This window comes from Juglans microcarpa x Juglans regia, chromosome 3D (genome assembly GCF_004785595.1).
Source record: "Juglans microcarpa x Juglans regia isolate MS1-56 chromosome 3D, Jm3101_v1.0, whole genome shotgun sequence".
Taxonomy (NCBI): domain Eukaryota; kingdom Viridiplantae; phylum Streptophyta; class Magnoliopsida; order Fagales; family Juglandaceae; genus Juglans; species Juglans microcarpa x Juglans regia.
Genome location: NC_054598.1, coordinates 21,241,939 through 21,314,027, shown reverse-complemented (window position 1 = coordinate 21,314,027; position 72,089 = coordinate 21,241,939). Strand labels below are relative to the sequence as shown.

General features: G+C 35.8%; 3 protein-coding genes and 4 long non-coding RNA genes across 11 annotated transcripts; 3 read left to right on the top strand and 4 right to left on the bottom strand.

Annotated features, from left to right (window-relative positions):
- Positions 1-3,196: 3,196 nt before the first annotated feature.
- On the top strand, positions 3,197-8,515 carry LOC121255937 (serine carboxypeptidase-like 35). Its single transcript, XM_041156502.1, has 8 exons — positions 3,197-3,664; positions 4,723-4,830; positions 5,005-5,193; positions 5,353-5,441; positions 5,638-5,931; positions 6,163-6,299; positions 7,803-7,895; positions 8,111-8,515. The coding sequence occupies exons 1-8, from the start codon at positions 3,385-3,387 to the stop codon at positions 8,367-8,369; spliced, it is 1,449 nt and encodes a 482-aa protein (XP_041012436.1). The 5' UTR covers positions 3,197-3,384; the 3' UTR covers positions 8,370-8,515.
- Positions 8,516-13,039: 4,524 nt separating this feature from the next.
- Positions 13,040-13,481, bottom strand: LOC121256165. Its single transcript, XR_005938928.1, has 2 exons — positions 13,238-13,481; positions 13,040-13,107 (listed from the first exon to the last, which is right to left on the bottom strand). It is a non-coding gene; the product is annotated as an uncharacterized LOC121256165 (long non-coding RNA).
- A 6,129-nt stretch (positions 13,482-19,610) lies between these two features.
- LOC121256769 lies at positions 19,611-20,438 on the bottom strand. Its single transcript, XR_005939064.1, has 2 exons — positions 20,215-20,438; positions 19,611-19,894 (listed from the first exon to the last, which is right to left on the bottom strand). It is a non-coding gene; the product is annotated as an uncharacterized LOC121256769 (long non-coding RNA).
- Positions 20,439-30,238: 9,800 nt separating this feature from the next.
- LOC121256768 lies at positions 30,239-30,848 on the top strand. Of its 2 annotated transcripts, none has more exons than XR_005939062.1 (3): positions 30,239-30,336; positions 30,437-30,505; positions 30,650-30,848. It is a non-coding gene; the product is annotated as an uncharacterized LOC121256768 (long non-coding RNA). The 2 variants fall into 2 exon arrangements; XR_005939063.1 differs by having other exon boundaries at positions 30,603-30,848.
- A 3,563-nt stretch (positions 30,849-34,411) lies between these two features.
- LOC121255706 (serine carboxypeptidase-like 34) lies at positions 34,412-40,914 on the top strand. Of its 2 annotated transcripts, none has more exons than XM_041156191.1 (10): positions 34,412-34,820; positions 38,307-38,417; positions 38,527-38,622; positions 38,744-38,836; positions 39,134-39,222; positions 39,368-39,664; positions 39,836-39,981; positions 40,132-40,224; positions 40,340-40,445; positions 40,572-40,914. In XM_041156191.1, exons 1-10 carry the CDS (start codon positions 34,526-34,528, stop codon positions 40,719-40,721), a joined length of 1,476 nt encoding a protein of 491 aa, XP_041012125.1. In that variant the 5' UTR covers positions 34,412-34,525; the 3' UTR covers positions 40,722-40,914. The 2 variants fall into 2 exon arrangements, with proteins under 2 accessions (XP_041012125.1, XP_041012126.1); XM_041156192.1 differs by lacking the exon at positions 34,412-34,820 and adding an exon at positions 37,982-38,171.
- LOC121255707 lies at positions 40,190-43,158 on the bottom strand. 3 transcript variants are annotated; one of them, XR_005938843.1, is made up of 6 exons: positions 43,003-43,157; positions 42,173-42,237; positions 41,154-41,349; positions 40,942-41,046; positions 40,532-40,768; positions 40,190-40,426 (listed from the first exon to the last, which is right to left on the bottom strand). It is a non-coding gene; the product is annotated as an uncharacterized LOC121255707 (long non-coding RNA). The 3 variants fall into 3 exon arrangements; XR_005938844.1 differs by lacking the exon at positions 40,942-41,046 and having other exon boundaries at positions 41,682-42,237; positions 43,003-43,158; XR_005938842.1 differs by lacking the exon at positions 40,942-41,046.
- A 12,085-nt stretch (positions 43,159-55,243) lies between these two features.
- Positions 55,244-57,898, bottom strand: LOC121255705 (phenylalanine ammonia-lyase-like). The gene is made up of 2 exons (XM_041156190.1): positions 55,501-57,898; positions 55,244-55,324 (listed from the first exon to the last, which is right to left on the bottom strand). Exon 1 carries the CDS (start codon positions 57,802-57,804, stop codon positions 55,522-55,524), a length of 2,283 nt encoding a protein of 760 aa, XP_041012124.1. The 5' UTR covers positions 57,805-57,898; the 3' UTR covers positions 55,244-55,324; positions 55,501-55,521.
- Positions 57,899-72,089: the final 14,191 nt, after the last annotated feature.

Sequence of the window (72,089 nt, the reverse complement as noted above, 5' to 3'; positions counted from 1 at the left end):
AAGACTTCCATTTTTTTCATAAAAAACACAAGGGAACAAGCCAGAGAGATTGTCCTCATCATTGCTGGAATTAGAGGTACAAACTCATATGAGAAGTACTTGGGTCTACCAGCTCTAGTACTTAGATCCAGATATCATTCCTTCAGAAGTATCCTAGGCAGAGTGCAAGCAAAACTGAGTAGTTGGAAGACTAAACTGCTTTCACAAGCAGGTAAAGAGACTCTCATCAAATCAGTGATCCAGGCCATTCCCACATATAATATGGGGCTTTTCAAACTACCAAAATTGATGCTACATGATCATAACAAGTTAGTCAGGTATTTTTGGTGGGGTCAACAACTTCACGAACCCAAGATCAATTGGGTAGCATGGCAACAAATGAGAAAATCTAAGAAAACAAGAGGCTTGGGTCTAAGGGATTTTGAAAATTTCAATTGTGCTCTCCTTGCAAAACAGTGCTGGAGAATCATCTCCTCCCCAAACTCTCTTGCTGCCAGGGTTCTAAAAGAAAAATACTTTAAGAAATGCTCTTTCCTAAATGCAAAAAAAGGCTATAACTCCTCCTTTCTTTGGTAGAGTTTTATCTATGCAAAACCTTAGCTTGAAGAGGGCTTAATTTGGCGTATTAGGGATGGAAAATCAGTGGAGATATGGAATGACAAATAGTTACCCCCCAACAATCCACTTACAAAATCCAGAGCACAATCAAATTCATGCCTGCTGATTCAAAGGTGGCTTTAGTCATTGACCAATCCACCCATCAATGGAAACTACCACTAGTCAATGCCATTTTCTCTAGAAATGAAGCTGCCCTACTCAAAAGAATTCCTCTTAGCCCCTACTCTAACCCAGATAAGTTGATTTGGAGATGTTCCTCCTCGGGTGCATTCCTTGTCAGATGCTTATTTCCTCAAACTAGAGATGGGCAATCAAGAAAGGGGCCAAACTTCTAAGCCCACAAAGGTAGAAGTACCCTGGACCAAACTATGGCAGCTAAAGATCCCAAATGCTACAAAAAATTTCCTATGAAGGGCTTGTCTAGATGCCCTTCCCTCTAAAGCTAAACTTTTCAAAAAAAAAAAAAAAAAAGGCTACTGCTGATGATTCTTGTCGTATATGCAAGCTCCACCCTAAAATAGTTGAACATGTCCTATGGAATTGCTCATCGGCTCAGGATGTCTGGAGTCAAAGTGTGAAGAAGATCCAAAAATCCAACCTATTTGTTCAGTCTTTCAAGAGCTTGATGGAAATAATATTTTAGACCTTAGATGATGAGGAATTGAGGGAATTTGCCATTACAGCTTGGAAGATTTGGAAAAGGAGGAATGAGGCTATTGTCAACAATATCTTCCTTCATCCTAATTTTGTTATCCAAACAGTCAAGCTTCTACTAGAAGACCTCAACATGGTCCAACTACCAGCTAAACTACCTAATGTTTGCAGCGGCCCCTTCTTATGGGAAGCTCTTCCTAGAGGCAAAATGAAGCTCAACTGGGATGTCGCCCTTGACAAAACCAATTGCAAGGTAGTAGTTGGGGTCGTGATCAGAGACTGGGAAGGGAAGGTGCGAGCTACATTGAGAATGAACCACCCACTCTTCCCTGACCCTTTGCTAGCTGAAGCTTATGCAACTTTTCAAGCCTCTTTGTTTTGTAAGTTACTAGGGTGGCAGGACTTGATAATGGAAGGAAATTCTTTGCAAGTGGTTAACAGCCTTAAAGCCACAGCAGGAACAGATACATATGTTGGTTTACTAATTAGGGACACATAGTCTACTCTGGATTCTTTTACAAATTGGACTGTGAGGCACACTGTGAGAGCATGTAATTCCATAGCTCATGCCTTATGTCAAGATGCTCTAAGCATCAGTAATAGTATCGTGTCTATTGATACCATTCCTCTTCGTATCCAAATACTGCTTTAGGTTATGTGACAATACAATGCAGTCTCCTCTTTCAAAACCAAAAAAAAAAACAAAAAACACATATCCCTTGCATTAAATTTTGTTTGAAGATGAATGTTATAACATTATTTACTATTCACTCACACACTCCATATCTATAGCTTTTTTATAGGATGTGAGAGTATTTTTTATAGGATGTGGGTGTGTTTTTCATAAGGTGTAGAGTGTGGAGTGATGAATAGTAACTTATAAGAAGAATTTTTCTTGTTTGAAATGTCACATAATTTCACATGTATATATATCTCGAATGCTAATCACTTTAAAAATTATTTGTATAATTTTAATACAAGTAATTTTGGAAATTTCTATTTTAAAAAATAAACAAAAAGTGAGGCGGCATATTAAATTATAGAAAAATATTACTTTATCCACTTAATTTCTTCTTCATTTTGACACTTAATATATTTTGATTTTTTAAAATTTTTTTTACTTAATAGTTAAAAAAATGACTATTAGTATATTAGTGTATTAATATTTTTTTATATTTTTTAGAAATATTTAAAAATATTAAAAAAATATAAAAAATAAAAAATGCCAATTAGTTCATAGCACCGCTCCTAAACTATATCAAGTCTACTCACCCTCGGAATTATTGTCTCTTTCGTAGGCCCCGGCCGTTTGCTGGGTACGTTGCGTCAAGCATTTGAAATTATAAAAAACAAAGCTAAACGTCTCTCTCTCTCTCTCTCTCTCTCATAAATTTTTCTTACGCGCTATCATTGGGCATGGAATCATTCACGAACGTGCATCATACCGTTTCAAACTTTAGTAGGAAACACACCCCCAAAAAAACGAAAGAAAAAGGAGTAGGGGACAAGACTTTTCTCTACTTTGTCCGGATCTAGTGTAATACAAATTTAAAATAGTATAAAGTCATTCATGCCTAGCTCTTGATAATTTGGATTTATTGATTTACATATATAAGGACAAGTGAATTAATTAATATATGATTTAGTTATACAGACGAGGAAAGATAAAAATTAAAAATTAAATAAAATATTATTAAAATATTATTTTTATTTTAAAATTTAAAAAAATTAAATTATTTATTATTTTATATAAAAATTTTATAAAAATATAATAATTATACGAGGTGGGATAGTTTGATCGGTATAACAATCAAATCCTGTCGTAAATATCTCACGCGCTTAAAGTAAGAGATAGATAGTGTATTAATTAAAGAAATTAACGTTTAGCTAGCTAGCAATGTCTCCACTTGTTTATATAACACGGGTCAGCATTCTTCTACGCTGATCTATCCTCACCTCTCTATCTCTCTCAGAGAGACAGCTCACTGAGTTCAGCGGTGGTTAGACAGTTTAGACTATTAGTAGTAGTAAGTGGGAGTTCTCTGATCTCTCACACACTATTTATGTCTGTCTGTTGCAGCTAGCTACCAATTATCTTGAACTCCAAATTTAATGGCCCTTCTCTGGCACTTGCTCTTTCTCTCATGCTTTCTAGTCTCCTCGACTTTGGTGCCCGGCACCTTGGCCGCCGGGAAAGCATTTCAAGACGGCGAAGAAGCGCGCCGAGAGGCTGACAGAGTCACCAACTTGCCTGGACAGCCGGAGGTGAAGTTCAGACACTACGCCGGCTACGTCAAACTTCGTCCACAAGATCAAAAGGCACTCTTCTACTGGTTCTTCGAAGCTCAAGAAGCACCTTCTCAGAAACCACTCGTCCTTTGGCTCAATGGAGGTTCTTCCATCATCTTCTAGTCTTTTGCATCTCTTTTCTGTACTCATTTCTTCCTCAGATTTAGAATATTTTGGCAACAAATTTTCCACAAGCCAATAAGAATTAAAACAGCATTAAAAAAAAAAAAGTAAAAAGAAAATATACACATTACACAAGAAGGATATATATGTAAAGCTACAAGAAATTAGTGGGTTACTCGACAAAGCACAGACTACAGAGCCACTCTCTCTAGTCTCTCCTTTCTTTCTATTTTTTTCTTTTTTTTTTTTCCAAACATGGAAAAAGAGAAAATTCCGGCCCATTATTTTTTAACGTTTTGTCAGGAACGCCTCAAGATAAATGGTCCATTAATCTAGGTCGAGTCAATAAAAAAAAACAAGAAAAAAATGGTGGTGGGATCCACTGCCATTATTATAATTAATAATTGTGACAATATCGGCTATCCAATGTTTTCTTTTTCTTTGGTAAAGATTTTTTAATAATGTCATTAGTGGAAATGACGGGGGCTACTTTTATTTCAATTTTTAATACCACCTCTATTTTGATAATCATTTATTTCAAAATTTTATATTAATAAAAGACATAAATTTTATAATAAGATGATTTTAAATTAGTTGAATAAAATATTATTTTTTTAATATTATTTTTTTTAATTTAAAAAATATTGAATTATTTATATAAAAATTTAAAAAAATTATAATAATAAAATGAGGTGAGATATTTTTTTTTGTATCTAAACGGCCTTAATCATTTGTGAGTATCAAGAAAGTCTTGAATAGTTAGGTACATTATTAAAATCATGTTCCTTAATTTCTTTTTCTCATATATATATATATATACACGTCACTCTACCATTATCCGAAGTGATGACAAAAATGGCATTTTCAAAGTCTGAGTAATACTGCATATGCATGGCTTTGTAGTTTTTATTTATTTGGCAGTAATTAGTGATAGAGAAAGTACCACCACACATCTAACTCATTGATAGTATTAATTTTCTAATTATATAGCATCGTAATCCAATGATCTCAGCAAAAGATTTGTATATATTTGAGTAGGGCCTGGCTGCTCTTCAATAGCATATGGAGCTGCACAAGAACTCGGCCCTTTTCTTGTCGGAAACAATGGAACCCAACTCCATCTTAACAAATTTTCCTGGAATAAAGGTATATTATTTTCCTTTCTTTTGGCTGCTGCTAAGAGAGATATCAGAGAGAGAGAGAGAGAGAGAGAAGAAAGGGGGCTCTGACCTCTGCAGTTCCTCTAATTATTATGAATCTTTCATTTCATATATAAAATTCGATGTGGTATATAATTGATTTGGTTTTGGGTATAATCAGTTGCAAATATGTTGTTCTTGGAGGCACCTGTTGGTGTAGGCTTTTCCTATACCAACAAATCCAAAGACTTGTATATGCTTGGCGATCGAGTTACAGCTGTGGACTCTCATGCTTTCTTGATTGGATGGTTTAAAAGGTTTCCAAGCTTCAAGTCCCATGACTTCTATCTCGCTGGAGAGAGCTATGCTGGTAGATATTCTTTTCCTTGCAAAGAAAGATCAGGGAAAAAAAAAAAAAAAATACTCTGTGTTGGCCGTCTATTCCTTCATAAAAATTTGTCTCTTCCCACATTTCTCTGCTCGTACGTACATCAGAATGTTTACCTCTCTCTCTCTCTCTCTCTCTCAGGTCATTATGTTCCCCAACTTGCGAAGCTCATTTATGAAAGAAACAGAGGAGCCAGCAAGAACTTTTACGTAAATCTTAAAGGTTTCATGGTAAGGCCTACCCCATCTAGTCATTCATTCCGAAGGTGGCTAATAATTAATATTACAAGTCTCTGTAACGCAGTACTATTTAACTTACAATACTAAATTGTTATAAGAACCATCAAGTGGAAATTAACTTTGCAGGAATTGAAAATATTATGACAATTTTGTGATTAATAAGATTAATGGTGTTAATTGAACTCAGATTGGAAATGCTGCGATCAATGATCCGACGGACGTCAGTGGCATGTTTGAATATGCATGGAGTCATGCCATCATCTCTGACCAACTCTACAATAATATACTGAAGGAGTGCGATTTCGGGCAATCAGAAAACCAAACAAGGGATTGTGGAGACTATATCAGGGGATTCGTAGAAGAATACTCTGAAATTGATATTTACAACATTTACACACCCGTTTGCCTCGCTAATTCCCAACGTGGAATTAGCTCCTCCAAGTTCGGTGTTGCGCCTCCAGCTAGTCTCTTATCACAGCATGTAAGTGATCTTGTTCATGTAATTTACACTATCGTCGTGTGTCTCTGTGAGAGAGAGAGAGAGAGAGAGGTGGGTGGACATCTGTAGGAAATGTGAATTTATTGTACCATGCTATATTGAATGAAGAGAAGTACTAGTAAATTGCAATAACCAGTCTGTACGTCCCTACCTATAATTGTAGTTATAGGGAGATTTTGATCTTGATGTTATTGTTTTTTATCTTGAATCCAGAACTTCTGGCATAAGCTACCTTCAGGCTACGATCCATGCACGGAGCATTATGTTGAGAAATATTTCAACAGAGTGGATGTTCAGAGGGCCCTACACGCCAATGTCACTAAGCTGTCGTATCCTTACACTACATGCAGGTAAATCTCTCTCTCTCTCATCTCTCTCTCTCTCTCAAAACTTAATTTTAATTTGTAATTGATGTGGTTTTTTAATATCAAGATTTTGTCGTCCAATTCGGGTTAAATTCTCCTTCTTCTCTGAATTTTAGATTGTGTTTGAATGTTAAAGTGAGTTGAGATGATAAAATATTATTAAAATATTATTTTTTAATATTATTATTATTTTAAAATTTAAAAAAATTGAATTATTTATTATATTTTATATTAAAATTTAAAAAAATTATAATAATAAATTGAAATGAATTGAAATAAATTAATAATTTAAATAAATCCTAAATATCTCAAATAGAAGAGATAAAGTACATTACTCATGGAGTAGGTTCCATTATTTATTACTTATTTAATTCTATATGAAATATTTATACACGCAACAATAATAAATGTTGAAGGCTCCCCTTTTGTATACGTACCTATCTCTCTTGTACTGATGTGATGCTAATTTTGATGAGATTTTTTCATACGATTCGGCCAGTAAGTATGAAATGACATGTCCTCCGGCACAAATGTAAATGTAGCTAATAATTTCGTTTTTGCTGTTGGGTTCTTCGGATCCGCCGTGGAGGGAAAATCCAAAAAAAAAAAAAAAAACTTCCACTAACTTTCAAGTAATAGTCACTCATTGCACGCATGTGTCAGATGATCCTCGAACTAGAGCTTTCTTTCTGCAGCGTCCCTGCCATAACATAATTAATGAGATGCTGCAGTACTGAGATTCTCGACATTTTACCTTCCACCTCCGATCATTGCAGGCTGCAGCTAGCCCCGCTGTTATTTTTATTTCACTTTTGCCTAATTTCTGTCAGTAGAAATCATGTCATGAGGAGATGGTTAGAACTTAGAAGTAGAACCATGCATATATGCTTGTCATGTGGAGGAGATTATTATAAGCATGTTATGTACCATATTTAATGGAAAATATAACTATATCTACTTATTTTGACATCTTTATTTAATCGTAAGTCTTTTTTTTTTACTTAATAATTAAAAAAATAATTTTAAATGAATTGGTATATTTCTTTATTTTTTAAATATATTTAAATATATTAAAAAAATATAAAAAAAAAACTTTTAAAACTAGGCATTCCGTCAAGTTGAGACGGCATAGTAACCGCACCGTATTCAATCCTCTAGCTGATTGATTTATATATTATATATATATATATATATATATATGTTCTTCTACCTGCATATTTATTTCTGGGCAACCTTGCTTATCTACTGGATTAGTACGTACAAAATTGCTTTTACTAATTAATTAGCTACATTCTCATCTGGTTGCATGGATCGAAGACTCGGAAGTTTGGATCATAAATGAGCTCATACATATACATATACATATACATATATATATATAATGTACATATATGGTAATTGGGTGATGAAAACTCTGTTGATCAATTCATGAGTAAGATCATCATGTTCATGAGATTTCTAACTTGGGGTTAATGGTGGATCATACAGTGGTGTTATTCAGGGATGGAATGACTCACCCGACACAGTGCTGCCAATCATTCGGAAGCTCTTAAATGCTGGACTGCGCATTTGGATCTACAGGTGCAGTAGTACCCTTCGAAATCTCTCGATCTTTCTTCCAATACTGTTTGTCCAGACCCACATGTTTAATATTTATTAATTATTTTTCAAAATCTCCATTTTAATAAATATTTTATGGCTCAAAAGTAAAATGAAAGGCATGACCAATTAATAATTTATAACTTGAATTAATAATATTAATAGCATATATATATATATATATATGCTGCATGCAGCGGTGATACCGATGGGAGGGTGCCAGTGACATCAACAAGGAAAAGCATAAACAAGATGGGGTTAAAAACAAAGGAAGAATGGAGGGCATGGTTTCACAAAAGTCAAGTGGCCGGGTGGGTGCAGACCTACGAAGGCGGCCTTCATTTAGCAACCATTAGAGGCGCTGGCCATCAGGTCCCAGTCTTTGCCCCTCAACAATCCCTCTCTCTCTTCACCCATTTCCTCTCTTCTAAAACCTTGCCGGCTTCTCGATTTTAATCAAATAAATATTAATTAGCTGCTGCCTGCCTGCCTGCATGCAAGCATGCAGTCCCCTATTAGCAAGTACTAGACATTATTGTCAATATATATACTATAAAATATTTCAGGGAGTTTATTTAAATAAAGTGTACGGACACTAAATATGTTAGAATTGTATCTAGTATTAATTATTCTTACTTTTTTTAATAAAATTAACTTGGCGTACTTAATTACGTACACTTCTATCAGACTGCTGCATGTTAATTTATTCTTGGATATAGTTCTATTATATAATTAGTTAAAAATTCTATGTATATTCATTTTTACGTATTTTTTATACGCACTATTAATGTAATTGGCTGAGTCATTTTTTTTAATATAAAATAATTACTTTAATCAATCACATCAGTGAAATGTATAAAAAATATCTAAAAATGACTGTACGTAACAGATCTCATAATTAGTATTAATTATTGCCCTTTTTCTCTCTTTGGATTAAATATATAATCTCTGTTCTGGGTTTTAATATAGGTACTACGTAGGACCTTGATCTGCACCTTATGATGCTTTAGATCAATATTATATCCATGAAATTTTAGAAACAAAAAGATTTTTCCCTTTATGCTTAGTTAAGATCATGAATTCATCACTCGAAATAGCTAGGGAAAAAAAAAACAACAAAAGATTCAACAAAATTAAGTACGGTTGTCTCCAAGTAAAATTAATTAAATTTACAATATTATCCCTAATGGAGAGAAGAAAATTTTAAAAAAAAAATGCCAAATTAAAATGTTCATGAAGCTTGGAAAGAAAAAAATTCAGCTTCAATTAAAAAAAAAAAAAGTTCCAAATATAACTAAAAACATAAGGATAATGCTGTTTGAACAGGCAGATGATCGACGGTTGACTGATTTTTATTTTTATTTTTTAATTTTTTTAGTAATTAAGTAAGTGAATATTATTGAGTTTATATATTTTTTGTATAAAAAATATTTAAAGATGTTAAAAAAAGAATAAAAGAAAAACAAAAAAAAAAAATTCTGAAATTTGGATTATGGGTAGAGACATCGGTCCATCATCCATTTTACCCTTTATCATTATCAATGCAATAAAGGACAGAAGTACTCAGCAACGTCCTATATATTAAAGTTGTTAGCCAAAAATTCTATTGACAACCGCCCTTGCGTCCCGCCGCAGTATCGGCTCCCACGTGGCAAACAAAAATGACACCATTTCATTTATTGCTCATTTCCTTTCATTCCACGATGTCTTTTCGTTTCATTTTTGTCATTTCCCTTTGTTCCCCCTTTCCCCCATTGATCTCCACCTAGTTGACTCTGTAGTTCTTCATCTTCACTTTTAGTAGAGCTATATTTACTGCCACTGGTTGAAAAATTAGTCTTATGAGGATGAACAAGAAATGGGTTTGTTTCTGTGTTCGTTGTTATTATGAATCCGAACACTTCTAGATTTGAGGTCTTCGAGGATTGGGATGAGATTGGTGTTGGTGTTCTATTATTATTTTTGTTTGTGGTTTTTAATGTTTCTTTAATCACTGTCGAATGTTAGAACGGTTGCGCGTAGATGTATGTGAGGGAGAGAGTTGTGTACATGTGCTTACTATGGCTAATGATCATTTATTTTACTAAATTTTTAAATTTTTTGTGAAGTGTTGTTAGGGTCTTGATTTGGATTTGCGTTTTGCTCTCTCAAAGATTTCAATTTTGGGTTAATGGGGCCAAAGATTTGCATGAATGCTTCATGCGGAGCAAACTCCATGCATGAATGGAAGACAGGCTGGCCTCTGCGATCCAGTGGATTTGTCGATTTTTGTCACACCTAAGGATAGTTTTCATTTTGTCTGCTTCTGCTCTTGTAATTCAATTTAATTTCTTATGGGGATGATTTGATTTACCTTTTGGGTTTATTGAGATATTGAATTGGTGTGTTATTAGTTTTTTTTTTTTCATAGATGGTTTGGGTGCGTTCCTCTTGAAGTTTTTCTATTTGTGATAGAAAAGTTAAAATGCTCGAGTCTTCAAATACACGACGGCGATCAGATCTCCCTCTCTGATTTCGGTTTTCGCTCTCTTGCAAGCTTCCTCAAGTTATAGAGATTTTGATTTCTCTCCTTTCTGCATAATTTTGTTTCGTTTTCTTTTTATTTTTTTTATATATAATATTAGCTGTTGACGTAGCAGTATGGTGCCGCAGGGGGGACGCAAGCCGGTTGTCCCTAGACTTATTGTATTGCTTATGATACGTACAAAAATATCACGGCAATGATATAACTATTTATATTTATCTTTTTATGTACTCCTGCAACTTGCATGTATAGCCCTCTGTAGGTGCTACCAATGGACGTTAATTTAGAGGACACTGCTAGTACTCGAGACTCCAAACCGATGCTTCAAGCCTCCCTTTTCTTTCAAATATTTTTTTAATATTTTACATAAATTCAATAATATTCACTTTCTTAATTATTAAAAAAATTTAAAAAAAAATGGGTACAAATCATCTGTCCAATTCATCACTTCAAGAAGGATTTTCAAATTTAAAACCCTAGATAGTTAGATATGAGAAGAGTGTCAGCTCAACTTATCTCAACAAGACAATGCTAGAGTGACTACTAAATATGCATGCTAATACATATGAGTTTTTTTTTTTTAATCATTTTTTCAACATCATTAAAAAAAATATATAAACTCACTAATATTCAATTTCTTAATTATTAAGAAAATAAAAAAAAAAAAGAAAACTATATGAGTGGATCACACATTTGGTGGATATATTTGATAATCATACTATCATTTTCCCTAGGTATACATTAATTGAGTGGTGTTACCTCTACCAAGGATTCTATCGAGACTTTCTACCTATTAGCGTAAATTTTTATTTTTTACTTTTTATTTTTTTTAAACATTTTTCTAAGTCTCTTTAAAGATTTTTAAAAATTAAAAGAAATTCACAAATTTATTAAAAAATGTTTTCTTAATTATTAAGTAAACAAATAAAATAAATAAATATATAAAAATTCAGTATAAAAATTAGAGTTTTACATATATATTAATTACAACGTAGCATATATAAGAATAATATTACTCTTACCGATGGTTCTACTGTTTGTTTTTATTATTGTGATTTTTTATTTTTTTTACTTAATAATTAAGTAAATATTTTTTAATATTGTTATGAATTTTTTTTTTTTTAAATATTTAAATGTGTAAAAAACTTACATATAAAAAAAATATAAAAAATAAAATCTCAGCTGTAGCCGGAGCGGTTGCTGCAGTGCCACTCCTTATATAATTGAGTATAGTGCTACATCTTCCGAGAGATGGAGCCCGAAAGTCCACCGAACAGGTAAAAGTATTTTTTTATTTTTTATTTATTTTATTTTATATATTTTTTTAATTATTATAAACATTTATAAAAAAAATAAAAAATTTATAATATTATTAAAAAATAATTTATTAATCACTAAGTAAAAAAAAAAAAAAAATTCGAGACACATCTTCAAACCATATCTTCTGGACATTTAGCATTTCCGTATATAATTTGTGCCAGCAGTATCTAATATTCGATATTTGCACGCTTTTAACACTTTTTCCTCTTTTGCCTGAGGGATATACAGGCTTTTAACAGCAGCTACTGCTAGCGGTAGATCATATAATTATGAATATGCTCTGAACAAACAAACACAAAAAAGCAAGATTAAAAAAAAAAAAAAAAACACAAAAAAGCATGCTGTGATCTGCTATATATATTAAGAAAAATAATTAATACATAATACTTTATACAATAATATTTTAAAAAGAGAGATATTTTTATAAAATATCTTATAAAATTAACATCATTTTATAAAAATATCCTTATTTTATAATATATATTGTAAAAGATATTGTATAAAGTATTATATATATATATATATATATATCACTACTCATGTATTAATATGTACTAGAATGTACTCATGATATGGGTGTGTATTATTGTCGTACTGCTACGACTATCTTTTTCTTTTTGAATTCTTTAATTCATTTTACATAATAGCAAAGCTAAGCTAGAAACTTGTGTCTTATTTTATGGGTAAACATAAATAAAAATGAAGAAATATTTTAATCATTTTCAAAAATAAATTCATAGACTTAATATTAGGCTTGTGCAAAAAGGGCCTTGGCCCGATCTGTCCGAGAGACCCGCATTTTTCAACCCAAACAAACACAAGTTCATCGGGTCAAAAGTTATTACGGACTTTATACCAGCAACCTATCGAATTCATCGAAACCGAAAGAAAAACCCTATCTTAGACTCGAAAACGAAAACACGAAGACTCGTCGTTCGCCAGAGGTGTGTTCTCTCTCTCTCTCTCTCTCTCTCTCTCTCTCTCTCTCTCTCTCTCTCTCTCTCTCTCTCTCTCTCTCTCTCTCTCTCTCTCTCTCTCTCTCTCTCTCTCTCTCTCTCTCTCGGGATAAGATTTAGGTTTTTTGCTCTAGGTAAGCCCATGGGTCGACGAGAGAGTGGTGGGGCTAGAGATATGTTTGGGACTTTGGGTCTATTACGGGATGAAGGGAGAGAACGTGGTGGGTGTTTTGGTCGGTCTCTTTAAAAACAGTTACTCGGCATTTTTTGTTTGGGACGAGCTCCTTAGGGTTTACAAATAATTAATGTTTTCCCCCACTGTTTTCGATATGATCTTGAAGGATTTACAAGGTCAGATGTTGCACTTTAGGGCCATTTTAGACGGGAAAAATTTCTTTTCACTACAACCATCAATGCAGCAAATTTCTCACTGCCAATGCAGCCATTTCCTCAGACTAGAGTGGTTGCTTCAGCCTACTCAACGACAAAGCAAAATAAAGCTGACCAATGTTGGAACAGAAGACTCGAGTTGAAACTATAGAGATCGAAAGTTGGAACCCTAGATCTGGGAACAAAAAACTCAAAGTTGAAGATGATGAAGTGGAGAAGGCAACTAGGCTGAGGTTGTGGGCTTTGTTGCAGTGTCTGTTGGAGGCTAGGTTGGGAACTGTGGCCTTTATTTGCTAAATGTCGGGTCATACGGGTTCAACCTAGTTCTATTTTATCCAGGTTGGATCGGATCGGATTGGCGCCTTAATTCATTTATGTCGGGTCGGATCGGGCTCAAACCCGGTTATTTGAGGCCAGGTTGCAGGCCTATTTATTAATATGATTTGATGTGGTAAACTAGATTATATAATTATTTTTATTATAAAATAGATATAACATATTACATGAAATAATGACACAATTTATTGCACAATTTTAATGTCAAAGTTTCGCATTGTTAAACAGAATTTTTAATTTACGGGACAGTATATATATATATATATATAAAGTTTAAAAAGAATTTTCTTTTAGCTGTGAGTTATGACTTTCTTTAGGAAGTAGGATGCAAGAGACATGCATGCGTTGTCTGCTGATGAGGAACCGAAACATGGACAAAAAGGAAAAGCGGTAAAGTTTCCGAAGCTGCTCCTCTGACCATGCGTGCGTCCACCAAGTTTTACCTCCGAATTATATTTTATTTCATAAACGTCTTTAATTCCTCTTTTTCTCCAGAGGTTATTTAAAAATCTTTACAAAGCCTGAAGTTCCTTAAAACCATATGAAGAACTACAGTAAATTCAAATATTTTTCCATCTTTAATTAGATATTGTTTATAGCCAAAACACATATTCTACATATTCCAAAATATTGCTATTTCTAATTATTAATTAATATATATTTAGTATAGTTGTGAAATTTGAAAATATACATGAAGATAAGTTTGAAGTATGAGAGATTTATTACCTACCAAGGACAGTAACAGCATAATCCCATTAAAGACAGAAGACATGAACACATGTGACAGATCTGAAAAGGCTGGCTACTCGGCAGGCCAGTCACAAGAGTAAAACGTGAAATGGATAGGTCAAGGAAGGGTACGTAGTACTCCATGTCAAACTCTGAAGGGACCAAAAAAGGTACAAATTAAGGGGAAGAAAAGCTGTGTCATCGTGCAAAGGGGTTAGGTTGTCTTTAGAGGTTAGAGTGAGTTGAGTTGAGTTGAGTTGAGTTGAATTGAGTTGAGATGATAAAATATTATTAGAATATTATTTTTTAATATTATTATTATTTTAAGATTTGAAAAAATTAAATTGTTTATTATATTTTATATTAGAAATTGAAAAAGTTATAATGATGAGTTGAGATGAATTAAGAAACTAAACGAAGCCTAATATTATGTAGTTTTCCCCTAAAGATTGTAGCAGTCATGAACAGAAACTAACCATGCATGAGGACTTTCACCTTAACGTTTTGACAGACTGCATGGATATGACTGAGCGCAGAAGGTAATATTTGGTCTTGCCATCAGGGATGCAAAGAAGGCGAAACCATGCATTCTGATTGATCAGATGATTTCCATGAAATTAAAAACTCAATATCTCAAACATGGCATCATCATCTGTTGCATGCCTATTCCTAATCTTGGTCATTTCATAAACAACTACTTGTAAAAGAAAAGTAACTACAATTATTCAATCCTTAGGAATAGGCCGCATCCAACCCGACCTGTCCTAGTCGAGTTTGCGCCCAGCCCAACCCAACCCAACCCGGCCGACTAGGCTAAGCGCGCCAACCCAACCGATCACAATAAATTTTGGGTTGGATCCGGATTTTCTATTGTGGATATAAAAATATTTTATGTTGATAGTGCAAGTCTTTTTTCAACATTTATATCTGTATTATATATAAATTTGTTAAAAATCCATCCATGTGATGACAAGTATTAATTACCTCGCATCTTTACACGGTTGGTTGTGTATTCCATTTTCAATGGCTACAGAACTATACGGTAGTTACGTACCTTGTTTAGTTAGTATATATCATTAAAAACAAGAAGGATTGATATATCTGTGGGTTCCATGGAGCAGCTTGTGGCTCTACTGGCCCATGCTTATGTCTTTAAGATGAAAAGTAAGAGATCTTGTGCGGAAACTTTAAGATCCAACACTAAAAATTCAAAATACACCCAAATAAGATTGATGTGTCAATATCATCTTGTAGTTATTCGAATCCCAGACAGAGTATCCCTAAACAGCTGAACCAAGAAGCTAGCGTTAATATTAGGAAAAGACAGCATGTAACAAATAAAACTAGTACAGTAATTTGCACAGCAGGAAGACCAACAGTGCAGCTAGCAACCAGTATTAATTAGAAAGAGCTGGTATAAATGGAACCATTTCCACCACCAGCACAGCAGGCTAACACTTCCACAACAATACTAGGCCAAACGTATAACCTTTTCCAGCACCAACACCATAATGCTACACTAAAAACTAGCCATAAGTTTGTCATCAATAAAGATTAAAGAGAGTACTACATCCATTTATGCTAGGGGACAAGGGACCCATACACAACCACAGACAATGCTAGTACTAAAAAACGAGCCACCAACCAACAGTACTACAAACAATAGAAGTAAATCCACACAACCAGAAGTAAGAGCATTAATGTATCCCCTTCTTTGTAAAGATATCATCACAAACCAGAAAATATGCCAACATTAATAGTAAGATCAAAGGTCTTATCTATATATAGTTATCACAATCAGGGCAAAAAAAAAACTCAAAAGTAGTGGGGAAAGTGCTCAAAATGATGACAGACACAGAGAGCATGAGATGGGAGTCATACCGCCACGCAGGCTAGCTATACATGCAATACACTTCAGAAGCTCAACTCTAAAAACGATACATGATGATTATTAAATGATAAAATAACAAACACTACAAAAAAGATTAGTATATATATATAAATAAGAAATAAAATCGTTATACAATTCTATTTCAAAACTTTCAACATTATCCAAGAAACACAAAGATCAATGAGTATTAGATCTCTCAAATAATTTTGCATACAAATGAGTACATCAGTTATTCTTGAACACAATGAACTATGAAGGTCAAGCACACGACCTTTTGTATAGAAGGCTAACTTGAATGAAACAATGAAAACAAGAATGATCGTCACATCATGTGCAACTCTGGCCAAAATATGATACTTTAGTTCAATGCTCTTTCACTAATCTAAATTATTAAAATTTGGAGCTCTTGCCTCACAACTATCTTATTAGTATTGATCAAGCTTTGATTTGTTCCCCAAACTAGATTCAACAATTTCTTTCTCATACTCAACCTAAAAACTAAGTTGATAATCTGAATCAACACTAGGATCAAGTGAAGAACGAGGTTTTGAATAGGGAATAACTCCACTTGAATCCCAATACATGGCAGTATACTCCTCGCACATGTCCACCATTAGTTGTTTCAACTTTGCTATCATTTCTTGTATCAAATTACTACCATGTATTTTTTTTTTTTTAAGTCCAAAAATGCAAAAGAATAGATTTACATCTTGGATTAATAACAACATTAATGATATCATAAAAATAATCTTTTCAATTGATCCCCAATGTTTATCATACTTTTTTTTTCATATTGCTTGCCATACATCTCAACACCAAATCATCACTTTGACTCAATTTTTTCATAAATGCGATTAGATATCACAAAGCTCCTTAAAAGAAGCATTGGATGTGACATACAAAAAGTTAGAAAGTCTTACAATAGCATAAAAAAATCTTTGAAAACTTTACTAATACTCTAATCCTTTTCCAATAACTAAAGTCCAAAACGCTCAAGTTCACATTATGACAATAACAAAGAAAATAATCAACATACTTCTCCAATCATAAAACTGACTTTTGATTTTTTTTTTCCAACATAAAATAAATCGAGTTTTATCTAGTGAAAATTTCAAAACATACCAATTTCAATCAGCTGATTTCTCCTCTATACACTTTGAATTTTTCGATTCTTGCTAGAAAAGACCTAACATACATGACCACATTGCACACCCTTATGATTAAATCATCACAATCTTTCGTCCCACCATTCACAAAAAGGTTCACAATATGGGTGCAACACCTCATGTGATATATTTTCCTCTCAATAAATGACCTCTTGCAAATTTTTTCAAATACTCAATGTCAACATTGTTTAAAGAAGCATTGTGTTGTCAATACTCTATTTGTGTAGACATGAATCTAAATGTTTTTCAATAGTCTCTTTTGTGATTAGGAATTATGCAAAATTTTATCATTCTTTTTGTGCAATTACCATTCACAATCAATAAAGTGTGCAGTAAGACATAAAGTTTTGAATTGACATCTATGTGTCAGTAATTAAACTAAAACATCCAACTGACTTAAATATTGTCTTCAACTTCTCCTTCTTTATTTTAAATAGTTTAATATAATCTCTCATCACAAACCTGTAAACCTTGCAACATCCTTGGACTTCGACTACCCTTAAAAGGAATCTCATTACAATCACCATCTCTACACTCACCATCCGAACATTTTTAGAATCAAACTAATATGCAATTGTCATGCTACTCATATCACTATCTCCAATTCCCTCAAGTGCTCCCTCACTACTCATGGCTTATTAATCCATGGATCCAATTCTATGAGAGTGTTGCTTGCAAACATTAACATGCCACAACATACTTGATGACCTTGACCGGTGTGACTAGGCATGTTCATGTTTGAAACCATATGTAACCAGCTTTCCCAAGCAGTAATAACCTCATCATCTTTTAATTTTCCAAATAATGAGCAAGCCCAAACAAATCCCAAGCCTAGTCTACCAGCCCATTATATTCCAAGCCTAGTCTACAACAAGTTTGCTCTTTTGTAACTAAAGTCTCATTGGTAATAGTCAATTTCTTATTACAAATATCTAATTGCAACAATTTTTTTTCGTTGATCGATCATCGAAAGTACTACATGGGCAAAGCTCGACCCCAACTAAAATCTTTCCATTGGTAATAGTCATTTTATTAACCAGGTATTAGTTATTCTATTTTCAATGAATATAATGTCGTTAGTAATCGGGGTATCTCCAACAAAAGCTTTTCGTTGTAAATGACTGTTCATGGCAATATATATATATATTATCTGCAGCCAATATACCTCGCCGCAAATACTCTTGGATAAGAGAGAAAAAAAAATATTTATATTTATATATATATATTTTTTTTCCTGGTCATGGTACATTCATAAGCATGTAGTATTTTCAACTAAAATTAATCCTTACAAATGATATCCAAGACATGGTGAATACGATTCTTATGCTTTTCTTAAACAATACCATAGTCACTACTACATAATTATCAAATTTTCAATCATTCTAAATTCATTACAAAACTAGAAAGCCATTAATGTTGAGATTTTTTTTTATAAGTAAAAGGTAAATTTTATTAGTACAAATGAAATAGGCATAATAGCCCCTGCATACAAAGAATATACAGAAAAACACATAAATACATTCTAGAAATGATAGATTAAGGACAAGAAGTCATGAGCATTATTTCCATTAAGTACAATAGCTGAAAACCAAATCAATGGTGTGTGTATAAAAAAAATTCTGAAGCTCCGCCATCGTGCGTTCCCTTTCTTCAAAGCACATTTCATTCATTTCCACCCAAATATACCACATAATGCACAACGGAATCATCTTTCACACTGCCGCCAATTGAGGATAGCCTTGAATCTCCTTCCAGCAAGCTAGTAAATCAACCACCCTGAATGGTATTACCCAAGCGACGCCAACTCTTCTAAAGATCTCATCCCACAGCACCCATGTCACCTCACAATGCACTAATAAGTTATCCACCGATTCTCCTTGCTTTTTACATAAGTAGCACCAATCCATCACAATGAGTTTCCTCTTCCTCAAGTTGTCCATGGTCAAAATCTTCCCAAGAGCAGCTGTCCATACAAAGAAAGTTACCTTAGAAGGCACACGGGACCTCCAAATATTCTTCCAAGGGAATGGAACATGACTTTGTGATACCAATATTTTGTAATACTCCCTAACTGTACACCTTCTGTTGCCTTTGGACCTCCACTGCATCCTATCCCCTGTGCCGTACTGTTTCTCAAGGAGTATATCAACCTAAAAAATTCTGAAACAGTATGCAATTCCTAATCATGAATATCCATATAAAAAAGGACATTCCACTTATGAGAACCATGAGAAAATACCCATAGATCAGCCACAAAAGCCTCCTTGTTGGCTACAATACGATAGAGATCTGAAAAGCCCTATCAAGAGCGCAATCTCCACACCAAACATCATGCCAAAACCTAATTCGAGTGCCCTCACCAGCCACAAAATGGATATAATTTTCAAAACTCTGTCATCCCCTCCTAAGAAATTTCGATAAGCTCACTCCATACCCCCCCCCCCCCCCTCACTTTGTTGGAGCACCAGGTCCCCAAACACTTCCATGTCTAAAGTCTATAATTTCCTTCCACAGTGAATCCCCATCCAAGTGGTACCTCCATAACCATTTTCCCAATAAAATTTTATTGAAATTCCTTAAGTTGCACACTCCCAAGCCACCATTCGAAATTGGAGAACAAACTTTCTTCCACTTAACAAGATGGATTTTTGGTTCCTCCCCCATTCCCCCTCCCCCCCCCCCTCCCTCACAAAAAAGCCAGGAATAATTTCTCAATCTTATTCCCCACCCCTGCATGCAAAGGAAATAGAGATAAGAAATAAGTGGGGAGGTCAGTTAACGTGCTCTTAATTACAGTCAACCCCCTTTCGATAAATATAATCGTTTCCAACCAACCAACATTTTCTCTACTTTCTCCATAACCCCATCTCAAATAGTTCTAGCCTTAAAGGTCGCCCCCCAACGGGAGGCCCAAATATTTCATAGGCAATGATGGCATTTTACAATCTAGAAGGTTCACCAGGCTATTGATACTAGGCACCACACCCACTGCAACCATCTCGGACTTATCAAGGTTCACTTAAGCCCCGACACGACTTCAAAACATAACAAAAGTGCTCGTAAATTTTGAATATGGCCACGATCCGCTTCACAAAAAAGGAGAGTATCATCTGCAAAGAAAATATGTGAGATTATGATAGAGCCATTAGTACCATTACCCATAGGAATTCCAGGAAAAAAACCACCACCCACAACAGCCTTCACCATCTGGCCAAGTGCCTCCATAGAAAACCACCACCCACTGAGCCATTAATGTTGAGAATGAATGAGGAGAAACAATAAAAGTTAACAAAATAATGAATTAGAGAAATTCCAAAGTTTTTAATAGTCTTGTCACTTATCTATAATAATTGTTAATTTGACAGAGTAGTAGAAAGAGCAAATAAACAATAGATAGGTTGAACCAAAACATTGTTTAAAAAAAATACCAAAGCATCAACTTACCATTTTGAGAACTACACCACAACGACGAAACAAACAATGGCGAACCACATTTGAAACTAATATGATATACAAAAGCAACTATAATATACCAAAAACATCTAAGCTTTCAGATTATTTGCTATGTCAATTGTTATGTAAACTAACTTGGGCTAGTATCTTGGTTGACTGAATCAATGGACTTAAAAAGGTCTCACGTGCTGGCTCTTCAATGCTTGACATGAAATTTCAGGAGTTTACAAATATTTAACTTGCCAACTAGATAACACAAGGGGTGAGCATGTAACCTGCCATTGGAATGCAAAGGACACAAGTGGGCATGAGCCCTGCCGGGACAACCCTCAAACTTAGCTGGCGGCCATGGGACTACTCTCATCACTGGAGGGCGCATAATCCACCCATCACTGAGAAGTCAGAGAGATTTCTCACTCCAAACCCACCTCACAAGTGGGCTTTAGACTCACCTACGACCTTTAGCAATAGAGTGGCTACCAAGCGTGTCACCACGGGCAAGCTTCAAAGTCATTCTGTCTTAGCACCATGGTGAGCATGTGCTTGCTTGCTTAGAAAAGTGGCGGACTTTGAGCACGCCACGATCGGTACACCTCGACGAGCAATAGTTTAGGAATAGTGACCAATCTTGCCCACGCTCCCTGTCATTACGCACGGTTGCTCACCCAGTAGGGCGAGAGCATGCCATAATCACCAAGTCACAACATCTAGCACCAAGTAAACTTCTAACCCACCAACTCATTGACATTGACAGGCGAGCTCTAATTATCCCTGTCTCAACCCCCATGGCAGGCACTTGCCCGTCGATTCCAAGTCCACGACAAGCATGAGCTCCCCAACCCCTGGTGTACCGCCGAGTCTGTGCAACTGGAAACCCAAGCATAACTCTCGGCCATGGTAGAACCTCACCCAGATCCAAACCCGCTACATACACTTCACTCCATGCATGGGACTTGAGACTAGCCTTTCCCACCACGACAAGCCTCTTGTCCAATCTGCGGTTCGCCCACTGAGATGGCAGGCACTACAAGTACCGCCACCTCTCACCCTATTTTGTATAAAGGGTGGCATGGCTACCAAGCCAAGATCATTGGCAGGAAACAACTGCGGAGAATAAGGATGTTAACCAGTGTACATTCTCCCTCTGCATGCATGGCTATACACGTTGCATACAATAAATGGTCTATGTTCATAAAAGTCTCACACTCAAACTTCAAACACATGCATTGAGATGATTTACAACTAACCATATTTTCATGTACCAACCTACTTTTCCTTGGAGGACTTGGAAGCATACAGATAAGTCGTCATCCATTTAAGGTAAAGCACCAAAACTAGCGAGTGGAACAAGAGAATACACAAGCAGGATAATTCGCAACAATTAACCCATAATTGTGAACAATCTCCAATAAATTGCACATTTTCGGATATATAACGCTCTTTGCCAAGCACTAATAATGCACTCTTATACAAGCACTCCTTTACAAATGCTCCTTTACAAACGTGGACCATCTTCTACACACTCTTGTGACCTTCCCTCTCTCTCTCAAAATTTCCACAGAAATGACATTTTCTTCAACCTTTTCTAAACCATGTTTTCTCTATTGTATTGAGATCAAAGTGAGGCCATAAAAGACTTGAAAATTACCAAACATAATGGATTTCACCCTAAAAAATCTATGGACATTGACCTTTATGCCAAATTATGTAAATCTCTGTGTCTCTCTCATTATTTATATTTTATATATTTTATTTATCATTTAGTCCATGGATGAGCATGTGAGCACTGTATCAAATGCCAAAGCATCATCATGGGCTATTCTATCATACTAGTGTACCCTCCAACCCTGCCGTAAAATTGTTTAAACAACGAGCATCCCAAAAGACACTGCATCCCTTAATTCTTGTTTAGCAACTTAAGTTGGTTAATACAAAGATATTTCACATTTGGAGGAGCTAAGTGAGGTTTAAAATACTATGCAAACCATATATTTACATCCTATCTATATAACTTGTAATCAACTAGATGCAAAATCTTCTTTAGCACTTTGGGGAGGAAGCATATGAGTGGCTTTGGTTAAGCGCTTGGATAGAAACTAAAATAAGATCTATAAGGTGCTTTGATATGGACATAAGCTCTTTAAAAATGAGAAGTCCACCATAACATGTATTTTATTCGACCAAATGTGGAAGTAAGTTAAAAGTCTCTACTTCTTTGGTTCTATTTTATTTGTTCGTATTTTTATGCATATATATGCATTTAAAAAAAAAAAACAGGTGATATTTTTATAAGTAGGAAAATGAGAAACTTACAACTATTTTATAAATCTATAAATTTTTTTAAGCTAAAAAAACTTGCATTACATTAAAATGAACATTGGCCTTCAGCGAGTACAAGAGATTGAATACATGGTGTGATAGTATTAATATCAATAATGTCGGAGCTAAGAAGAATAACTTCTTTTGCTAGTATATGAGCCATATCATTTGCTTCCCTTTTAACATACTGAATTTCCCAACAATTAGTATAAAGTACTTTCCGCGAGACTACCAAGTCTACCATCATTTTGACCCTGAGTAAGTACTGCATGATTTACTACTTGGCTAGAGTCTCCTTCAAAGAGCAAGCATTGTAGGCCAAGTTCTTTACAAAATAGAGCAACAGCTACAAGACCTCTAGCTTCGCCTACCGTGGATTCAAAACAAAAAAGAATAATGGCTTCATCAAACTTGCTAGAATAGTTTCTGCATTGTCTCGGATCACTACTCCAATACCAATCTTATTGCAATCTGATTTTACAGGTACATCCTAATTCACTTTAAGCCAATTTGTTGTAGAGTTTCCCATTGCAAAACTACATGTTGTAAAGAGTGAAGTGACACCCTTGTCGTCTTACTAGCTTCCTAGAAATCATCTACCACTTGTAAAACATGACCATAGAGAGAAGATGGACGTAAGAATCTCCCTTCATATATCAGTTTGTTTCTTCTATGCAATAGAGATCTAGCTATCACTGCAAACAACTCCAAATCTTTTGGGCCCATCCTCGTAATCAGCTTCTCAAATATAAATCATCCTTTGTTATTGAAGCCTTCTGCAATACTCTACTACCCAGTAACAAAACATTTTTTTATGAAGGACGTGTCTAAAAACTATGATCTGGAGTTTCATTTTCTTTCAGACAAATCAAACACAAAGGATTTATAAGAATTCATCTTCTGTACAAATTCAATTTGGTAGGTAAGACCTTTGTGCTGGCTCACCACATGAAAACTTTAACTGCATTGGGTGCATTCATCATCCAAATTTGTTTTCAAAGTGTACCATATGTGCCTTGAACTGAAGACTCCCCTTTGTGGCATGTTAAAAGCTATACGTTTTTGCAGATGATAGGTACTCTTGACTGTGAATCAACCATTGGAAGTGCCTCTCCAAATCAATTTGTCCTCACACTGCGTTAAACTTATAGGTAGTTTCAAAATTTACAAGATATCTTCTACAATGAACACATCTTTTTACAGTTGTATATTCCACCAACCTTCCTTTTTATCTATGAGATCTACAACTTATACTGCATCTGTCGAAAGTATTTTAACTCGAGACTGAATTTTGCACGAACTCTTCCTTGATATCCATTTTTCTTTCTGTACAAGTTTATGGAGGGAAACTATTCTTCTTCCTTTCATTCATTGATGTACAACAACATATATACTACATACACTCGATGATTATACCCTCACAAGTTACACTTATTACAACCATGTCATCTAACACACCCACACAAGCTGGAGCATATATATCATATAAGCCCAGCTTGAAACAAATAAGTTTCAACTGACTCCAACACAAAGAGTTAGTAAACATATTTGCGAGTTGATCGGCAGACTTCACAAAAGGTGTAGAAATGTCACCACTTAATATCTTATCTCGAATGAAGTGACAATTAATCTCTATATGTTTAGTCCTCTCATAGAACGAGGGATTATAGGTAATAAGCACTGCGGCTTGATTATCACAAAATAACTGGAGAGGGATATGAGCTGGAAACCCAATCTCTTTAAAGAAGTGTTGCAACCATGTCAGCTCACTAGTAGTGTGAGCCATTGCCCTGTATTCAGCTTCTGCGCTAGACCGAGCTACTACTGCTTGTTTCTTACTCTTCCATGTAACCAAGTTACCTCCCACAAAGGTACAATATCCAGTAGTAGATCTTCTATCTAAAGGAGATCCTGCCCAATCAACATCTGAAAAGGCTTCAACCCTAAGATGTCCATTTGATCGATATAGTAATCCAAGATCAGGGGCTCGCTTAAGATAACGAAGAATATGAATTACAGCATTCCAATGTGAGACTCTAGGCGTTTGTAAAAATTGACTCAGTATACTCACTACATAAGAGATGTTCGGTCAAGTGATAGTGAGATAATTCAATTTCCCAACAAGTCTTTGATACCTACATGGGTCTCCAAACAACTCCCCTTCCTCTTTCAAGAATTTACGATTTGGGTCAATAGGTCGTGCACCCAACATGCCGGTTTCTTCTTGAAGGTCAAGTACATATTTCCTCTGAGATAGGTTGACACCCTCTTTAGATCTACTGACTTCAATTACAAGGAAATATCTAAGCTTGCCCAAGTCTTTTGTCTGAAATTGATCATGTAAACATTGTTTCAGCCTAGCAATTCCAGCAAAGTCACTCTTAGTAATTACAATGTCGTCCACATATACAACCAACAAAATGTGACCTGCATCACTATATAGGTGAAATACTGAATGGTTTGTTTGGCATCTATGAAGACTAAATGCCAATACAACATTAGAAAACTTCCCAAACCATGCTCGAGGAGATTGTTTCAAACCATATAATGCATTTTTTAACTTGCATACAGTACCTCGATACTCCCCCTGAGCAAAAAATTGCTCCATATAAACTTTTTCATGCAAGTCGCCATGTAAAAATGCATTCTTAACATTCAGCTGAAATAAGGGCCAATCTAGATTAGCAGCAAGAGAGATCAACACTCGAACAGAAGAGATTTTGGCAACGGGGGAGAAAGTCTCCTCGTAATCAATGCCATATGTTTGAGTGTAACCCTTAGCAACTAAGCAGACTTTCAAACGTTCCACCAAACCATCAAGATAAAATTTGATTGTATATATTCATTTACAGCCAACAAGTTGCTTACCAGGTGGTAGTGGAACAATATCTCATGTCCCATATGGTAAAGAGCATCCATTTCATTTTTCATAGTTGTTCTCGATCCCGAATCAGATAAAGCATCCTAAACTATCTTAAGAACATAAAGTTTTGAAAGCTGAGAAGTAAAACATGAGAATGAAGGAGATAAGGCACGATGTGAGACAAATTGACTAATTGGATGTTGAGTAACACAAGATCAAGTACCTTTGTAGAGAGAAATAGGTGGAAAGTCTAAAATACTAGGTAACTCAGGATCTGAAGATGGAGACACGGTTGGTGAAGGCATAGAAGTAGGCGACCGCAAGCGACGCGAATAAACCTGTAAAGGAACTGGGGGAGGCATGGAGGAGGGTTGGGTCGAGTGCTGATGTTACCTTCTTTGAGTGTGATCCTCAAAGAATTCGAGAATAACCAACAAAAAAACACTTCGTAGAATGTGAGTCAAGCTTATCAAAACCTGGGCCAAGGTTATGAACATAGCAAACACACCCAAAGAGTTTTGGATGAAGAGTAAATGGTGGTGATGAAGGAAACAAGATGGAAAAAGGAAAGGAACCATCGAGAACTGATGAAGGCATACAATTAATAAGGTTACAAGCAGTAAGAACACCATCACTCCAAAATCGTTTAGGAACATGCATGTGCAGTAAAAATGCTTGGGTTACATCTAACAAATGACAATTTTTGCGTTCAACCATCCCATTCTGTTGGGGTGTATAAGAACATGAAATTTGATGAACAATTCCTTTGTTACTTATGTATGTAGCAAACTCACTAGATTGATATTCTTTAGATTATCAGAACGCAAAACTTGAACCCTTTTGTTAAATTGGGTTTTAATTTCTTTCCAAAACACTTTGAATATGGAAAGAAGTTCAGATCTTGCCTTCATCAGAAACACCCATGTCACACGAGAGTAGTCATCAATAAATGTGACAAAATACTGAAACCTATTTGATTTAATGTTGATTGGTCCCTATATATCAGAGTGAACCAATTCAAAAGGACTCGATGCTCGTTTATCAACTCGAGGTGCAAAAGACACACGATGATGTTTACTAATTTGACATGCTTCACAAGGAAAGGGATGTATCGGACAAAACCGGGCTTGTATCGGCCGGTATCGATTTGTATTGGGTATCGGCCAGAACCGATTTCAACTTAAACCCAAAACTGTATTAGGTTATCCTAAACGAGAATAAGTGGTATGGGAATTACCTTATCCTCGTTACCAAACAGGTGTTACTCCAGATTAGGGACAGGATTTTACTCCAAGTTGGGGTTATCCGTACTTGAGGATGAGATTGGTTATCCCCGCAACCAAACACTACTTTTCTTCGCTGCTTGCCGGCGTTAGGTAGCACTTTCCCCGGCTGCTGACGACGGGGAACACACCGATATGCACAGACGACGACGGGGAACTCACCCCTGGTGTCTAATACCGAAGAAGACACCGAAAACTCCCTGGAAACACTTCAAACACCTATGGGGCCACCGACGACGGAGGAGAAGCCACTTCAAACACCTATGGGGACATCAGCAAACTCAAATCCGGCAGCTGCAAACACTGGTGGGCTTAGATCTGATAACAAACGTTAGATACGACATCGAAAACACTCCAACGAGTTCAGACCACAGTGAGCTCGATTTCGGCGTGAACCTCTGTCCACCACTTACCACCATCCGACAACCGTGATCTCTGATACCATGTACAAGTTTATGGAGGGAAACTATTCTTCTTACTTTCATTCATTGATGTACAACAACATATATACTACATTCACTTGACGATTATACCCTCACAAGTTACACTTATTACAACCATGTCATCTAACACTTTCCATATATGAATATGCTTCCCATCACCAACACGCCACATAAGTCTCCCACTCAACAGATTGGTAACATTTCTGATACTTCTCCAAGTAAACGAAGGTTTAGACCCCAAACTAGCCTACAAGATAGAAGTACTAGGATAATATTTGGCCTCAAAATCCTTGTTGAAAGTGAAGTTAGGTTTTTAAGCATTCCCTATGCTTACTTAGCCAAAAGGGCTAGATTAAAACTCTTCAAGTTCCTAAAACCAAGACCTCCCTTTGTCTTCCTACAGCTCATATTATTATGACTCTTCCAACGAATTTTTGAAGAGTTTTCTTGATGCCCCCACCAAGAATTAGATATCATGGTGTTCAAATTCTTACACAAAGCCTTCAGTAGTAAAAAGGCACTCATATCATAAATTGGTATAGCTTGGATAATAGTCTTGATGAGAATTTCTTTCCCAGCTTGTGAGAGAACTCTTGTTTTCCAGTTATCCAGTCTCCTGCCAACCCTCACAATAATCCCTTGAAAAGTTACCATCTGTGATCTTCTGGCCTACAACTTTACATTTCTATATAAAATAAAGAACAATTTTGTAAAACTAAAATTCATTTTTAATAAAGTGGTATGACTGCATGTATTAGTTGATTGTAAAATAGTTAATGTGAATAAATGGTAGGTGTATCATTAGTACGTACCTTTATTAAGGGAGTTCTTCTACACTTAAGCCGCTATAGTAACAAACACCACACACTGCCGATGTGTAATTTTTTTTTTAATTCTACAGTAAAACGCATGCGTTTTACTAAAAGCCCAATCCGACTTTTTCCCCCAAATGCTCCATTTCGAATTTCTCTCCCTCCATCTCCCCCCTGCTCCTCCCGCTCGGTTCCTGCATCTTGCCGCTCTTCTCCGCTTGCTGTCTGCCGTCGTCCGCATGCAGCTTCCCGTCAGCCGTCCGCCTTCCATCATCTGCGTTGTGCTGTTCCCACGAGGTCACCCTTTTTCGCGATTTACTGCTTTCGAGTTTGATAATCCTGTTATATCTGAAAGTAGTTTGTGTTATTAATTCTTTGGGTGTTGTTTAGACGATGACCCTTGATCTGATTTCCAGTCTTACTGGTTTAAAAACCCTTGACCTGATTCATTCCCATTTTACTGCTTTAAACCTGAGGAGTTGGAGGCTAGACCGTGTAAAACATAGCATTCCTGTAAGACTGGGAATGGCGAAGAAAATATCCAAATGACAATAAATATCTTGGGAGTTATGTTGTGGTGTCAGTTTTATTTTCGTATTTTTTTTGGGTCAGTACAAATCATAGTTGTGGTGTTTGTTTCTTCCTGTGTAACTTCTTTTTAGAAACTTTGAGAAGTATTTAAGTAAAAGAATAAGGGGTCTACGCCTGCACAAAGATACCGTGCAGAAGGAAAGCTTAAACCCACATAGCATTAGTTGTGTTTGAACCTAGGTTTTCATCAAACTAACGAAGGAAAGCTTAACTAGATACTTACTTGCCAGGAAGGGTGGGAATTAGGATTCACTTCTTATCATGGACCCACAAATGGATGATAGATTATAGAAGCATGAAATAGTGAACTAAGATATTGGGAACATTTGAAGTCCTTTGCAATACTTTATATCACAAAGACTGAATTCAGGAAATGATATTATTTTCAAAGCTTTTCAAGTTCTTCATTTTTGCTTTCAATCTTGATCGATTCAATATTATGATAACTAATGTTGGATTAATTTTGTTTTTCTTGTAATGTCGATTTAAAAACTCAGTTGAAATAGCATGATGGACAAAGAGGAAGATAAAAGGCCACCCAGGCCTTCTACACCAATTCCACCGACTCAGGTATGATACATTGGTCATTCATAAAAGGAAGGTGTCTCAATTCCAACTAGTTAATGTATTTTTATTTGTGTATTGTAGGTCTCTCTCTGTCCAAGAAATGCTTACTATCCGCCATTTATGATGCATCCAAATGCATATCCGAATTCATATACATACACATGGGGTAGCCAGGTTAAGAAATGTGTGAACTGTAAATTTTTTTCCTGAACTACATTGTTACACGTTCTAACACCGTGCATGATTGCAACCCCCACCAATGACACCGTATCCAACAATGTTCATGTACCCTCTGTCGACTAATGCGGAGAGTTCGGGCCATGTTCAACAAACGAACTAGATACATTCCTTTCTTAATTTTGTATTTTTTGTATGTGTGCATTGTTACCCGTTCTAACACCGTGCATGATTGCAGCTCCCACTAATGCCACATTTTCCAACAACTTTTATGTACCCGCCGTCGACTAATGCGGAGAGTTCGGGCCATGTTCAACAAACGAACCAGGTATATTCCTTTCTTAAATTTTTTTTTTGTATGTGTGCGTTGTTACCCGTTCTAACACCGTGCATGATTGCAGCCCCCACCAATGCCACATTTTCCAACAACGTTCATGTACTCTCTGTCGACTAATGAGGAGAGTTCAGGCCATGTTCAACAAATGAACCAGGTATTTTCCTTTCTTATTAAGCCCACATGTTGTCCGAGGGAAAGGGAGGCCGCCAACAAAAAGGAAGGTTCCACCTGTGGAGAAGGCTGTGACTAGGCGAAAGAAGAAACAGGTAATAAATTTTTATTGATATTAACTACGTCCTATTTCTTCCTATTGCATGCATATTTCTTTCTAATGGATGTGTATTTCTGTATCTGAAATTTATTTAGACACGCCGGAAAATATTTGATGATACATCCGAGCAATGTGAGGTATCGGAAGCTCCAAAAAGTGGTCAGGTAATACATTTTTATGCGTATAAATTCTATATTGCTTCCCACTTAGTTGATAAGCAATTTCTAATGATTATTTTTTTGGTATCTTAAATTTATTAAGATATCCAGTGCAGACAAGAATGATTTTGTTGTTCTAACACAATGCAGTACTGTCGCACAACCAACGCCACCTGACAATGAGTAGATGCTCCAAGAAGACTGATGTATTTTGGGACACTGTAATATCCAAGATTGTAGTTTGGTCTTTGTAATGTTTAATGTGTAGGTTGGGAGACTATTATGTATTTTGGGAGGAAAAGCAGTTTTTATGTGTAATGTTTGGGAGACTATGATGGTTTATGTGCAATTTGAGAGACTATGACGTATTTTGATATTTTGGGTGTTGCCATGTATTTTTATCGATGTTGGAAGATTGTGATGTTTTTTTATTTTTTTTATCGTAGGAAAGTATGATAATACATGGGATTCATATATGTTATTTGTTCCAGCCATGCATACATGTTATTTGTTCTAGCCATGCATACATTGTTATCTTGGAAGGTTTGAAAATTGTTTACATTAGTGGGTGGTGACCACTTGTTTCTTTACAATAGTGGGTGGTGACCACTTGTGAGTGTTTGTGTGAACTTTGAGTAAGCCTGTGAATAAATAAGGATCATACTTGAAATAATACTACATGGGATTCATTAATACAACCAGGTACTATTAACATAAGTTAATCCGAACTTGTTCAAAATACATTTATGGTCGAAGCCAACCAAAAATTATTACAATTGATAACACCCAATAAGTACATAATAATATCCGTGCACATCTATTCTCTACGAACTACTTTTCAATTTTCTCCTCTTGCTTGTAAAGGACACATTGTTTGTCAACTAGTTTATCTTTCGTTTTCTGAACTTCATACTTGCGCAAGAATAAATCATCCTCCCTTTTCCGCGCTGCATTCTCTCTTGTGTGAATTTTCTCCTCTACTAGTGCAAGTATATCTGCCCATATAAAGAATTGACACCTTGCTTCTCCCTGCATACAAATTGTCAATTCGGCTAACATAAAATATGACAAAGAGAAAAAGTAACACAAAATTATGATAAAAAAATATAGTTTACTGTGTTATACTTCGGGCAGGCGTAAAATTTCCTTTCAGGATTTTTGCTAGTATGAAAGGTCTTTAATGGGACTTTCAAGCCACACCAACAAGTTGGTGCTTCCATTTGTAACTCATCATCAACGCATGATGATTGACTCGAGGCCATAGGTGATCTAAATGAAACATTGAGCATATTCAAATACATCATCATCGAAAACAGATTCCATACAAAAAGATTTGAAAACAACACGTACATTTGAAAGGTATATCTGAAGTACATATGGAAGAGATTTGAAAACATAGAATTGATTGTAAAGGTAATGCTAAGGTCTAAAGCTGATTCAAGTGCTAAACCAGGTAGGTGCATAGCTAAAGCAATTGAACTTACCTTGTCAAAAGAACAGCAGCCATCACTTATTGCCAAACCCAACAATTCAACAACCACTAAATAACCACTTATTGCCAAACCCAACACTTCAACAAACTGTAAAAATATTTTAAACTTTTCATCACACACTCTCTAACTCTTATCCAATAAGGTTAATGGAGTTGTTCTTTCACTGTCCAAACCTTATTCCAAACCAAACAAAGAAAAAGAAACTAAATAGCAAAGCAACAACTTGCCCCAACTTGCCCCAAATGTTATTGGTTGTGATGGATTGTCCTCTTACATTTGTAATCTTGAATCTTGCCCCTGTAACTCGTTAAAAGAAAAAAGGCCAACAAATTGGGTTTTGCACCCACGAAATAATCACACGGATATATACTACCTAATGCAATGCTGCTACCTTTGCCTAAAGTTGTTTTTTGGTGCATGCTTCTCAACTTTGTTGATTTAAGGAAAACATACGGGAGCTAGCCTAACTCATTTCATGTCTGAAGGACAACTAAAAGTTCAATATTCTAGACAAACTGGGATTAGTGATCAAAGGAAAAACAAGGAGATAAAAAATGACCCAAGTTTTCTGAGCCACCATATACTTGCAGAATCATAGAAAATCACTTCATTTTCATTAGCAAGGCCAAGCTTAATCTCAAGCTGTAACACTTATAATAACCCCCAAAGTCGTGGGGGTAATGCTTCAAAGACTTGTAAATAATAATGTATGTATCATACACTTCAACAACCAGTAAATACTGGCAAAACCAACACTTCAAAAACCATTAAATAATGCAAAATCAACACTTCAATAACCACTTCAATAACCACTTCAATAACCCAACACTTCAAACAAGTTCTTTATGAAATTCCATCATCAAACAGAGTATTAAGAGCATTAGGGTGGCTTCAGGATGACATTTTTTAGAGGTTGATAGCCTTAATCAAGCACATGATGCCTCAAACCATTTTCACCGCTTATGCAAAATGATACTACAAAAATGCTACACGCACAGAATCCATGCGCACGGGCAAGACTCATGAACAATGGAATTACTACTCGACTACAACAGAGAAAGTTCGCACAAAATGAAAGAGGGATTAGCAGCTTATTGTCGTGGAGTGGAAGATGCACACCAATAGGCACAACAATGCAGCACTCGAAAATGGGAGAGAGAAATGGTGTGGGGTTCTGTGTTTAGGGTTTCTGCACTTCTCAGAGAAAGACGAAGGATAAGAATCGAAGTGGGGAAATCCACGGGTTTTCTGCGCTTCAGAGAAAGTAAGACTCGAAAGGTGTGGTCACACGAGCATTTCTCTGCGTCTGAGATGGATTCGCAGATGGAGGGGCAGAAGAAGAAGGGAGGGGGGAGGGCAGAGAGGGAGGACAGAAATGAGGGGAGACGGATTCGCAATGAAGGGGGAGACAGGATTCACAGATTGAATTAATTCGGGGGGTCTCGACCGTTACTCAAAACCCAGTCTGCCACATCAGCTAGTGTGTGGAGTTGGAGGGTAGACCGGCTTTGGAGTATATTAATTGTTATTAAGGTCTTGCTTTAGACGCATGGAATGCTAAGTCAACAAGTTAATTTGAGGGATCTAAATGATAAAATTGTAAAAACCCAAGGAGCAAAATGATCAAATGAAAATATATGGAGCAAAAAGTTAATCATGCAAAACTACAGGACTGATTTTATAACTTCTTTTTGAAAAATGAAAATTCATAATTTTCATTAATAAATCGACAATATGACTCCTAGCTTGCTGTTCAGCAAGATCAACACTATCGCAAGATAATCTTCCATCCAGACTTTCTCAAAGTCTGAAACCAAATATTTGCTGAGAACTTAAGAGATTAATTTCATGTCTTGCGTAAAAGTAAAAGAACTCGTTGATCATTATTTTCGTGCTAGTGATGATATGTACATCATGTCTTGAGTCAATGACACGGAAGTTTAACTAATTTCCAGATAATCTACAGATCAGTACATTAATTCATAACATTCATGATTAAGCTGGTGCATGTGTTTGAAAGATTTCCATGCAAATTAAGCATTATATATATATATATATATATATATTGACTAGACAGACCGCAGATCTCGTCCTTTCGATTTGATATATAAGTACTCCATGAAACAAAAAATCTCAAGCTAGCTGTCGATTGAAAAGAAAAAGGATCACTCCCTTCTGCATAAAGGCACTACTTTCAAGTTCTAGAAGTGATCAAATGGGCCCTTTGTTTTTAATAGAAGCAACAATTTCAAATTAAAATTCCGACTATATATATACTGGCAAAAGCATACTTCCAAAACGAAATGCTTCCACGGCTATATGGAATAAAGTCATCATGAATATTTATCATGTATGGAATGGAATGGATCTTTCGTATTATATAAAAGATATTGACAGCCATACATATATATGTGCCTTCCAATCCTTCCCTATTTAAACCATACAGTCTGTACGTTCGTTGTGTGTTTGTTTCTACGTGTTAATTTTGTGAGAGAGAGAGAGAGAGAAGATAAGGCCGAAAGAGGTGGTCCTAATGGCTTTCTCTCCATTCTCTCTGAATGTCTTCCTTTATCTTTTGCTTGTAATTTTCATGAGTTCAGGTACAAAAACTTCAGCAAGGTCTGAGCCAGCTTATACTCATGATGAAAGCTTGGCCCAACAAGAAGCAGACAGAGTGCATAGACTTCCAGGCCAGCCTTTGGTGAACTTCAAGCAATATGCAGGATATGTTACTGTCAATCAAACTCATGGAAGGGCACTCTTCTACTGGTTCTTTGAAGCTACAGATAAACCAGAAGGAAAACCTGTTCTTCTCTGGCTAAATGGAGGTATATATATATATATATATATATATATATATATATATTAGTTTTCATTCAAATTTAATTTAATTTATGGAAACCTTTTTAATTTCTTTTTTTCTTTGTTGTAGATATATAATCATCACATATATATCTAATATATATACTGTGGCTAAATGGATATATATATATATATATATAATATAAATTATTAATATTTATCTCTTCCCATCATTTAAACTTTTAAAATAACTAGTACTATTATAGACGTAAAAACTCTTAATGTTATCTCATTGTTTAGATTAGGCAAGCTCTCTCTTTCATCACCTGTTGTCGTTATTAGCTCATTACTATTAATTATCATTCGTCAATTAATTTCTGTTGCTGTCATCATAAGGCCACGCGTACGCATATGGTTATCGGTCTTTATCTGTAGTAATGGTCTAAGAAAATGAAGCCTCCAACGAGATGTTCAAATCATGAATCATGAATCTACTTGATTAAGCACAAATGCATAAAATAATATAATAAGCAATTAAACATCTTAATTATCAGAATACATGAATAATATTAGCAGTACACATGGCCGAATATCGATGGAGACATTTTATATATATATATATATATATATATATATATATATACACACACACACATATATATTTATATGTAGCATATTATATAGATGATCAGTTTCTTCTTTAATTTACTTTACAGAACATAAAGTATACAAAATCGTTGAAACATAGACTATAATTTAGGTGTATTAGCTAGCTACCTGCATGTTGATCTTCATTATATATATAAGCTAGGCTGGCAAATTACCCTGCATGCATGCATGCTACGATTAATATTTTTGAATACCATGTTCCTGAACACGTACTATTTTAATCATGAAGATGAGACCACGTTCAAGCAATTGGGACTACCATCATGATATATATATATATATATATATATATATATATATATATCTCCTTATACTTTAAAGCGTCTATCACCCAATAAATAGTATGAGCAGTAATAAACAGTACTCTTATTTTACGTTTTTCTTTTTCTTCCCTCTCTACATCCTCATAGCAATACTCTTCACAAAATCACCACAACAGATCACAAAATCACCACAAAAATATCACAAAATCACCATAACAAATCACAAAATCACCACACAAAATCACTGCAACAGAGCATGGGGTAGTCGCCGGAGGAAGGGGAGCTCGATGGTGGTGGTGCGGTGGTGTGGGACAACATACGACGGCGGTATGGTGGAGAAACCGTGTAAGACCCATTCGGGAGAGGGAGTTGCGGGGAGACGAGGGCTGCCGTGGGGGCTTCAACGGTGGCTTGGGTCCATGGGGGTGGTTGCCAGAGGAAGAGGAGCTCGATGGTGGTGGTGCAATGGCGTGGGGATGGCGTACGATGGCGCTATGGTGGAGAAAATGTGTGAGACCCATTCGGCAAAGGGAGTTGGGGGAGAATAGGGTTGTCGGGGCTTCGACGGTGGCTTGGGTCCATGGGAGTGGTCGCCGGCGTGAAAGGGAGTTGCTGGTAACCAACGGTGGCTGAGAGAGAGAGAGAGAGAGGGAAAGGGAAATGGGGGCTGGGCTGTGCACAGCTAAAGGCTGAAAGGAAAATTGATTGGGCTAACCAGACAAATGTGAATCATTGAAATCCAAAATTAATTAAAACAAAAACAAAAATATTTAATAATACATATCATGAAGCCTAAACCAGACACATAATTGGTGACCCAGGTTTGAGTTTAATATGGCATTCCAAATGAACTTTGAATAGATAAGTATTTTTGCATAATTGGGTTTTAGATAGAAAGAAGAGTGTTATTGCTTTCAATTAGTATATCATATACACAAACAACCAAAGAAAGCAAATGAGTGCTTAACTATGCAAATGGGAATGAATTATTTTATTACACAACATAAAAGTAGAGACAAATGGTTCATCTGATTCAAGTACTGGGAAACTGTGGGAGTGAAGAAATGTGAATGAAACAACAATAAGCATGCTAGTTTTGCAATGAAAATGTGTCTTTGGCATATTAAAAATGAGTCATACTAGGCTGCTACCCAACAATGACTGCTAAGCATTCCGCCTAACACAAATTTGTATTTGTATTTTTTTCTTCTTTTTCTTTTCATATTTTTTTAATATATATTTACATATTTTTAAAAAATAGAAAAAAAAATACATCAATATATTAAAAGCCTCTTTCTCAATCATAGTAAAAAAAAAATTTAAATACATGAGCAATCAAAATAAGGGGGCAAACTCAGGCGGCATACTAGTATTTTCCATTAAAAATACATGTAGTGCACCATGTAACTGTAGGTTGCAACTTGAATGAGCTATATTATCCTCATTTACCTGAGTTTTTTTCTTGTACACTAGATATTTATATTTTTGAACAATTTATTTTATAGTAATACAGGACAAACGTGTCTCGCACGTAGCTCCACTGCTAGTGTGTATATCTATATATATATATGTATATATATAGTATTAATTAATCTTTTAGTCAAATTTCTGGCTAGTAAAATAACGATAAATCATAATATTTGAGATATTAGAAACCTAACCTTTTGGATGGCCTAACTAAGGTCCATAAATCTACACATACACCATATATCTATTTCACATGGAAAATATATTACACTATACAAAAAAAAAAAAAAGGTACTGAATATACATATGAGTTGTGAAGACTCATTTAATTGCCAGTTTTGTTTTTAAATACAAATTTTAAATTTCAAATTTCATAATTTACAGCATATTAATAATTGACATGTGGAGAAATAAGTTTTTTAAAAATTTTTCTTTAAGTACAAACAGCATTTTTCATATACATATATACATGCATCATGATTAGGGTGTTAAAAAACCTGGAAAACCTCGAACCATTAATTATTATATATATATATAAATATATTATATGTATGTGTATTTATGAATTTTAATTAATTACAGTCGAGGGATGCTTTTGGAATCCCTCACTATAAAAATTAAATGCTTTTTCTGGATAAGATTTTTCATCCCAAAAAATCAATATATTCTTTTGGAAAAAGCTAATCGAATCGTGTAACTCACATGCATTAATTGCTGGTCAGTTGATCGTGGTAATTAATTTACGAATAATGGTTCAAATAATTTTTTTCCTGTATTGGGAGGCAGTAGAGTAATTCAAAACATGGTTGGCATATATTGCGACAAAACCACTCGTGGGAAAAAGACCAATTTGTTGTAGTGATATTAGTATATATGTGTGTAAAACATGACTATATATAAGTCAATGATCTATCTATCTGATCAACAGAAAAATTATGAAATACATGATGCAATACATTATGATCGATGATCGATCAGGTTAATTTTCAAAGAACTGTATTAATCATGTATGTATGTATGTATTCTCGTACTTAATCTATAAAATCTGTATTAATCATGTATGTATGTATGTATGTATGTATGTATTCTCGTAATTAATCTATAAAATTTCAGGTCCCGGGTGTTCATCCATAGGGTTTGGAGAAGCAGAGGAGCTAGGTCCTTTCTTCCCTGAGAAGGGAAGCAAACCAAAGCTAAAGTTCAACCCATACTCATGGAACACAGGTTGGTATCGAGCAGCTAGCTAACTTTCTTTGAAACTAACAGCTTATAATACAAATTATTATATTAATACTACTGATCTTGTATGTATTTTTCCTTGTGTTTTTTACAGCTGCCAATTTATTGTTTGTTGAATCTCCTGTTGGAGTCGGGTTTTCCTACACCAATACTAGTAGTGATATCAAGGAACTTGGCGACACAGTTACAGGTAATTAATATATATATATATACCATTTTTATATCCTCCCCAAATTACATCCCATCCTCATGATGATGATAAGTTGCTTTTCCTGTTCTGATGCATTAATGCTCTTCATTTGTTTGGTTAGCTAAGGACTCGTATACTTTCCTAATAAACTGGTTTCGAAGATTCCCACAGTTCAAGTCTCATGAATTCTACATTGCTGGAGAAAGCTATGCAGGTAATTAGTTAATATCTTCTCCAGACAGGAATCATAGATAATATTCATTTAATGTAAAATATAGTATATTTTAGTCATTATCATTGTTGATGTTATATCCCGATCATCGTTATTTATATAAATTTTTCATCATCTTTTTGGCATGTATGCATACCTTAATTATATGCATCATGCAACATGTGTGTGTGTGTGTATATATATATATATATATATATATATATATATATATATATATATATATATATATATATATATTGGTTATCTTTAATAGATATGCATGGTATATTTATGTTTCAGGACATTATGCTCCACAACTTTCTGAGCTTGTTTTCGAGGGAAATAAGAAAGCATCGAAGCAAGACTACATAAACTTCAAAGGATTCATGGTGAGCATACTTCCAAGGACAACATTAATTATAATATGCATGATGCATGCATGTGTATCATCAATAATCACGTACGTACAATATATATCTAGCTAGCATAATTAATTAAACACCGGCTGGTGCCTGATCATGAGGTAAAACGCAGATTGGGAATGCGGCGATAGACGACGAAACAGATCAGACGGGAATGATCGATTATGCATGGGATCATGCGGTGATATCCGATCGCTTGTACCATGACATTAAGATCAAGTGCAACTTCAGCCAAAAAAACACATCCAGTGACTGCGATCAGGCTCTGGAGGAGTACTTCCAAGTCTATAATATTATTGACATGTTTAGCTTGTACACTCCTACTTGCGTTGGAAACAATAGCAACAACATCACAAGGCAGCAGTACCCTTTGATCCATGCTATCTCTCCCCATCACTTTTCTAAATTCGTAAGTTCTCAAATCCTTAACTTGGTCGTGCAATACAGTACACTCATTATGATTTTAGAAAAAATACTATCAAACAGCTACAAAAATATAAGAAAGCAAGATAACATGATCTTGAGGACTGTTATACAAGAAGAATATGATTTTTCTAGAGAATTTTCTATTGCATTACAGGATGGGTGGTACAAGATGATCAGATCACGGGCAGGTTACGACCCTTGTTCATCAACATACACTACAGAGTATTTTAATAGGCCAGATGTTCAAGAAGCATTGCATGCCAATGTTACCAAAATTCCCTATCCATGGGTTCATTGCGGGTACATTCTGTATAAATCCATGCATATATCATATCTTGACGAACATATCCCAAAAAAAAAAATCATGAACATGTGAAGGTACTTATAATATTTCTATATGTATTGGCTAGCAAGGTATGAGTTGATCTGTATTAATTATTTTATGTACAGCCAGAACATCACGTTTTGGGAGGATTCACCAGCCTCAATTCTTCCCACAATAAAAAAACTTGTCGATGGGGGTCTCCGCATTTGGATTTATAGGTAATCCAAAAATGTTGTATACATTCATTCAACTCTCTTAACTTTTACTAGTTTGTGGCCAGTACTACCACATATATGTAGTCTAAAATGCAAAGAGTATTTATTCCTTTGGCAGTGGAGATACCGATGGAAGAGTACCGGTAACCTCAACTAGATACGCATTGAGAAAGCTTGGATTGCGTGTTCTTGAAGATTGGACTCCCTGGTACAGCAATCAGCAGGTAAATTTAGTTCTTGTTTGTTTACTTACAGAAAAAATAAATTATTTTCAAAGAGTTTTCTCATGTTCAGAGATAGAAACACGTACGTTTGACTGGAATGTTTTGTATGTATGTTGGATTGAATAGGTTGGCGGTTGGACAGTTGTGTATGATGGGATTATGTTTGTAACCATCAGAGGTGCGGGTCATGAAGTTCCAGTTTTTGCACCCAAACAGTCTCTCCAACTGGTTACACACTTCTTGGCCAATCAGAAATTGCCATCTGCACCATTTTGATATTGCTAGCTAGCTAGCTAGTTCATACTGCTTCAAGTTTTTTCTTCCTGTATTATCACATCAGAAAAGAAAGTCCAACACTATCAGCATTGATTTGTTATCTAGTATACAGTGAATATGAAAGTTACAACAAACATGAGCTCCAAGGACTCAAAATTAAACATGAAGCCTTTGACTTTATTTTCTCTCCTTCCTCAACGGTTTATCCTACTTTACTAACCCAAAAACCTAGGACCAGCCCCCGAAAGAAGCTCCTTGACAGCATCTTTTCCTATCATAACCATCTCTTCATGAGCATATAGGCCTTTTCTAGATGTTTCCAGTACTACAGTAGAGAGAGAGAGAAAAAAGAAATTGCAGTGTCAAAGAATATTACTCCTTGAATGGAGACAAAATGAGTAAAATATCCTCACTGAGAAAAGATGTCCATACCACGGGTTCCATCTGGGGAAGCTACCAAACCCTTTAAATATGCAATTGCCATCCTCATCCTTGTAAGCATATCCGGCAATGGGAGTGCGGCAAGATCCATTTAAGGTCTCGATAAAGGCCCTCTCAGAGGCAACTGTAAGTACTCATGAGGAAGTACTCTTGTTTCCTTATGATTCAACGAGGCTATGTAATTAGCCTGCAAGGGAAAACTAACAATAGTAAAAAGAGTAGTTCCAAGAGGCAGAATGAAATCTTTCAGACAACTGCTATAAGGTAATGCTTGAGAACAACATAAATCTTGATATTAAGTTAGATATCTAAATATATTAAATGGAGTAACTTATCAAAAAATATATTACATGGAGTAATAACACACATATTAGCCTTTTACATATCTTTTTATAACTCTGTTTTCAATAAAGGGCAGTTATGTAAAATTTTATATTCAAATAAAAAAAAACGTTAGTATTATTTTTTATTGGCACCAAGTGTCCAAGAACAAAGCCTCAACTAGTATTGAGGGTGCACCTCGGTTAATTCTCCCAGTTTGATGGCCCCTATAAATTGTATGCACTCAAGAGGATTTGAACTTTAGACCTGCAGAGAGCGTACCACAAAGACCAAGGCCCAACCTCCAAAGAAAACAACTCTAGCACTTCCATTGATTTATGAAATCACTTCCGATTCTTTCATTGCACAAAAGAGATACAAGTAACTTGGGGGTATTATATGATTGGTTGATATCAAAAATATGCTATGAAGTGACACTATCACATTGGTTATTGTAAAATGGGTTGTAAAGTATTTGAACAAATATAATTATTCATATTACAAACACCTACCAAAACAAAACAAAACAAAAAACATTGACAAAAGAATCAGCAGCATTATTGCTGATGTGAAAACGCACTTATTGCTCCAACATAAATATAATAGGAAGCACTCCATATAAGCATATTTTTTGGTTTGGGTCTTAGAATGCATGTGCCCTCACTCCTCAGTAGTATAATTATACTAACATTGTATGCATGTCGCTATTTCTCTATAGATTTATCCAACATCCTCTTATTTTCTCGCAGAAGTTCTGAAGATGAAAAAAATTCACAACCATGAAAAAAACTAGTTAATAAACGATTAGTAGTTCCAAATAAAGCTTAATTGTAACTAAGAGCACACAATCCATCATCTCCAATAAGTTACCATACACATATAAATATAAGCAACAACCCAAAAATGAAGCTACAGATAACAAACCCAATCGATCCAAGCATGCACATAAAAACCAGTTATGTCATATGGAAAACAAGGCATACGATGGACCCAGCAAGCCCATTTATAACAACGCAAACAAGTTTGTTTTCTTTTCAAAAAAGTTACGTGCTTGTATTTCAAAAATTTTAAAACCCATTATGATTTAGATCATACCAAGTCAGCAGCAATATTGTTTTACTTTGCGAATCGGGCTCGTTACAATTAGATTGTGCTGTGGAGCGGTAAAGTAATCTACAAGATACTCATCCGATAACATAGCCCCGGGCCTAGTAATGATAAATTTAACACACAACATCGACTCCAATTACAGAAAACCACAACCAAATAAAAAGATCAGGACGAAGTAATCAAATATAGTAAAAACCTAACTCTGACCGCAAATCTGATTCCTAGCCGAACACCACAATCAAATTAATTAAAAAAAAATCAGACTGTGCTTCCACACAATATAATAAATTAACCTATAAAATCATATAAATTTGTCAGAATTCAAATCCTCCACACATATATACAAATCATGTTCTTTAACAAACGACAACACAAGGAAGGAAGAGAAAGAAAGGTAGGAAGAGGGAACCTGCGGGAGTTTTTCTCTTGCTGAATAGAAAGCTCATGGCGATCGAAGAGTACTACAGCGCTTTAGAAAGGAATCCGGATGATGGAGGTATTTGATCGTTCTTTTGGCTTTCCTGGAGCAGATACTGTTGATCGTCCAACTACTCCTTTTACGCGGTAGAGTTGTTAATGAAGGGAATTAACAAAAGAAAAATTATAGACATAAAGACCCATTCTGTATTTTATTTTATTTTTTACCTTATATTTCATATTTTTTAACATGAAATATAAAATACAAAAATTAAAATATAAAATTCCATATTAAAAAATAAGAAATAATTTGTAAAAGTTTTAAATAGACAAGTTTCATACAAATTCTTATAAAAAAGTAAACCTCACTTTAAAAAAATATAAATAAAATTATTATTTATTAGTGAGATTCATTATTTTATAAAAGATTTATATGAAACTTATTTATTTAAATCTTGTATCTAATATTATTCTTAAAAAAAAAATATGAAACTCCTGTATTTCACGTCGCTTAACAAAAACAAAAAACGCATGGAACCCTTCTGCTTCGTTCACACACGTGGGCCTAGGGAGTACGACATGGAAGGCCCATACAAAGTTACCGAAGGCCCAGTACAATTGTCATAAAACCACGCCCATGTGTCTTTTCATTTTTTCAAAACAGTTCCAACCCAAGATCCCCACTGGAGGCCAGCCCGTACAGTTCCAAAAACCAATCTCAACAAAAAAAAAAAAAATGTTAGGGCTTCAACATAAGATTAATGTTCTTGTGCTAAGCCAATATTATATAGTTTTAGTCAAATGGTGTGACAGAAATGATGGGGGATGTAACCATAGAGGTTTCTGCCTAAGGTTGATTATAGGTGTGGTTTACATGTTTTTTGCATCAACCAGTAGCATGGCCCAGGTTGTTGCTTTACATGCATATATATATATATATATATATATATATATATATATATATATATATATTTTTTTTTGCATGTGTTTTCTGCTATTTTTTATAGATTTTGTTTAGAGGCTGCTGACTTTAGATATCATGCTGGTGTTTCTCCCAGAGTAGTAAATGTGAATATCCATCCTACCCAACCTTATGTATAATGTATTTGTGAATATGGTGTTTTTGTAAGTTTGTTTTCTCCCCTAAAACTGTAACACCCCATTCCCGTAAGTTAGAAGTGTCACATATTTTTCATAAAATAAATCCGACAAGAGATTTCATATTTCATAAATTAAATTAGAAATTTATTTTGTAGAAAAATGTCTAATAAAATATCTTCCAAAAATATTAAATGAATAAACTGAATAAATTCATATCATAAAAGCAAATTTTATTTTAGAAAGTCTGAAACTAAAATTCACTGCTCATTCTAACCCTGGCCTGCATGCACGTATTCACCATCCTCACCTAGGTGGTTAAAAGCATGAAAACAAACTGAAATGAGTCGAAAACTCAGCAAGAAATCCATCACAACGTAAACATAATAAACATAAGGTTTTCATAAAAGTTTTCATGTTGAGAGTTTAAATTCATGATTATTCATACTGATACTTATGCTATGCATGACTGATTTAACTGAAATTAACTGATTGATCTGACTGATTTATCTGATTTAACTGATTTATCTGAGTGGCCAACACACTTAACCCTGTGTGCAAGGTTGTGCACCGGCTCCACGTCCCGCGGCCGTGAGGGGAGCCGCTGATAGTATTCTAGCATACTATGGTGGACCACGCTTGAGCCCGTGGCTTGCACATCCACCCTGAAATTGAACTGCATTGGTACCATACATCTGAACGACCATCTAATTAACTGATCTTATCTTATCTTGCACTTGAACTTAATATAGCTTATGTGTCTTATACACATGAGATGCATGACATATTACATATATAATCATAATTTCTGAATTTGCACATGATGCGGAATGACATAATCGTATGCTATGCTAGATGACATGTTTGCATATGACATGAGTGGTGCATAAATAATGGCTGGCAATAAACTGGCTTGAATAATACTTATATATAAACTAAACTGTGATAATCCTAATTTGTGATCAAATTACTTACCTCGCAGTGCTGTTTCCTGAATCTCACTTTATAGCTCGTCACCTATATAAAGTATTAAACATCACTAAATCTGTCTAGAAAAACATGTACTAATATCCTACTTAATCTAAATTCATATTGTAGAATATAATGAATAAATGTTCTATTTAATATAAAATCAATGAATGTTTATATCTTAAATTATTTAAATACTAACAACATATTTTAATTTAGTAGGAAATCATATTATATTTAAATATATTAAATAAGAGTAGAAACTCATTTAATAAAAATAGACTTACTCCATTTAAAGCATTCAAATAAATTTAAACTCTTTATTATAAAATTTAATGAACTTTCACTATAAAATTTAATAATTAATAACATAAATAATTTTATGTAAATCATAAGATTTTTTTTGGGATTAACATTATTATTCAAATAACACCAGCCCACTTAGATATTAACCAAGTCCAATAAAATATCAACTCAACCTAACTTAAAAATATCTATGAAGCAGATAGACCAACACTTTGTAAAAGGAAACAAGTCCAAAATACTATGGCAGGGGATAAGTTTTAAACCCAATGTTGGCTGCCATGTGTTAAAGGATATGCAGGTAAATAAAAATTAAAGATTACCCTTATGTCATACTAAAGTATTTTTAAAATAGCAATCTTGTAATTATAGGAACATAAGTTTGTACTTTTCTGAACACCTAAAAGTATTTCAGCAAACCTACTTTTTTGAAAGTTGAAGACAAATAAGGCAACTTTAACCATTTTAGAAGCAGTGCGACCATGCTTACCGAGTAGAAGAGGCACTGTCTGAACAAAGGCACAGTGCGATGAAGCTGAGTATTGACCGTGGGTGTTGTGGCTAAAGAGCACTGCGAGAAAGAGAGAGACCATTGGATGTTGTCAAACAAGAAACAACAAGCAGAGGGATGGAGTTTTTGAAACAGCATGCTTACGGGGAGGAAGAGACACAGTTGGTGGAGCACTGAGGGAGGCCTCTCAAAATGTCTTTGAGGGTAAAAAAAAAAAAATGATGAATGTCGATTCTGAGTAAGATGGAGAGCAAATCAGACTTGCATGAGTAGTTGTGTGGTACTTAATACTTTTTTGTGATTGAAAAAAAATACATACGGGGAAGGAAATAAATAGAGAAACCGTCTTGTACGTGACCTGTTCAAAGTGCTGAAGGAAGTTGTTGGAGGAAGACTCGGTCTGATCACCGAAAATAGAGGGATAATGAAGGGGGGTGACGTGAAGAGTAGAGAGGTTTAATTGAAATGGGTTTTGGTGTAGATAAAACTGATTAGGAAAAATTTGGTAAATCATTAGTCTAATGTTTACATCTGATAAAACTTACTATAGAGTTTGGATTTTTTTTATAAAATAATAATAATAATAATAATAATAATCAATAAATAAAACCTTAATATTAATAACAAATAATAATCATCATAATAATAAATATAATAACTAAATGATTTATTTATAAACCCAAAATATAAGTTTAGTATGTTACAAAAACAGATAAAAACAGAGTAAGAATATTACCAAGTGCGCTACACAAAAATACAAATAAAAAAAATAAAAATAAAAATATATATATATATATATATATTGCTTAATAATATGAAAAGATAACAGCCTTCTACTAGTGCTTTGTCTAACAAAGAAATAGAAGAAGAAGTTCTTATTAAAACTACAGATGAGTCTTCTAACGATCACTCCTCTGAAGAAAAGGATCTTGATTTACTTGAAAAGAATTTTCAAGATGTTGTTTTAAAACCTGAAATTGCCAAATTCTCTTCAAAAAGACTCAAACCAATGAGTCTGACGAAGAACTGGTATTCCAGGCCTACTCCTCTTGATTACAGTTTGAAGAGAAAGTTTTTCAAAGCCAATCTTCTTACTCTGCTGACAAGTTTTACGAGTGGAATATTGATGGTTTCTCTGAACAAGAGATCATGAATACCATGAGTAAAATGTCCCTTGTAGCAAATGCTTATGTAAACAACAATATCAGACAACCTGATATTATTAAGATTTTAACACAATGATTTTTCGGTGTTTTAAGAAACTGGTGGGATAAACACCTAACCAGAGATGCCAAGAAAACCATTCAGAATGCTGTCAAATGTAATGATGAAGAGTTACCTATTTTTTATGAATCCATTGGATCAGCCCAGTCTGATGGAGTTAATACTTTGATTTATACAATTTTAAAACATTTTATTGGCACACCATCTGATATAACTAGCTGCATCAACGACTAGTTAAATAATCTTAGATGTCATCAAATGTCTGATTATAGATGGTACCAAGATGTTTTTATTTCCAAAGTAATACTTCGGGATGATAGCCAGAAGCTTTACTGGAAGGAGAAATTTATTGATGGTTTATCTCGCTTGTTTGCTTACAAAGTGAAGGATGAACTTACTATTGCTGGGTCTCTTAAATACGACGCATACACTTATGGTGATATTTGTGCAGTAATCAAGAAACTTGGTATTAGTATGTGTAATGATCAAAGAATGCTTCGAGAACAGATGAGAAATAGCAAGAAAGCCAAATACGAAATGGGAACATTTTGTGAACAATTTGGACTTCCTGCTATAGCTCCCTAAAGAAGGAAGCACAAGTTTTCTAAACCTCATGGCGGTATCAGAAGAAAACCCCGTGATGAATTTTATAAGAAAACTTACAAAAAACTATTTTCTAAGCCATTTTCTAAGAAAAAGAAATCTAAGGATTTTTCTCAAGGAAAATGTTTTATTTGTGGCAATCCAGGACATTTCGCTGATAAATGCCCCCAGAAAGCCAAAAAAGATAAAAAATTAAAAAAGAAGCTTAATCAGTTGAATATTGATAACAATGATAAAGAAAAACTATTTCGACTCCTAGAAATAGCTTCGTCTTCATCATCTGATATCCTTGAGTTCAGCTCTAGTGATTCAGAATATCACTCAAAACCTGAATCTCCAGATTTTACTGGTTCTAAGCTAGGTTGCAATTGTAATGATACTTGTTGCCAGACAAAGGGAAAGACAATTCATGTCTTGTCCAAATCTGAAGAACAAGAAAACCTATTGCTAACCTTGATTTCTCAAATAACAAATCCTGAGCTTAAAGAAGAATATCTTCTTAAGTTAAGAAAGGTTATGGCTCGCTAGGAACCAGAACCCCCTAAGCAAAGGATTAGTTTTCAAGAAACTTTGGAGAGATTTCAAAAGAAAAAACCCAAGGAAATTTCTACAAATGATTTACAACACGAAATAAATCTTGTTAAAAAAGAAATCGTTGAACTCAGATCTGAGATAAACAACTTTAAGTCTGAAAATGAGATTTTAAAACAAGAATTTTTAGTATTTAAAATCGATAAACAACTTGATCAGGATATTCCTTCTGATAATGAGCAAACAAATGACTCTGGTTCAAGCCAACATGAGTTAGCTGCTGATAACCAAATTTGTTTAATCTATCATATCATTCCTCCAAAATGGTTTTCAAGGGTTACCATTGTGGTCGCCCATGATTTTCAATTTTCTGTCGTTGCTATGATTGATTCCGGATCAGACCTGAATTGCATTCAAGAAGGACTCATTCCTAGTAAATATTTTGAAAAATCTTCTGAAAGATTATTTTCTGCAAATGGATCTCAAATGAAAATTACATATGAGCTTAACAACGCTCATGTTTGTCAAAACAATGTTTGCTTTAAAATCCCTTCTGTTTTAGTTAAAAATATGTCTGACAAAGTGATTTTAGGCATTCCATTTATTTCTGCTTTATATTCTTTTTTGACTGAAAAAGATGGTATTACTACCGACCCTTTTGGTCAAAATGTCAAATTCAAATTTGCATCTCGTCAAGAGATTGATCAAGATAAAGGTTTGAAATCTTTGCTTTTTGCAAAACAAAAGTATTTGAATTTCCTCCAACAGGAAATAAGATACAAAAAGATTTCTGAACAATTATCTTCGTCAATTTTACTTTCAAAAATTGATGATTTTAACAAGCGTCTTGTTTTTTATGTTTGTTCTGATTTACCAAATGCTTTTTGGCATAGGAAGAAACACATCGTTTCTCTTCCCTATATCAAAAATTTTGATGAAAATACTATTCCCACTAAAGCCGAACTGATTCAGATGAATAGTCAAACTTTAGAATTCTGCAAAAAAGAAATTACAGATCTTTTGAAAAAAGGCATAATTAGGGAAAGCATGTCCCCTTGGTCTTGCCCAGCCTTTTATGTCCAAAAAATACTGAACTAGAGAGAGGCACCCCTCGTCTAGTCATTAATTACAAACCTTTGAACAAAGTCTTACAATGGATTAGGTACCCTATTCCCAACAAAAATGACTTAATTCATAGGTTAAGTGATGCTGTAGTCTTTTCTAAATTTGACCTCAAATCTGGTTTTTGGCAAATCCAGATAGCCGAGTCAGACCGGTACAAGACAGCTTTTGTAACACCCTTCGGTCATTTCGAATGGAATGTGATGCCATTCAGTCTCAAAAATGCCACTAGTGAGTTCCAACATATCATGAACGACGTTTTCAACTCGTTCTCTGCTTTTACCATTGTCTATATAGATGATGTCCTTGTTTTTTCTAAATCTATTGATGAACACTGGAAACATTTGAATTCCTTCCTAGACATCATTAGACTCAATGGTCTTGTCGTTTCTGCGAAGAAGATCAAACTATTCCAAACCAAAATCAGATTTCTTGGTTATGATATTTCTGAAGGGAAAATCAGGCCTATTCAAAGAACCATTGATTTTGCCGACAAATTCCCTAATGTCATTCTTGACAAAAATCAATTACAGAGATTTTTAGGATCTCTTAATTATGTTGCTGATTCTACAAGGATATGAGGAAACAATGTCGTCCTTTGTTCAAACGACTTCTTTCAAATCCTCCTCCTTGGACAGAAATCCATACTAAAATAGTGAGAAAAATCAAAGCACATGTCAAGACTCTTCCGTGCCTTGGTATCCCCACTTCTGATTCATTTAAAATCGTTGAAACAGATGCCTCAAACATTGGTTATGGTGACATTCTGAAACAATCTGTTTCACCAGGTTCTTCTGAACAAATTGCTCGTTTTCATTCTGGAACCTAGAATCCTGCACAAGACAAATATAGTACTATTAAACAAGAGATTTTATCTATAGTACTATGTATTTCTAAATTTCAATCTGATTTGTTAAACAAGAAGTTTTTATTTCGTATTGATTGCATGAGTGCTAAATTTGTTTTAGAACAATATGTTCAAAACATTGCATCAAAATATATTTTTGCTCAATGGCAAGGTATTTTAAGTGTTTTTTATTTTGATATTAAATACATCAAAAGCACTGATAATTCTATCCCTGATTTTCTTACCAGAGAGTTCTTGTAGACACCCAACCATGAGCGTAAGCAAGAAGAAAGGAAAAGGGAAACAGAGAGTGAACCCCCCACCTCCAATACCCAGTATAAAACTCATCAAGAATGAGTCTGGATCCTCCATTGTACCCAGTGTCTCCTCAACAGCACTAGATATTGCCAATAGGTTCACACCTCTTAGTAAAATTGTGCAACCGGCGACCTTCGCGTCTACGGTTTCTACACCTTTTGATCCATATGCAAAAGCAATTGCATCAAAAGGTCCTACTTTGATTACTCTCCAGTTTTTCCTCCCAAAAGGAAAATCTGAATATTTGAAGAAGCCATTTATAACTCATTTGTTTCATATAGAACCTAACCGTTCTAATTTAACAGATCCGTTCAAAATAGCATCTTCCTATTTTCCCCCTAATTTCCACTGGATACTTGAAGATTCCTCCAAAAATCTCCAGTACTATTCCAGTATCCTGATTCTCACCAACTCTCTTGTCATAAAACCCATTATGATAAGAATGACTCCACCAAATTAATCTATCACAGTGCTTATATACTTCGAGTCATGACTGAGGCCGAATGGGGAACAAACCCATGGATTCCCAAAAGACCCTCAGACTCTGCACTGAGTTATAATTATTTTGGTTACATAACTGCCTGGAAACGTTTCATGTTCTTTCAAGTACTAGATATGAGCCATTCATGGTTCATCAATTTTGATACAAGATTCAAAGGAACTTTCCCTTACTGGTTTCTCCAATGGTGGGACCAATTCGGATTAATTCCGCAGAATCTTCCTGAGCAGCTCGCCAGAGCTTTTACATTTTATCAACAAGTTGCTGGTACAAAACTGAACCGGCAATCACAGATGTTTCCTTATGAGCTCCATTTTTGCAAGAACTACAAACTACCGTGGATCTTTAAATGGACTTATGAGAAAAATGCTGATATAATTGACCGAGCTTATTTCACAAAATGGTGGGATAGGTTTGGATATACTGAAAAAGTAAGCAACCAGATGATTAAAGATCTTCCTCAAGTCGCTCCTGATCTGCAAGACAAAAAGGAATTCCCAGCAATCAAATCTGGTTCACCAGTCCCCGAATATCCTCTGATAGTTCGGGCCCCTAATTCACCAACTGCTTCATCAAGAGGAAAAGCCACCAGCTCATCCTCAAAGAAATCTTCTAAGTCTGCTAAAAATAATATCCTCAACAGACTTGGCAAAAAAGATTTAATAAAATTGTTGGAGCAACAACTACCTAAGTCTACGAGTGATAATTCTGAAAACGATGAGAATTCAGAAGCATCCTCAGAGGCTTCATACAGTAATATATTTGGTCATGATTCAGAAGGCATTCCAAAGCTGAAAGATGATTGACTACTACTTGAGTTCAAAGAAGACCGACCATAGTCCTCTTTGAGATAATTGTCACTTTGTGCCTAAAGCAGCCGCCCACAGAGACAGCTGGAAGACACAGAGATGACCGAATGCTAATTTGTCATCTTGCGCTCAAAGCAGCCACCCACGAGGACAGCTGGAGAGACACAATGATGATACCATGAGCCCCGTGACTAAACAGTTCTCACTGTTCACTCACGGATTGATTTACTGTTTTACTTTAATAATTGTAAACAGGAACTCCTTATGCTATAAAAGGAAGGCCTTATTCTGAGCTAAGGCAGAACTCAAACCAGAACTCACTCGAGAGGAAAACTTCTGACCCTCTCTACCCTGTTCTTGAGTCTCCTTATTTACCCTGATTTCTGTAAGTGCAAATCTGTACTACCTTGCACCTGTAATTACTTTAAACTTGTTAATTTTAATAAAGCTTATATGTCTTTACAATTAATTTTGCATACTCATACATGCATATGACTGGTTTAACCGCCTGTTTATTTTGTGCTTGCATAATCTAATTATTATGCAATATATCTCTCTGTCTCTGTTTCTTCCATTCCCTTCCTTCTCTTCTTCTTCAGTCAGTTTCGGCTTTTCCTTCTTTCCGCTGTCTTGGTATATATATATATATATATCGGACTACAAATGAAATGAAACTACCCTAAAGACAATGGCACAATCTCTCTGCCCTCTGGGGAGCATGGAAACGATAAATAAATTAATATATGACTACAAAAAGCCATCCCCTGAGCTGACCTGACCGCGTAGGTGTGGTGGGATGGTGGCCGCTCTATAAACCAATCCACCCAAGACGACATGTGGGTGCCACCCCACCCGTCCCCTGTTCAATCAAGTCAACCCACGCCTACCAACCCATGACCTGTCTGTCCCCTGAAACAACATGCATACCATTTTTTAATAGAAAAAGCTATGGTTACCGTTGGGCTACTGCTTGGAGCTCCTGCTCGACTGTTTTTAATTTTAATTTTTTTATTTTGTAATTAAGTAAGTATTTTTTAATAATATTATAATTTGTTTAAAGATATTAAAAAAATATGTAAAAAAAGTAAAAAAATAAAAAAAACACAAAATGTATTAGCGGGGGCTCCCGCTAGGGGCTCCCAACGGTGGGCATAGACCCATCCTTTTTTAATAAAATTTTGTTATGTATAAGCAAATTTATGTATATATTAATATTATTATCTTTATATTTTAAATTTAAATTAATACTATTTTTAATAAAATTTACTTTCTGATTAATTATATTAAATGAATGCACATATTAGTGTACATAATTGTTTATAATTAAATTTTTTCTTTTCAATATTAATTATTTGATTCAAAAAAGGCACGGCATACAAACCAAAGGAAGGAAGGATCACAAATATTTATCCTTCAAACAAAACAAGATGCATGGCTTATTTACAGACCAAAGACTTGCAATCTGCCAACTTTACAAGCATCATTGAGGAAGGCCCTTTTGAATACCAGCTCCGCTATGTACAATCATGAATGGGAGTCGGTGTGCAATCGTCTGACGCAAGCATCACATCAGTGTTAATAAAAAATAAAAATAAAAACAAGAAGAAGGTTGTAGAAGAATTTGCGATCTCTCCCACGGGTTCGTAATCTGCAAATCTCTCAAACCCAATTTCAGTTCTTAATCAAGTCTCCTCTATTGACTTCTTCAAAGTTTCAAGTCATGATCAAGAACACGACAGTGGTGTCTCTTTTTCCCACAAGGCATAAAAAGCTTGTGCCAGAGATCACCAAAGATGTCAACTACTTCCAAATTGCGTCAGTCTTTCTGTCCTTCCAGACTAGCAACCAGATTGGTGTCTCTGTTGAGGAGCAGAAAAGTTGTACAGAAGAGTGTTGGGCTAACAAGTGGATTGAGAAACCGTCCAACTTTATCATCAATGCGATTCTGAACTCAAGTAGTATATAAGGGGGAACTTGTTTGATAGCTATTGATTTCTTTTAAGGCGTTTGGTTTGTGATACTGATAAACTTTCTTACTGTCCATAGTTTTCTTTTTCTTTTTCCTCCTTTGTGTGGTGTGAGTTTGTCCAGTCCAGTTTGATGTTCTTGTACAAGTTTGCGAAAAGAGTTACCAATTTCAATAAGTCGTGGATTTTCTCTCTCAAGGAAGAAGAAGAAGAAAAAAAAAAGTGAGATAGTGAGTTTACATTGACCGAGATGCAGAGGGAGAGAGAGGGTGAAGGAGAAAGGGGGAAGGGACATATACGAAGAGAGGTGGGCCCACGATTGCACCACGATTGCATAGGGCGACTATATCTAGCTTTTTTCTTTGAATACAATCATGTTATACATTAAACTCACAGGAACCTCAAAATCCTTTTTTGGGATTCCACTTAGAGAAAATGGGTTCCCAACAAATTCAACTGCTTGTTATTTTTTTCATCTGTGCATCACTCACATGCCTCTGTTTCAGCCTACCGAGGGCACGCCTGCCTGAATCGGGAGATAATATCCCAAAAAATGGCAGCCAACATGGGGAGGCGGAGAAGAGGTTCAAAATTTTCAGGAGGAAATTGAACTACATAATAGAAAAGAATGCAAGGAGAGAGTAGTCGTCCAATGCGCACCGCCTGCGATTGAACAGGTTTGTTGACATGAGCGCCGGGGGGGAGAGAAATGGGTGCTGGGGGAGGGAAGGGGGGGGGGGAGGGAAAAAGAATGGGGAGAAAGAAATACAAAGTATGTAGATAAAAGAATAAAATTAACTATTTTTAAGTGGTGTGTAAGAGTGCGAGACTCATATAAAATTACGTTTGGATAAAAAAATATAAAGTAAGAGAAGAAAGAAAAGGCAGAAAGAAAAATAAAGGGAAGAAAGAAATACGAAGTATGAAGATAAAAAAAATAAAATCATGTATTTATTAATCACGTATTTATATAAATCACGTATTTTGTGTTGAAAGTCACGTATTATACAATCACGCGTTTGTCCACTCCTTTTAAAAAAATAAAAAAATTTATATAAAAAACTTAATTATTTAAATAGTAAATTCTATTTTAAGAAAAAAAAAAAAAAACATTGACGCTTGCATAACTATATCTAGCATTAGTCCGGATTTTAATTCTTTGAAAAATGGATGAGATTTTGACCGGGAAGTTAAAAAGAGTTTCCATATTTAAGGACATTTATGTGACAATAATCCCAGCTTTTCGACTTTTTTATTCCAGTTTTTTATTTTTCCAGATTTAAGGACAAAACACGTCGATGACATCGAGATTGATTTAATTTCTTTTATTTTAAAACTATCTTTCTTTTCATTTACTTTCAATTTTTTAATTTTTTTCATAATTCTAAAATTCTTTTAGATTTAGATTTAAGTTTTTCTTTTAGCTAGGATCGATCTTATCCTAACTCTGTTACTATTTTTCAGGAAATAGATAATTCAAGAGAAGTGGAAGTGGACAGTCCATCAACAATACTAAAAAATAAATAAATAAAAGACAATTGCAAATCCCCTTTTTATCATTTCATGTACAGTTTTCATCAGAAATAGATTTCACCCTTATAAATCATTGCAAAATTGAAGATTGAAAAAACATTTCGGAGTTCTACAAACCTTTCCACGAACAAATCTTATTTAGGAACCGAAAAAAATAAATGCTCTAGATCAGAAACATCAAATGGCTCCACCTTTTGTGACAGTAGGCGACCTTACATTTTCAAACCAACTCCAATACTCAGGATTGCAATGCATTGGAGAAGTCACCATGATCGGCCTTGGCGTAAAAGGACCTGCAGATCCCTTCCAGTTTGTCAAGCACTTCATAAGTACATCTCCCACTTTCCCTTCATTTATGGCCTCATAAACCTTCTCAATATCCTCACCTGGACTCACCTTCTTTGCCCCACTAAGAAGCTCAGTCCCCACTTCACTCCTCACAAACCGATATATAGAATAAGTTCTACATTTCTTGATTCTGTTGGCTATTGGAAAATCTCCATTCTCGAATCTATCACGAGCTTTCGCTACCTCTTCCCCAAGTCTTGCTTTCAGTTCATCTAGGAATAGTGGTATGCGCTTGAATATTGAGTAGCCCTTGTCATCTCCATATTCTGGTTTAGGATCTTTGAGAGCTCTTTCTACAAGTACTTCTCGAAATTTAGGCAAGAGAGCATAAGATGGATTTGTGGGGTCATCAAGATAAGAGAAAACTGGCTGGTGCTCAATGACCTGCAAGAGTTCTTTCTCGCAGAAACGGGATTCTAGGAGTGATCCATCTTCAGCAATATACAGAGTTTTCCTCACAACTTGGAGAAGAACATGTTTCACAACTTCCCTCATGTTTTCCTCCAAATGTCTTAGATCAATTGCCTGGCAGAGTGCCACCATGTAAGTGGCAGACATCAGCTTTAGGATCTCAATGGCTTCGGCACTTTTTCTGGCTGAAATCAACCCGAGAGAATTCACATCTTGATTGTGTTGTTCTGCGCTCTGTACATGAGTTGTGACAGGGTTTGCCAGGTATTGGAGCTCAGAGCAATATGCAGCCATGGCTATCTCTGCGCCTTTGAAGCCATAATCCAAGCTTGGATTAGGCCCCCCACTCAAATTGGAAGGCAAGCCATTGTTGTAGTAGTCACATACAAGTTCGGAGAATTGAGCAAACATGAGCTTCCCAATAGCTGCAATGGCAATTCGGAGATTGTCCATGGAGACACCAATTGGTGTTCCCTGGAAATTCCCTCCATGGAGAGCCATATCTCGAGCAACATCGATCAACGGGTTATCATTCACAGAATTGATTTCCCTTTCGATTGAATGTGTTGCCATGCGAATAACTTCAATTTGGGGCCCAAGCCATTGGGGAGAGGTTCTGAGTGCATACCTGTCTTGTTTTGGCTTTGTAAGGGGATCTTTTTCATGACGAAGCTTTGCTTCTTTCATGTAGTCACTTTCATCCAAAAGGAACTCCATGATAGCTGCTGATTCAATTTGGCCAGGGTGGTGCTTGAGCTCATGTGTTAGTGTGTCTGTGAACTCAGGCTTGCCTAGCATGACTTCACAAAACAAAGCGGAGAGAACTTCTGAAAGCAGAGCCAAAATGTTGGCATCAAAACAAACTGTTGCCGCCACAGCTGAGCCCACAGCTGTCCCATTTACAAGAGCTAAACCCTCCTTTGCTTGAAGCTCGAAAGGAGCCGAAATCCCAGCTCTTGTCAGAGCTTCCATGGCAGTGATCTCTTCACCTTCAGAGGTGCGCACTTTGGAATTATGCCTGCCAGTTAGTAATCCAGCTATATAAGATAACGGTACAAGATCCCCTGAAGCAGTAATAGTCCCTCTTAGAGGCAGTTTAGGGATCAAATTTTTGTTCATAAGCTTGGCCATGGCTTCAAGTACCTCCCATCGAATACCCGAAAAGCCTTGCATGAGTGTGTTTGTACGAACCAACATAGCTGCTTTTGAGTAGCTAGATGGAAGGTTCTCTCTCCCAATCACTCCAGCATTAAGGAATCGAATAAGCTCTGTCTGGAGGTCAGAGGTTTTGTCGGTGCGCCGATGTGATGTGGCTCCAAATCCGGTGGTAACACCATATGTGTCTGTTCCCCGGGAAATATGCTCTGCAACCCAGTTGGCGCTTTTGGCTACACGTTCACACGCCACAGCTTCATTAAGATTAACCTTTACTTCACCACGACGTGCAATGGCGGTGACTTGACCGACAGTGAGGGTCGTACCCTGTATGTCAACAGTTTGCACCTGTGCAAACTGCGACACCATGTTGCAGACTTCATCAAAATGGGTGCATTGCATGGCCTCCGCAGCTTTCTTCCAGTGCAATGGAGTTGAGGCATGAGAATTTTCTGATACACAAATGAGGTTTGCGTTGTCTTTTGGGAGAGGGAGAGCTGGAGGACGGAAATGCTTGTTGGGGCGGCCAAATCCATTGGTTGCCATTGCCAGAATTGAGCAAATATTTTCAGAGGGTGAAGGAGAGAACTGGGAGTGGTAAGCTATATGCAATGTGGGCTGTGATTGAGCTTGGGAGGGAATTATTATCTGTTATCTATTTATAGCAGTGAAAGGGTGTACTGATCACAGTTTTAAATTTCGTACCGTACCGGCCGGTACGGTCGAAATTTTTCGTTTCGGCCGTCCGGCCGGTACAGGTACTATACCTGTTCCGTACCGGCCAAAATACCGGCCGTACCGGCCGGTACCGGTCATACCGGCCTAAATTTCGGCCTGTACCGGCCTATATTTCGGCCGGTACCGGCCGATATTTCGGCCTGTGTTTTTTTTTTTTTTTTTCGTTTTTTCAAACTACAAACTTATTTTTTAACCCTCAATTCAGACTAGACTATTTATAATTTATATATATATGTATTTGTATATAATTTATTTATATATAGACTATTATTTTAGAATATAATTTATATATATATTTATATATATAATTTATTTATAGATCGACTATCCCGAAATATTATCCCGAAACGCTACTCCGAAACGGTACCGGTACCGAAATATTTCGTTTCAGTGCCTTGACCGGTACGATGTCCGGTACGGTATTCAAAACATTGGTACTGATAAGTGCTATAGGGCCAAAGGCCGGCGTCAAGGGTCAAATCAAGTCTTCGTTTAGGAAAAAAAAAAAAAAACGAAGAGTTGGTTGGTGGAGTGAGAACTTGCATGGAAGGATGGTGGGAAGTGTACGTTTGGCTGCTTTTTCTTTGGGATGATTGGTGGGTTTTCAATATGATACTGCTTTCCAAGTACTTAAAAAAAGACCATTGACCAGGTTGATGAGATGCCACTCAAATGCCCTTGACGCCCTTGGCCAATGGCAATCTTATCAATTTGTGTTAAAGCATCGACCGACCTTTTCATGTCATTTAGCTAAGTTATGGTGACTTTGTGAATCATGTTTTGCCATACATGGCATATGCACATATATATATATATATGTATGTATATATGAATTTCCCTCCATACCAAACAAGATTCGAAGTTTTCAGTCACAGTTTCAGATTCACTTAGTACTATATTTGAAAATCGATGCGTTTCAATATCCGTGTGAAAGCTTAGTTTCCAGCACGATATGCATTAAGTAAAGGTGCAAGTAAGGAATGCAACATCCAAAAAAATAATATGCATACATACGTAGACAAGAATCAGAAATTTAATAATTAGTAGCCAATTAAAGCATAACAAATAAAGCATGTTTTTTTAAAATTGTTACAGGTAATATAGTTTTTAATTATACAGTTTTATTAAAAATTTAATATTATTATTGTTGATTATAATAAAAATTGAGATTTTTGTTTTTTGTTTTTTTCTATCAGAATGTACTCAATGATGCGAGATGTGCGTCCTCAAATAAAATTATTCTCATAAACAAATTATTTTATTCAGTTTTCATTGAATTAAATAAGTTGGAGAGAAACCCTAGTAAACGTCACAAACCTTTACGGGCGAGAATGAGTCACAAGAGAAAAAGAGAACACAAGTTATTATTATAATTTATAAATCCTTTACGCTACACACTATCTACATATATGATTTGTAATATTTAAATTTTAAAAATTATCTTTTAAATCAGATTATATTACATAGATGATGGGAAGAGCACTACAACAAAAATTCATTTTTGGGACGATCTCCAAAAATGAATTTTTGTTTGGGACGAAATGAAAATTTTTCCAAAAAAAATGAGATTTATGGACGAAACCCAAATTTTGTTTCTAAAAAATAACTGAAGGTGTTTACCGTTCGAACGGTATATGTAGGGAAGAAAAATTACATCCCTAATAAAATAACTATTCGAACATCCAAAAAAATGTTCAAACAAAATAAAATAAACATTCGAAAAGATATTATATATGGTTGTTCGACAATTTGGTGCTTTAAGTGACAATAGCGGGACATTGACTTACCGTTCGAATAACATACAACAACGTTCAAACTTCAGGGTTAATCAATGTTTAAACAAATATTATATATGATTGAACGGAAAATTGGCAGGTTAAGTTACTAAATTTAGCAGGACATTGAGTTCTTGTTCTAACATATTATTATATCGTTCGAACAAATACATTAATCAATGTTCAAATGGATATCTAGCAGGAATGGAGAAATGTTTGAACGTGATATATTTCGTTCAAATGGTTCCATAATTTTTACAATTATTGATGGCAACAAAATACCTTACTTAATTATGGATAAATATTTAATTTATATAAAAAATTAGCAATTAAATAATAGGAATAATAGAAATCAATAATTAATTCAGAAAAGACTAATTTAATTCATAATTAAATTAAATTTACAAAACACAAAATATTGTCTATACAAAAAACAAAAATAATGCAAATAAAAGATACAAATTACTACGATCTCAACTCTCTTCACACATCCTCGACTGCAGTTAGGCATGTCTTTAGCTGTGTCAGTCGAGTATTGATCGTGACCTAAGTCGCATACATAACATCAACTTTTGTATCTAAGTCAAAGATGGCACTACGGATCTCTGTATGCACTGCATCAATCACCATTGATGTCTGTCTGCGGATCTCTGCACGCACTATATCTACCATCTCCTCACAAGTAGATGTTCGTGGTGCCTCGGCCTACATGAATGTCTCATCGATCGATACTTCATGATCTATCAAGTGTGCATCTCCCTGAGTATAGACCGAGTCTGGAATAGGACCACGAAGATGAAGTCTCGAGTGACCCATGCTTCATGATAGGGTGGAGAAGTTGATCGGTCCAATTGGCTCCTAGACACGCTCTGCAATATCTGGTAGGACCCCGGCATATAGCAGAAATCGTGTGATCAGGACCCCATATGGCAGTATATCTATCGTAATGTGCGGGACCTCTGATTGAATCCTAGTGAATATATAACACACTAGGTCGATAGGCCAAGAATGCGCGACGCATATCATAAGCTTCGTCCGATCAATACCAACCTCTGTCTTGTGCTGCCTAGGGTCAATGTTGTTGGCAATTATCAAGTCTATAATCTTGAAGAAACCTGATAGATCTGCATGTTTGATACTTTTCGTCCCATCATAGGGAGGAGCATCTGGACTAATAACCAACTGTCTAACCTCATGATAAGAGAGACCATCGAGTACATCTCTATTAGAGCCTTCATCCTTAACCGTCTCTCTAAAACAGTAGCTGAAGACTCCCTGGGCACCACGTTCGGATACGATGTGCGCAATCGTGGGATACTAATGAAATCGGTGAGTTTGTCAACTGAGAATGAAACTGAAGCTCTGTGGACCAAAAAATGTATGCATCATCATCATCTTAGCTGGAACGACCGAGATCTTTATAAAACTCGTCGACGATGTTGATATATGAAACAAGGTCCTATGCTTTGTCCTTTTAGATGATGAATTGTGTCCAACCACGCTCGAGGAATACAGCTGGAGAGGAATGACCCTACCAGAGAAGATCCTAAAAGTTAGAGATCTTTACCTGACGTTCCAACAAAATAGTTGTAACACTTGGGTCCAGTACCAACCCGCTTTCTAAAAAATTTTTATATATTGATTGCAGGTCCAAATTATATTTTGACGGATATCGAATATTTTTTTAATGGGCTTGCTATTTTAATAATTTCCTTAAATATTTTTGGGTCGGATGGAAAAAATAAAATAAAATTTATGGGTCGATAAAATTTATGGAACAAGTATATATATATATATATATATATATATATATATCTTTAGTTAGCTTTAGTCATGATCTTGGCAGTATTTACAGAAATGCCATCCAGTCTTTTAGTTATTGTTTTTCCGTAATGCAGCTCATACACTTTTTAAGTATTTTTACATTTTTATCCTACCAGTTATAAAACTACCAAGTGTTTTTATGAATATTTCAGTAGACTTGATTTTAAATTCCTGTTATTTTTAAGTGTACTCTAGCTCATTTTTAAATTTGTCTAAAAAGTGGTTTAACAGAAAATAATTACGGTTTATAATTATATTATTTAGTATTAATTTTTATAGTTAGGATCATGTAATAAATAAGTTAGGGTTTAAATAGTCAAAGATTTTTAGGTGAATATCGAGGTATTGGGGAAGTGATGATATTTTAAGGTTTTGAGAAATTTAGATTTTTAAGAAAATAGGTTACCTAGCATTTCAGGTTTAAGTATTGAAAAAAGTGTTGATTTCATATATTGATGAAAATTTCATAGCAATCTTATAGGTGACGAGTAATTTCCGTTCAAGACTGTTGTGAAGAAATTTAGAAAGTTAAGAAGTCCAGGTAAGCGGGGTTCCTATACTAAACTTTGCATAAAATAAAATGGACTGGGGTCGATTTTGAAAAATATGCATATTTTGTTACGAAAAGAAATTTGAAACAACCTCAGTTATTTGTTCTGCATTACTCATGAAATTCTGTATGAGAATAAAGTATTTTCTAGTATGACTAGTGAAGACATGAGTTAATTTTGTGCATTCTTTTTTTGAACTATGCAAAAAGAGCGAATATGATATTTATGAAAATTTGTGCATATGATGCGAAAATGTTCTGAAATTGTTTTTGAATATGTGAAAAGATATGAATTTGTTCAATACTCTGTTTGGATATGTTGTGGCATATGAAAACCTTTGGTATGACTATCTGGTTTTGTATCTGATTTTGTTTCTGCTATGTTCAGTTATGGTCCTGCCACGAGTTATAGTAGTGGTCTTTGTTATGATTGCACACCTTTTGGGTGACAAAGTGATTTATATTCTGCTTGGCTATCCGCAGATACACAACCCTATCACGGAGGCTAAACATGATATATGGCTCAACCACGGGTTGTAATAGTGGATACGGCCTAAGGTGGTAGTGGAGGTTGTCGCTGTCCATGGAGGCTATCAGATGTTTTTGGTACAGGGGGTTTCATTCACGTGGTAATGAGAAACCAACCTAAGGTGGTAATGGTGCAGGGATGACGCTGTGAGGTGGCTAGGTTCGCGAAGTGGCTCTCGATGGTGAATGGATGATCTGTGTTTTCATGCGAGAAACAAAGGCTTACAGTGAGCTTGGGTGCAGTTGGGTTTCACAATGGCGGTGCTACGGTGGTTGTTCATTGTAGTCTCGTGGCTGAGGCATGATTTTGACGATGGTTTCCGTGGAGTTGCACAGTGGCTTAAGCAAAGGAAAGCTATGCTTTTGCATGAATGGTGCACTGCAGAGGTGCATAGTGTTGGTTTTACATGGAGGGCTCGCTTGTGACTTTGTTGCTGTGGTGGCTAAGCAGTGGATGGTTCTCATAGCTGGCTATGATTATGGAAGGGACCAAGGTTTTTGCTTCACCTGGGGCTAGGCAGCATCGTGTGATTTCCTGGAAACGTGGGGACATGCATGCTGGGTGTTGGACGTGGAAGGCGTGGAGATACTACTGAACGTGGACAGGGCAATGAGGTGAAGGAGTTGTTTTCATAAAAAAAAATCCAAGCGGTGGCAAGTTTGTTGTCGTGCTTGTTTCGTGGACACGTGGGGACGTGCATGGCAATTGGCATGGAGTTGTGCATGACAAGGGATCTATTCTTGATTCTCACGGGCTTGGGCTTGATGAAAACACTGGGCCATTTGAAATATTTGTCCATGTTTCATAGTGAAAGCAAATAAACTATTAATAAATGGGTTGCTTTCTGAGTTTTGGGCCTCAACTTATCTTAATATATATATATATATATATATATATATATATATACTTGTTCCATAAATTTTGTCAACCCATAAAAAACCTTTTCCATCTGACCCGAAAATATTTAAGGAAATTATTAAAATAGCAAGTCGATTAAAAAAAATATTCGATATCCGTTAAAATATAATTTAGACCCGCAATCAATATAAAAAAAAAAAAAAAATTAGAAAGCAGCTTGGTACTGGACACAGGTATTACAACTATTTTGTTGGAACGTCAGGTAAAGATCCCTGACTTTTAGGATCTTCTCTGGGAGGTCATTCCTCGCCAACTGTATTCCTCGAGCATGGTTGGACACAATTCCTCGTCCAAAAGGACAAAGCATAGGACCTTGTCGTATATATCGACATCATCGGCAAGTTTTATAAAGAGTTTGGTCGTTCCAGCCAAGATGACGATAATGCATACATTTTTTCGGTCTGCAGAGCCTCAGTTACATTTTCAGTGGACAGACTCGCCGATTTCATTAGTATCCCACGATTGCGCACAGTGTATCCAAACGTGGTGCCCAAGGAGTTTTCAACTACGGGTGATGGAGAGACAGCTGAAGACAAGGGCTCTAATAGAGATATACTCGATGGGCTCTCTAATCATAAGGTTAGACAGTTGGTTGTTAGTCTAGATGCTCCTCCCTGGAGAAAGTCATGGACATTAAATCCGTTACAAATAATGGTTCTCGCCCATAAAAGCAATGACTTATAGAAGAAAAGTTTTAATTCATCCATTGTTCTCTTGCAACCTTTGAAGCTTCTAGCATTTCTCTCCCTCTAGATACACCAACACATACAAATAAGAACCATACGTCAAATGGCCACCACCTTTGAGTTACTCTGAATACCTTGCCAGCTTGCGAGGAAGTTTGCCAACCTAAGGGGAATAACCCATGATAATCCGATCCTTATGAAAAAAGAATCTCACATGATCCTGGCCACCTCACAGTGAAGTAGCAAATGATTTACTGATTCCCTATACTTCTTACACATGCAACACCAGTCCATCACAATTACCCAGCGTTTCTTAAGATTATCTGTAGTAAGGATTTTGTCCAATGATACTGTCCAAAAGAAAAAAACCACTTTTGAATGAGCTTTCGTCTTCCATATGCTCTTCCATGGGAACATGGTCAATCTAGGACTCATTAGAGCTTGATAATAGGCACTAATGGTGAAATTACCTTTCTTAGAATGGCTCCAATGCATCTTATCCCTGGTGTCCCCCGGCAAACTTACTGAATACAATGTCGCAAAGAACTCTAAAATAATCTACACCTCCCAATCTTGGGCAGTCCTAATGAGCTCAAATTCAATATTCCATTAAGGGGAACCATTTGAAAGGACCACAAGCTCGGCAATTGTTACATCCTTTTTGCTTGCAAGTTCGAAAATAGCATGGAACATGTCTTGGAGGCTATGGTTACCACACCATTTATCATACCAAAAACTAACTTGAGAACCGTCACCCACCACAATATATTGATGTCCTCAAGAGGTCTCCCAATGCCTCCTAATATATTTCCATAACCCCACTTCATATGTGCCTTGTACCTCATTCAAGCACCAACCTCTCCAAGCTTCCCCAAGTTTAGAGTCTATAACCGTCTTCCAAAGGGCCTCTCTTTCGTGTTGGTATCTCCACAACCATTTACCCAAAAGGGCTTCATTGAATTTCGTCAAGTGGCGAATCCTCAAACCTCCCCATGAAATTGGAGTACAAACCGTTGACCAATGAACCAGGTGAAATTTGAACTATTCTTCCAATCCACTCCACAAGAAATCCCTTTGTAGCTTCTCAATGCGATTAGCTACCTTTGCAAGAAGCGAGAACAAAGACAAAAAGTAAGTTGGTAAATTTGAAAGAGTGCTTTTAATCAAAGTCAACCTACCACCTTTTAATAAATATAACCTCTTCCAAGAAGCCAATGTACGCTCCACCTTTTCAACCACGCCATCCCAAATTCTTTCTAATTTGAAGGAAGCTTCCAATGGTAATCCAAGATACTTGATAGGCAGAGAAGATACCTTACAACCCAAGAATGTAGCAAAAAAATTTGCTTCGTGGACAACCCACACTGGGACTAATTCAGACTTTGAAAGATTGATTCTCGAGCCTAATGTAGCTTCAAAACATACGAGTAGCCCCCGCAAGGCTTGAATGTGACCAAGATCTATACCACAAAAAATGAAAGTGTCATTGACAAATAACAAATGAGAAATGTTAAGATCACAATTCCCCACCGAAAAACCATAGAGATAGCCCCCATCCACCAACTCAATAATCTTACTTAGAGCTTCCATGCCAAGAAGGAAAAGTAGAGGAGAAAGTAGATCTCCTTGTCTCAAGCCCCGAGAGGAGTTGAAGAAACCAACTGGTGAGCCATTCACCAAAATGGAGAAACATACTGAAGAGATGCAAAATTCTACCCATGTCTCTCATTTCCCCCCAACGCCACATCTTCCAAAAAGATCAAGCAAGAACTGCCAGTTGATATGGTCATAAGCTTTCTCCATGTCCAATTTGCAAAGCAATCTGGGCTCTATACTTGAGATGTCCACCCAAAACTTCATTTGCAATAAAGACCGAATCTAGAATTTGTCTACCTTTTACAAATGCAATTTGTGGCTTCGAAATAAGCTTTTCCACCACCAAGCTCAATCGATTCGCAAGTACTTTGGAGAGAATCTTATACACCCCACTCTCAAGACTAATGGGGCGATAGTCTCTAAAATCCGTTGACCCCATCTTTTTGGGAATAAGTGCTAAGAAGGTAGCATTAATACTCTTTTCAAAACTAGCATTGGTATGGAAATCACGAAAGACTAGCATAAGATCATCCTTAATCACCTCCCAAAAATTTTAAAAGATGCCCATGGTAAATCCGTCTGGACCAAGAGCCTTATCACTAGGCATACCTCTGATTACTTTGCACACTTCCTCTTCTACAAACGGCCTCTCTAACCATCTTGCACTCTGTTGATCTATAGTTGAGAAAGATAAGCCATCAACTAGTGGTTGCCAATTGTGCTCTTCAAATAACACCTGTTGATAATACTACTCAATATGGTTTTTGATAACCAATTTTTCTGAAAAGACTGTCCCATCTACCGCCAAAGTATCAATTGTAACAACCCACTAGAAATTCATTGGTGGAATTTCTATTGATTTTAGGAACCTCGTGAAAACTCCATAAGCTTTTACAAATTGACCAATCACACAGGTTTTAGTCTGTCAGCATAGTCATTGTTATCACTCAATGTGATGCTAGATTTATGAGTTTAATTATTTGAGGTAGTTAGAAGTGTCAGAATACGTTATGGTATGCACCATTAGACTCAGTGGATTATTTAGGATTTTATGGCGCAATAGCCTATTTTCATAACTCCGGACGAAACGTCTGTTGGAAATTGTGAAATTATTTTTAGGGGCACTTTGGGGTTGAATTTTGGTAAGCGATTTTCACTATAGGTTAATATGAATATTTAGGATTTTTCAGCACTAAGTTTATTATGCATTTCTTCGGAGTGAATAGTAATTTCGATAAGCACACCCGGTACAGTGTTTTCAAAATCACAGTGTGTAATGTCCAAATTAGGTTAGAGAAGTTTTATTTGGACACTTGGCAAGATCTTGGGCACACATAGTGAATGGTATTAGACACTTGGCACAAAGAGAAACCATTAGATAGATTTATGAAGGAAATCAACGTGTGAGATTATGCCACCTAAGTAAAACTTTGTTTCATCTATTCAACCAAATTGTGCCAAACCAAAGAGGGTTTCAACCCTAGCAAAACCCTAAATGGTTGGAATCCAATTGAAACCCCAAAAACGTGGTTGAAACCGAAACTCTAAACGGTTTCACAAACTCTAAAGTTGGCCTTCAAACCTTTTCTAACCCGATTTCAAGCATTGTGTTTAATCACTTGATTAAATCACTTCCACATGCTATTAATTAATCAAATCCTTGTTATGACATCATTATCCAATCTTTTAAACCTTGGAAATTTGATTGGGCCAAGAAAAATTAGTTTTGGGCTTGATAGCACCCCAAACCCTAACCAAACCCTTTTTAAACCCCAAATTGAAGCCCACTTGGTTGGGGCCCACCAAGGCCCACGAAATTGGCCACCTTGGCAAAACTTCTTGGAGAAGTTTCCTCCCCCACATGGCAGACCATCCACTGCCATTGGCTGCACCCAATAGTGCCTTGATGTGAAGGAGAAATCCACTCCATCAACCTTCATCTCTCACAGTTGCTGCAGGCAGTCCATGCCTTTCACTATTCTCCACTTTATGTCACACAGCCACATCCAATCAAGGGTCTTTCAAACCCATAACTTCTCCCTCCAGGAGTCTAAATTTGTTCAAGACACACTTCTCTCCATTTTATCACTTCTTTCCCTCGTTCTTAGAGAGAAGCCCAAGAGCGCTCTCTCGGGCAGATTTCTGTGTCTTTTTGCGTGGCCATTTTCAATCCTTTGTAAGTATTTTATCATGATGACTCCTTCATAAAAGTTGTTCATCTTTGAGTCTATTTTTGGTGGATATATTATCAGTCTCAATCCATGCTCATTTGATTGGTAAAAAGTATTTTTAACCATGAAAAGGTCATTGTGGGCGTGAAACTGGAGAATATGATATGTTTTGGAATTTTTGACCAAGCTAATGGACATATCTTGGTCCGAAAATTTTATGGAGCATTTTTATCATGTGTTTATGAATGTTCATTGAGATTTTGTTGCATGGATAAAGCTTTCGATGATAGATTTTCTTAGATTTAGAAACTTGAAAACTGGAAGTGGAAAAGCAGTTTTTGTTTTGTGAAAGTTGGAATATTTCGTGGTTTGCTCTTATTCCAAAGGTTTTGATAGTTTTATATGATGATCCTAAACCTCTTATATACATGTTAGGATGTTATTTTGAAGATATTTAGTATTATTTTTAAAGGTATGATTTTTCTATGCAAGAGGATTTCGGTTAGGCCTAAGATTTGATTTTTTTTTAGGTTAGATCCATGTTTTATTGAGTTTTAGCTATGTGATTTTAAGTTTGAAGGTTGCATCTTCTTTAGGACACATTTTTATACCATGAGATGTTTTAGTTTGAAGATCACTTGTGTTTAAGCCATGGATCAAGAGATTGATCAAAGTTAGTGGAGAGAAAAATTTCTGTTTTGGACTAAGTTTAAAACCAAAAACTTCAAGTGTTATTTTGTGATTTTGGTGGCTTTTATTTGATGTTTTAAAGCATGGTTGATCTTAGCATGATGTTATGAATATGTTAGAAGTAAGATTTTTTTTTTTAGAATTCTTGGAGATATTTTTATTAAGGCCAAAACTTGTGATTTAAGGGTTTACTTTTTGTTAAAAAGTTTGGGTCTTTTTACAAAAAGTTTGGTGTTGATTATTAGATTTTCTTAATGGATATTTTAAGTGTATTTTTTTAAACTTAGGATAGTAAGATCCTTATTACAAAATTTTGGTTTAATCATAGATTTTGAAGATGGAAGAAATTGCAACCAAAATCAAGAGAAATAGCCTATGCATGTTTCGGCCATTATGAGTTTTCCATAGTTTTAAATGGTTCTAAATTTTTCTGAGTTGATATTTGAGTCTAGGACAAATTTTACATGAGGCATGTAAATTTTGGTAATTTCTGAAGTTAGGATGTGAAATCCTTAAGTTAGGGGTAAAATGGTCATTTTCTCACATGTAGAGGGTAAAATGGTCATTTTACTCTAAGTTGTCTCTTTTCACATTTCTAATTGTTAGTAATTAAAGTTCTAACTTTTAAAATACCCTCTTCCAGTTCCTCGTATTTCGCGCTTTAATCTCGTAGAACGCAACGATCGAGATAAGTTAACTCTTAACTTACTATCAGTTTATCGTGTATGTGTGATGGGTAAGGGAACTACAGTTTATGTTCGTATGTTGTTATATATGCCATGTCATCACATATTTATCTATTGCATGAATTATGGTGTCACGAAAATCTTATCTGTTACATAATATATTCTGTCACATGTTACTATCTGTTACAAGTATGTCACATTACGTATGCCATTTGTTACATGTATATCATGTCACATAATATTCACTGTCACATGTTATGTCATGTTACGAAATATTGTCTGTTACATGTTATGCCATGTTAGGAAATATAGTCTGTTACATTTATGCCTCAAAGTATGTCATGTCTGTCGTCTTACTTTCATGTCACGTTATGCTACGTCAGGACTTCTGTCGTTTATGTCATGTCACGTTACGAAATGTCTTGTATGCCAGTTAATTTATTTATATCAATCACGACCCTAAGCTCTAGGATGAGGTAATATCCTAGTGAAACTCATTTGTTCACACTGGAGTGTCTAAATAGGTGTGAAATTCCCTGGGTTGATGAAGTACAGTCAACAGGTTGCAAATGGGGCCTAACTAGCTGGTCACCGGAGCGCGCCAGGCACTAACGCCGATGGAGCCACACATTATGTTACGTGTGTCCACAACAAGTGTGGCACAAACAATTCATGGGGCCACAACAACTGTGGAGCATACACTACGTGAGACACAGCAATTGTGACACGTAGAATACGTAGAGCCACAACAACTGTAGAGTACGTATTAATACACTCACAACTAGTATAGACACCTGTGTTATGATGTTGTAATCGGCAGGAACACACTGCTCAAAGGGACCCGTGTAGCACCCGTATGGTCACTTTTATTAATTAAGTCTATTGAATAAAATTCCAAGTTCATGTATTTCACGTTCAAGTCATGTTTCACGTCATGTTATGTTCAAGTTTACGTCCATGTCAAGTTTCAAGTTCATGTCAATCATGGTAACCCCAGGAGACAAGAATATATTTCCAGTTCATGTTTATGTCATGTTATGTTCAAGTTCATGTCATGTTCAAGTTCACGTTCACGTTATGTAATGTTCACGTTCACGTTATGTTCCAAGTTCGCATTCATGCTATGTTGCTAGTCCATGTCATGTTTTAACTTCACGTACATGCCATGTCACGTCAAGCTAAGTTTCAATTTCAGTTCAAGTTATGTCATTTATGCCATGTTGTGTATCAAGTTATGCTATGCTTACTTATGACTTTGATTATGCATTCATGCTTTTACTGCCATGCATGCATCATTAACTTGTGTAGAAGTTTCCTGTTAACTTGCTGAGATTTGTAATCAAATCTCACCGTAGTAGTCCCAACTACCATTCCCCCCGAATGGTAGGCGATGTATCAGGATCAGAGCAGGGAACAGACACTGGCAGACTGGAGGAGGTTGACTAGACACCGTAGACGCAACCCGAAGCTTGCAGCCTCCATAGCTAGGTCTTTGGATAGTATTCCGGCATCGTTAGTCGAGTTATGCGAGTTACTCAACGAACTAGCCCAATAGTATATTTTGGCAATGTAATTATGGAGCCAGATCTTCGTTGTTTTAATATTACAGCCTTCTAAGACCTGTCCTGTAATCGTGGATGTTTTAAGTAAGCATGGTTTATGTTTTAACTATTTGGGATATTATAAGTTTGGTGCATAGTATTGCTAAAAAAAAAAAGAATTATCCGCTGTGAATATTGTATAATGCTAGATGTATGTTAGGAACATTGCATCTTATATATCATGAACGGGGGCAGGTAACCTTGTGTTGCATGTCCCAATGCTTCAGATGTTCGTCCGATCCCAAGCAGAATCTGGGGGGCGTCACATCAATCGTATTGTTCCTCTTATGAGAATTAGCCACCCTATGAAAGAATTTTGTACACTTATCCCCCTCCTTAAGCCAAAACGTCCTTGATTTCTGTCTCCATGAAATCTCCTCCATCAGTGTTACCCTTTCAAGTTCAGTGGCTACCTAATTCTTGTGAATTTTTTCAGGTTCGGAGAGTGTTCTTGCCTCCTCCTCACCTTCAAGACCCTATAGTTCCTCGACAAGAGAGCGCCTTTGTTGAAGCACATTACCAAAAACTTGTTCATTCCATTGCTTCAAATCATGTTTTAGAGCTTTCAACTTTTTTGCCATTATGAAGCTTGGAAAGCCTTGGAAGTTATAAGAAGATCACCATAGTCTTACCCTGTCTACAAAACCATCAGTTTGAAGCCACATATTCTTAAACTTAAAGTACCTTCTACCCTCTTAGAGACCTCCACAGTCTAAAATGATGGAGAAGTGATCAGAGCATAAACGAGGTAATCCTCTTTGACCTACATCCGGAAAGTGTGACTCCTATTTAGGAGATAACAAGAACTGTCAATCCTTGACCAAGAAGGTAAATCTCAGTCATTAGACCACATAAATGTGCCTCCTGAAAGTGGAATGTCCATCAGCTCCTGTTCTGCAACGAAATCAGAAAAATCCCTCATGGCAGGAGTGATCAGGGATGCACTCAACCTTTCGCTTGGAAAGCAAGTAATGTTAAAGTCACCTCCAATGCAGCTTGGTAATTCCCACCAAGATAGAAGACCCACCAATTCTTCCCACAGTAACCTTCTCTCGAAATCAAGGTTT

Excerpts from the sequence above, each read along its gene's own strand:
- LOC121255705 (XM_041156190.1), bottom strand. The coding sequence starts at position 57,804 with ATGGCAACCAATGGATTTGGCCGCCCCAACAAGCATTTCCGTCCTCCA.
- LOC121255937 (XM_041156502.1), top strand. The coding sequence starts at position 3,385 with ATGGCCCTTCTCTGGCACTTGCTCTTTCTCTCATGCTTTCTAGTCTCC. Across the intron at positions 5,442-5,637 it reads TAAATCTTAAAGGTTTCATG|ATTGGAAATGCTGCGATCAA; the intron begins GTAAGGCCTACC and ends AATTGAACTCAG. Across the intron at positions 7,896-8,110 it reads CTGCGCATTTGGATCTACAG|CGGTGATACCGATGGGAGGG; the intron begins GTGCAGTAGTAC and ends TGCTGCATGCAG.
- LOC121255706 (XM_041156191.1), top strand. The coding sequence starts at position 34,526 with ATGGCTTTCTCTCCATTCTCTCTGAATGTCTTCCTTTATCTTTTGCTT. Across the intron at positions 39,665-39,835 it reads CCCATCACTTTTCTAAATTC|GATGGGTGGTACAAGATGAT; the intron begins GTAAGTTCTCAA and ends ATTGCATTACAG. Across the intron at positions 39,982-40,131 it reads TATCCATGGGTTCATTGCGG|CCAGAACATCACGTTTTGGG; the intron begins GTACATTCTGTA and ends TTTTATGTACAG.